General features: G+C 36.2%; 1 protein-coding gene across 1 annotated transcript; it reads left to right on the forward strand.

Annotated features, from left to right (window-relative positions):
• Window positions 1-3,597: 3,597 nt before the first annotated feature.
• Window positions 3,598-57,284, forward strand: ALDH1A1 (aldehyde dehydrogenase 1 family member A1). The gene is made up of 13 exons (XM_004612955.2): window positions 3,598-3,730; window positions 18,233-18,337; window positions 26,755-26,895; window positions 29,060-29,189; window positions 31,865-31,926; window positions 34,124-34,252; window positions 36,363-36,476; window positions 41,109-41,211; window positions 42,910-43,094; window positions 46,968-47,132; window positions 49,521-49,678; window positions 53,436-53,510; window positions 56,673-57,284. The coding sequence occupies exons 1-13, from the start codon at window positions 3,665-3,667 to the stop codon at window positions 56,743-56,745; spliced, it is 1,506 nt and encodes a 501-aa protein (XP_004613012.1). The 5' UTR covers window positions 3,598-3,664; the 3' UTR covers window positions 56,746-57,284.
• Window positions 57,285-72,089: the final 14,805 nt, after the last annotated feature.

The raw sequence follows: 72,089 nt of genomic DNA on the forward strand, positions 1-72,089 counted from the left end.
ACTGGTCTTCGATAGGAAGCTGGAGTTAGTGTGGGGAGAGGCACTGGGACAATCTGTTTTGTTTTGTTTTTGTTTTTTTGGGTCACGCCTGGCAATACACAGGGGTTACTCCTGGCTCTGCACTCAGGAATTACTCCTGGTGGTGCTCAGGGGACCATATGGGATGCTAGGAATCGAACCCGGGTCAGCTGTGTGCAAGGCAAACACCCTACCTGCTGTGCTATCACTCCAGCCCCGCAGTAGGACAATCTGGTGGAGGGCATGGTGCTGGAATGTTTGATGTATAAAACCCTATCATTAACAGTTTTGAAAACTATGGCACCAAACATAAAATTTTTAAAAAAATAAACAGAGGATCTGAATAGATATTTTCCAAAGAAACACAGTTGGACAATAACTACCTGAAAAAAAACTCATCATCATTAATCATTGGGGTAGTAAAAATTAAGTAACAATGAGATCACCTCACATTTGTTAGAATGGCTATTAAAAACACAAGAAATAACAAATGTTGGTAGAGATGTAAAAAGAAAAGAAACTCTCTTTAGTATTTAGGGAAATGCAATTTGTTAAAGGCACTATAGTGCCTTTAACAATATGTAGGTTCCACGCCTCCACATTAATTGAAATATCTTTTTAAAGAACTTAGATGTAGGCTGGAGAGATAGCAGGGGGATAGGGTTCTTGTGTTGCTGCTCAGGGTTCAATCCCCAGCTTCCCATGGGGTCCCTCAGGTTCGCTAAGAGTAATTCCTGAGTACAGACCCAGAAGTAACGCCTTAACATCACCAATTGTGGTCCAAAGACCAAAAAAAAAAAAAAAAGAGTTGGGATGTGTAAATAAGTTGATAAATAAGCTTCTTAGAATACAAACACAATCTGCTTTGCCCTGATGTCTAATATTTAACAATTCCAGTGTTGAAAATACTCTATTAAAGGTCAAGTTTGTAAGCATTATGAAGTCATCTGTCTCTATAGTTTCAAAAAATTAAGAATTAGAGTTTTTGAGAAATACTGAAGAATGAGCCACGGTAGGGCACGCTTAACTACTTCATACCATATAAAAAAATCATTGTCAAATATCATTTCAGGGGAAAAGTAAAAAGTTATAAGAAAAAGATAATAGAATATTTTTGGTCTATGATATTGGGATCTTTGTTTTCTAATTTGTTGTTGAAGCAAAATTGTTTAATTCAAAAAATAAGAGGGAGAATGATGGCAAAAGGAAGAAAGAGATGTATTTAGAAAAGAAAGCAGATTTCTCTAAATGTGGAAAATCTTCAAGTACAGATCTCACATCGAGATGCAGGCAAATTCAAAGATGGAAAATGTGGTGTTTTGTTTTTTTTTTTTGGTGAGGGGGGAGAGAGGAGTAGAAGGCACAGGAAAATAGGGAATATGAAAATTTAAGAATAATAACCAGAGTGATATTAAAATCCTAGTTAAGATTAAGGTTGGGAACTTCTCTAAGCACAGTGCTTTACCATAAGAGATACTCGGTAAATATTTGTTGAAACTACATCGGCAGGTGTGGTAACGTGTCTCTGAAGAGGCTCCTTTCCCTCTGTTCAGTAAGTCTATGAGACAAAGGGACTTGTTATTAAGTAATTGTTAAATAAAATATGATCAAGTATGAGCATACAAGCCTCGTGAGTGGACACGCCAAGTGTGTTGTGAAGCTTTTGAGATTTCTCTGCCTGGATAGCAAATAAACCAGTGTTTGGCTCCACAAACAGCAGAAGAAAGCAGCAAAACACAGCTGTCTGGTTACCACCAGAGCGCCACTCTGCAGTTATATAACAGCTGTTGTGTAATTGTGCATTGAACATAAAACACGTCTTTAAAAGAGAAACAATTAGATTTTCCAAAAAGAAAAAAAATTAGAAAAAGGAGGCGAGGTGGGGGTGGTGGGTGTGGAGTTGAAACAACACGCACGTTTTTATATGGTCTTCAAGCATAAGGAGAGATGGCTATCTTCCAAACTAAGGGAAAAGTTAGGAAGGGAAGGAGGAAATTTTAAAAAAAGAAAAAAACAATCCAAGGGAATGGTTCATGGAACAGGTTCAACCCTGTTCTCATGAATAAAATTTTATTGGAAACCCACCCATTAATGTATCTATTGTCTATAGCTTTTTTTTTATGTTGAGTAAGGAGAGTTATAGTAAAAGCCACCTAGCTTCTGCTATAAAGTGAAAACTTTCATCTGTCCCTTTACCAAAAAAAAAAAGTTGGGGTTTTATTTATTTATTTATTGCTTAACCCTGTTTGAAAGAATAAATTGCTAAGTTTAAATGCCTTTCAGGGTGACTATTTACTTAAAAAATCCAAAGAGCAGGATTTAAAACTCTTCTGAATATGTTTTTAGAGCAGGACATGAAAAAAAAAAAAAGAACAAGAACTGGGGTTTGGGAGTCAAACTGGCCCCCAATTGGACTTCATTCTTGGAATTCAAACAAACAGCTTACTTTCTCTACATCTGTACGATATTCCATCAAGTCAGAACAGGGGGAGAAAGTATGATTCCAGCACCTGATTTGGAGTGACTTTTCCAGTGAGTTAGTTTCCCTACTTCAATCCTATATTTAGGGAATTTGCTGCTTTTCAGTGGGACAAATTATTGTTGTTAATTTCGAGTAATTGGACTTATGAACATCTGGTAAGTTTGCTATTCTTCTACTGCAGCTTGTACCGACAGAAAGTAGGGGAACAAAAGTCACTACAATAATGAATTCTCCTTACAATGGAAGTACTACAATTAGGAATGGTTCTAAATTAAAATGCTGCTTGGATTAGAAGAACCTTAATTACTGTTTAAATTCATGATTTGTATAATTGCTTGCACCAATGTTTGAAAAATATACTCAACTCCCAAAGCCAAAAAAGTTGCTTTCATTTTAAATGTGTTTTGACATATGATATGGCCATGTAGATATTGTGGCTGTGTGTCACTGAAATCTGAGTTCCCTAAAAGCCTGCTGACTTTTCTGTTCCCATATATAAAATAATTTCAAGCTTAAACAAATCTCAGTAGGTTTACTTGCCCAGCACTAAAATACACTGGATAGGTTTGATTTAAAAAACAACAACAGCAACAGCAAAACAAAAAACCTTTGGAATAGGACCTAGAAAATCGGAAAGTCTTTATTCACCAAACAACACCCTGCTTTTGTGGCACATAAACTGATCATCTGAGAGAACGGTCCATAAGACAACTGTCCAGTGTCTTCTCCTCAGTATCTACTGAGATCAAATGCTTTTTCAGATATTTTTGCGATCTTCAAATTCTCTGAATCCAAGTCAGCCAGAGAAATTAAAAAGTTTCACAGTAGCATAACCCATAATAATAACTGGCTGTAGTGACCAGGGCAGCTGGGCTACATACCCTTATCAGAGGTTTTGGCTTTGTAAATTAATTCATCTGCAAATAGTGTCCTGTCTCAATGAGGCTTCAATGCTGGAGCATAGGTTTCTTAAGGATTTAAGTTGAAAGTCAAGGGCTTCCTGCCCTAGGTGTTACAAATAAGTAGTGTCGTGTTCGTCCAATCATATCCCAGTATGCAAATAGACCTTAGCCCGTGCAGATAAAAAGGAACAAATAAAGCCAAGTCCTCTATCAGAACCAAATCGCTGAGCCTGTCACCTGTGTTCCAGGAGCTGAACCAGAAATGTCGTCCTCAGGCATGCCAGAATTACCAACTCCACTCACCAATTTGAAGTTTCAGTACACCAAGGTCAGTACAATTTATATATCCCGCTTTGCCTCGGGCTTTTAAAAATCTACATTTATTTAAAGCATAAAAGGTCAATTTAAGAGCATGCTAGTGAAGAGCCCTTTTGCAAATATACAAATAAAGGGCTCGCAAAAAGTAGGTCTGTGTTTAGAGTCTCGATAAAGTAATGAATTCTAAACCAAATTATGTAACTTCCCGTGAATTTATTTCCTAAAATATTTCTAAGAGAAAGGAATACTGTTCTGTGTGAAGGACTCTTGAGTCAAGATTCAGTGAACTTGACTAAGCATTCTTTTAACTTCAGCAGAGACCAGCAGGTGTGATAGGAGAGGCAAGTGTGTTTGGGAGAAACTTACTAAGAGCAAACAAGTAGCAAATAATTTGTTTTTAAAAGAGAAACAATCTGCTGCAGTAACATGATTTTTGCTTTATGTTCAATGAGAGTCAAAATTAAGTCTCACAAAGGGATGGAAGTGGCTGTTTCAAAACTTTGAATAGACTTGAATTATTTAGCATATTTGGAGATAGCAAGCATTCTTTATATCTTCAATGTGTTGCCTTAGAGGAGATAAAGTAATTGTTAACTGATAAGTATTTAGAGAAACAGGAGCTGGAACCAGATCCAGACTTAAAATCCACAGCTAAGGTTGATGAGGAAATGAATCCTGTTTGAGTCCTTGAAGAGTATCTCTTAACTCTGCCTGTATGACACTTTTATATTCCTGCTTTCCTGTCAGAGCTTCCAACTCCCAAGTGAACAGCCAGAACAAAGGCAATCCAACAAAATCACTTACGTTAGCTCTAAGGGTTGCTGCAGAAGTAAAGTTAGAAAGGAATTGTATTGTAAGTCATGGAGAGAGAAACATGTTGCCTTCTGAATTATCCAATGAAAAACCAAGAGCATTGTAAGTTGGTGATAAACTACAAGTCCTGCTATTATTGGCTTTTTTCCATACTTGTAACCATGTAGGTTTTGAAATCCCAAGATCTGTTATGTTTTCAATTTCAGAAACACAACAAATGAGGAAGTTACTCAGCTGACTTGCTCTTTTTCCTTAGGAAAGTGTCTGCAGAAATCAGATGGTGTCTTTCACATGGTTAACCATCGTTTATTAAGGTGTTATTTTTGTAAGAGTTTTATAAAAAGGGGAAACATTTTTTTCCATTTTATTTTGTTAAAAATTCGACAGAAAAAAATGTGTTGAGCCCATACACTCAAGCAAATCTCATCTAGTACATATGTCCCCAAAAGACTGCAAACTTTTTAACTTAGGGTCTGTCATTCACAATAAATTTCAATACAAAATAGATGTGTTTAAAAACACAATCCATAAAGGTCAGAATTCCTTTAATGAGTGAATGGTTTCATTACTGTTATTATTTTTTTTCTATATTACTATGTGGAAAGACATTTTACTAGTCCAAATGACAGATTTAAAGAAAAAAAAAATGGTTTTGCAGAAGTTTGCAGTCTTCCTTATATATGGATCTCAAGGAAGCTCTAATGTAAAATAGTATCTCATGCCAAATTAAGCTTTATTCAGCAGTACTAAGAAATAGTACTAGACAAATGAGATGGCACTTAGAAAGCTATGGTGCAAACACAAAACAAGCAAGGTAAAATACCTTACTTTTAACACAGTAAGATATTTTTAAGGTTAAAATTTCTCCACGTCAAAGTCATTCAACAAGAAACACCTTTGGGGAAAATGACTATATTAGGTGTGCAAAAAAAGGGCAAAATTCGAAGACTAGTCATTTGCTCTTACATTTAAAAACTTCTCTGGTTAAAATACCTACTGCAAGTCAGTGAATTTTGACTGCTCAAACATCCTTTCTACAAATCTGTTCTGCTCAGATAGCATTTTATTGTTTGATTTATTGGTTCCAGCATTTTCACACTTGGGAGGACACCAGCTATGTATGTAATTAAATCTAAATGGGTAAATTTTTCCAATACCTTTGCATTCTCTTTCTCCTGTGTCTTAGTGAAGAAATGTATTGACTTTGCACTTGCAAGAAGAGTTGGGAAAAGATGGTTGTTAGCTAAGTTTCCTGGTTGCAAACCATGTAAGCAAAGATTTTGCAGTATCCGAGGAATTGTCTTCATAAAGGAATTAAATGCTTTCATAAGACTAATCCTTAAATCCCCATATTATTTTTTTACTATTTTAATATTTTTCTTTATAATTTATAGAAACTTATTGGTCATTAGGCAAGGTGAAATAAAAGGACAGACAAGGCTGAGTAACAAAAAAAAAAATGACAACTATGGTACAGGAAAAAATATTACAACCATGGTCAAAGAAGAAAATTTATTACAACATTGCCAAAACTGAGATAGTTTCTTGACCAGGCCAAAAAAAAAAAGTCTCTGATGAGTACCTCTGGTATAGTCTGATTGTTTTCATTAGTGGCATAGATAAAACAAAAATCAGAGCTTAGAAAAATACCTTCTACAATAATACAAAAGATTTCAGGATTTAGAGCTCAATAAAATAACTGTAAACTTAGTAATGTCAAATTCAATCATCTGTTCTAATTTTTCCCATTTCCTTTTCTAAATGAATGCTCATCTGACTTCCTGTCACCTTTATTGACTTTCTAAATGTAAAGTACTGAAAGTTATCTTAACATTGGACAAACTACAGTACTTCTTTCTGCCTTGGTTTCCTTAAGTGAGAATAATGAAGGCACAGATTTCCTATAGTGGATAAGGTATTCATTGAGTTGAAAATAAATAATACACTTGGAATTATATCATGCCTGAGACATGATTCCAAGTAGCTGATTAGCATTAGCTATCTTATCCTCTATGTCCTATATGTTTTCCTGAACTTTTCCCACTTTGACAGAATCTCCTCTTGTTCAGGCATTCTTATACTGCTTTTGTGCAAGTATTCCTGTTATCATGTTTTCCTAGATTTTCTGTCACTCTTTCTTGCACAGTCATGCCCCACCTGACAAGTATCTCATTGGAGCAAAGTTCCAAGGGTTTATCCAGGATTTTAAGGATCAAGAATTTTCTCTTACAGGATTTGGTAACTTTGTTTTCAATTCTCTATTCCCATCATTTTTCACTAAACACTCAAAAACAAACAGAAAATGCAAGAAGTCAAGTTACTCAGACTGGATTCAAATCTCACAATGTTTGATTTAAACTTGATTTATTGAAAGATTTTCAATGACATTTCATATGACCTTTATGTCTCTGTGTTTTGACACACAGAAATCATCAGACACAGAAATTAATTATAGTTGAAATTCTTTAAGTTTACTTGATATAATGATTGTGGGTTTTTTAGTTTGTTTTGGTGATGCTCAGGTGTTATTATTCCTGACTCTGCACTAGAAATTACTCTTGGGGGTGCTCAGGGGACCATGTGGAATGCTGGGGATTGAACCCTGGTCGGCTTTGTGCAAGACAATTGCCCTCCTGGCTGTACACTCGTGCTGCCCACCACCATGCAATGATTGTTTAAGTTCTTGACAATGACGCTATTTACTTCTCACATTAATCCTGTGATGATATTATATTCCTGTTGCACAAATGAGGAGTCTTGGCAACAGAGTGACTAAGTAACTCACCCTAAATCACATAGCTAATAATTGACATGGCTAAACTTCAAACGCTCAAGGTCTATGTCCTCACACCAACATGTCTTATTTAAGATCAATGTTACTTATGCAAGACATAGAGTGGCTGGGATTCTGTTTTGCCCTTCCTTTGGATCTTCCTTTATTTCAGATTAGTGAAGAAAAAATGACCAAGAACTTTTCTGACTACCGCTGTACCATTCCCAGGCCCAAAGAAGAAAGTTCAGGGGTAACAGACAGCACAGCACTTTACTTTGTTTGTGCCCACCTGGGGGTTAATACCTGTCACAAGACATTGTCCCCCAAACCCTGCCAAGAGGATTCCTCTTCCTCAAGCCAGGAATAAGATCTGAGTACTGCTGGGTGTGACCCATCACCCCCCCCCCCCAAAGAAGGAAGTTCTCTGCCAGATTAGAATAAAAGGAAAACAATTAGAAAGGCTGGAAGCAAACAGACTTTCTGCTTTGATTTAAAAGGTGGGGTTAAACCGGTAGAGGCTCTGATGCAGAAAACTTGGACATAGGTATGTAGTTTCTATGTGAACATTTCTTCAGCTCAGATGGAATAAATTTTGGCGGAAGTAGGAGTTCACTCTTCTGTATTTCTGGTACTGGGTTAAATATAAACATTTGTTGTAAATTATCGAAGGTGGAAAAAACATCAAGTGTTGTCCATGCTTATATTCAATTCTTTTAGCAAACAAACTCAGGCCACATAGCTACCATTCACTGCATTCATTTTTCCTTTTCGCTTCTTTCTCCATTCCCTGCTTCTTACTAGTCAATAAAGCCTTGAGTCACTGCTCTCTGCTAGGTTCTATAATACATACAGGACAGCTAACGTGATCCTGGAGGACATTGGTGGTGGTGTGTGGGCAGGGGGGAGAACAAGCAAGGGAATATTTTAATCACAGATTATGAAAAATGTATTAAAGGTGTTGAGGAAAGATAAAGGGAAGGGCTCACTTTAGAGGGGATCATTAAGGAAGGTACATTTAAGAAAGGCCATTGAAATTGACCCAAAGAAGAATACAAGGAATGAATTGGCTGCGGAGAGTGAGGGGGAAAAGAAAAGATCTAAGGGTTAACAACAGCATGTTATTAAACCTCTGAAAACTGGAAAGAACTTGGTATGTTCAAGGAACTTTCAGAAATCTCTCATAACCAAAGTAAGAAGAAAGGGAGAGAAGTGAGGAGCGAAGAGTGGAGATAGAGCTGTCTGCAGACTGCCTGTTGGATTTTATTTAAGGAAAACCACTAAGGGGGTTTTAAAACAGGATAGTACTTATGTTCAACACAAAGTCGATGGTTCTGTGGCTCTGCCTTCATTTAGAATGTCATTTTCACAGCCTTCAGATGGAAGAAATATTTTGTTTGCCTTTGGCTTGGAAGCAGTTGTGTAAATATCTGGATGGCTACAAGGTGCCATGGCTTAACAAGATAAACCCTGCTTCAATTTCCAGCTCTTCTACTTATTAATGATATGACCTTGGCCAAGCTTCTAATCTCCTTGCATTTCAGTTCCCAGGTCTGTAAATTGGGAATAATAATGACTCCCTTGAAGAGTGGCCTGAGAATCTAGTGAGGTCATTTGTAGAAAGGCCCCAGGCACTTGTTAGATATTTAGACCAGGTTCTTTTTAACCCTCTCCTTCCCAGGGTGACTCCTGGAATTCTAAAACTATTCAATCCTCCAATATCAGTGGAGCAAATCCTCTGCTTCTTGTCACAGTCCAAAACTTGTTTTCACCTTTTGCTTTTATTTAAGACTCATAATTAACCACAAGGAAGGAGAGATACTACTCCTGTCCCATTTTAAAACCGAGGAACAGAAGTTCAAAGAGCTTAAGTTACTATCTCAATATCGCATACCTTTTAAGAGGCAGACAAATACCTCTTTGCAGATTTGACATTATTCTCCATACTTAGAATAATTTTCTCTGAACTTTTAGCATTTATACTTGAACTTCATGGGATGGTCTAGTAAAAGCTTTCTCATTGCTTCATTTATATCATTAATTTCTTATTCTGACCATGAGAATAGAAATGTGATGATGAGCGAAAAAGGAAGATTTGAATTGCTAGAAAAGATATTCTAGTTAGTACTTCCCAACTTTGAATATGTATGTGAATCACCCAGGATCTTGTTGAAGTGAAGATTCATTCATGTTCTTTAGGGTATATTTAAAAAAGTCTGCATTTCTTGGTCTAAGGCCAGTGGGGTACTTGCCTTACATGCGATGTGACCAACCTGGGTTTGATCCCTAGTATCCCATATAGTTTCCCGAGCTCTGCCAGGAATGAATTCCGAGCATAGCACCAGGAGTAAGCCCTGAGTACAGCTAGATATGGCCCTAAAAAAAAAAAAAAATCTGCATTTCTTACAGACATCCAATTTTGCTGATGCAAAGAAGTAAGAGTTAAGATGAAAAAAGTTTTAGTATTATAAATTCTTTTTTGTTGTTGCTGGGGGTCAGGGTGCACTCTGAAGTAATGCTCAGGGGGCCAATGGATTACCCCTGGCAGTTCTTGACTAACTAACTGAGCCTATGAATTCCTTTCCAACTTTGCAGTGCCAGGGAGGACCAGGACGATGCTGTCAGTACTGGGAGGCCACCAAGTCCCTACCTGGCAGTGGTAAGGGGCCTCCAGGGATACACCTGACAATGTTCCTGGGACCTTGTGGTACCGGGAATCACACCTGGAAATCCTGTACTGTCTCCCTAATCAGGTTTTACAAACTAACAGTAGTGGCCACCTTATAGCCCCAACTTCCTGTTTCTCCCAGAAACTTAACACCTATCCAGGTTTGATGTGTTTACCTTACCCAGAAAAAAATAGTGTCCACATCTGGGACTGGAGTGATAGTACAGCAGGTAGGGCAGTTTCCTTTCATTAGACAGACCTGGATTCAATCTCTAGTATCCCATATGGTCCTTAAGCCCCTCCTGTAGTGATCTCTGGATCAGAGCCAAGAGTAAGCCCTGAGCAGTATGGCCAAAAAACAACATTTTGTTTAAAGGGTCTAAATCCTGCAGGATTCAGGTCGTGGTTGCCAACCAGCAACAGAACCAACTGTCGGTTTAGCTCCTGAGAAATAATCACTCACTATGAATGTCGTATTTATCTCATCTCTAAGGATTACTGTCTTGGCAATATATCTTGAACTCTGGCACCTGCTTGGCGCTGAGAAAACTCGTCAAAAAAAATGCTATAGTAAATAGCACATAATGTTAGAGAACATATATCCCAATTTCACAATATTACATAAAGCATTTTGCATGATATTCTTTAGTTAAGACTTCACCTAAAAGGGTCCATCTTTGGCAATATGAGAAGATTAGTTGGAAAAATATATATAGTAATAAGTAATTAATTTGAATGGTAGTACAAAGTTAAGGTAATGTCTCTGAAATTGCATAGGCAGTATACAAAATGATATGAAAATGATCAACATTGAGGAAGTTCCAAGGGAGTATGGGCACTGATGCCATGGTATATTCTTGTCTCAAAACTACAGCTGTCTGGTTTAAGGTGGTGGTGGTTCAGTTTTTTCCAATATTTTAGTAGTGACTCAATTCATTACAGTATTACCAGATATAAACTGTACCACAAATATAACAGTATAGAACATTCCAGATATCACAAACATTTGATTTGTTATTAAAATTTCATTAAAGCTACAACTAATAAATAAGAGAAGTACTATTTTGAATGACATTTTATAATACCAAAGTGTTTTGAATATGTATATATGTGTATCAAAAATTCACTCAGAGACATTGTTTGCAAACTTTGTAAAAATGTTTCTAGTATTGTTTTCTAAAATGATATTATCTCTATGTGATTTCTTTCTTGTAATAGTGGCATTGTTTATAAAATTAGTTTCTTGAGTATCTGCATAAATATCAAAAATCAGGAAATTCCTTCTAAACAATTATATCTCAAACCTTAGGTCCTATTTGAATATTTATACTTCTCTTCGAGTATTTCCTTAGTAGTTGAAGGAATACAATGCTAAATAAATTATGCTTTACACTTGTAACATTATTTATAAGGAAGAAGACTTAGTATTACAAGAATATTTGCTTTAATTACAAGATAGAAATAAGCAATTATGTTATGGAATCTTTTGTTAGCGGTCATTTATGAACTTTTTAGTGCTTCTACTTCATACTTTTTTTGATACAGGACAAATATAATGCACAGAAATCTGACTCATAGTGTTGAAGTGACTCAAAACAAATGCTTTAACATATTTTTACTCTTAGTAAGTTAAAAAGGTTAAAAGGCCTTCCAAATAAGAATAAAAAGAGGACATCTTACTAAAAACTGTAATATAAAACAGAAATGAAAACTTATTTTTTCTACTTTCATTTCTGCCTCTCAGTTTGTTTCTGTTTCTTTGACTGCAGTTATTTTCCTCTCATTTTTTGTTTCCTCCTTAATTTCTTCATGTATCTTACATATATTTTATATGAACTTTTTTCTTTTTTTTTATAACTAAACATTTTGGCTTGTTGCCTGCAGGTTAGGTTTCAAGTCATTGCCAGAGATCTAGCTTTGCTGATTTTAACGTTGAACACCCCTACCTGATTTTTGAAGGAGATTATTGTTCATCTCACATCTCAGGCTTTTTTCCTTACACCACCTCTGTAGTCCCTGTTATCTATTTTTTTAGATTTTGGTTTTTTGTTTGGTTTGGGGACTACATCCATCAGTGCTCCTGGCTCTGTGCTCAGCAATCACTCCTGGCAGTACTTGGGTAAGCCTAAAGCAGTGATGAGGATCTGGAAACAATATTATCTGCCCTATCTTTTTTTTTATTAAGCTCTTAGTGCTGAGAAAAAAAGTTTCTGCATTTTCAGCACCCATTGCTTCTTTCATACCACCCTCATCATTCCTGATGTAGGAACTCAGCTTTGGAAACTCACAAAGGTGTCATCAAGGTAACTGATCTTTCCTCAGCCTTGTGTATCTTAAAAATGCGAAACACTGAAAATCTGCATTGATAATATACCTACTAAAATCTCTCTGCCCCTAAGAAAACATTGTCTTTGCATTCAAAGACTCAAGCCTGTGTATCTCTGCAGCCAATGTGCGAATTTAGGGCACTCTCTATATTTGTGGGAGCTTACAGGGAGTTTTTGTTTTAAGCCAAAAGTTTACAAGATCTCATCTCAGTAGATAATACTAATAGGTTTTATTCTTTCTATTAGTAAAATTTAGCCTGACCCAAACTAGGAAGATTTTGAGGAAAGTGCTTATTTTATAGAATTGTACTTTTACGGGAGAGTATCCCGCCCGCACGACAGAGCCTGGCAAGCTACCCGTGGCGTATTCGATATGACCCAAACAGTAACAAGTCTCACAATGGAAACGTTACTGGTGCCCACTCGAGCAAATCGATGAACAACGGGACAACAGTGCTACAATGCCTCTTTTACACTAAATATAGTAAGACATAATAAGTAATAACTTTATTCTTGTATAACTTTTTCTTCAAATATTATTTACTTTTAGGTACTAAACCTTATTCAGGACCTGCACTTTTTGTTTGTTTGTTAGGCCACACCCAGGTGTTCCCAGGGCTTGCTCTCAGGTCTGTGTTCAGAAATCACTCCTGGTGGCCTCAGGGAACCACAGGGAGTGTCAGGATCAAACCTGGCTTGGTTGCACTAAAGTTAATTCCCTACCTGCTGTGCTATCACTCACTGTATTTTTGAAATCAAACGTCATCTCACTAGAAATTCGGTTGTTTAGAAATGTAAAAAGGTTTGTTTGTTTTTTGTTTTTAGGTTTTTGGTTAGGGGGTACAATTCTGTGGTGCTTTGGGGTAAATTTTTATGACGATGTCCTCATTGATCTTTTCCTCATATAAAAAGCACTTAAAAATCCAAGAGCATGCTCAAGCATCTATAATTTTCAATCAATACTGTGAACTTTAACTTGAGGTTTACCACTATTTACATACATTATTCACAAGTATCATTAATGTAAAATTTGTAATTAGAATATAGTTAATATAATGGTACAACTGGAGTCAATAATTTTCTACAATTTATAGCAAGATATTTTTCCACTCTGAACTTACTAACGGCAAACACCAAATGAAAAGTGAAGTCATCACTGCTAAAGCATTTCCGAAAGCCTAAACATAGATCTCATAATTTTTATAGTAAGCATTCATTAGCCTATACTTCTCCATTAAACCATTTAAAATAACTACAGGAAGGATGCTTATTCTCAAGCACTTGGTCATTCCGTTGCTGGGAGTCAAATATCAAATATGAAGTCAATAACAAAAAAAAATATGGTAGTTTCTTCCAATAAACTCTTTGTAAGGAAGGGAGAAAGTATGGTCCTTATAATAACCTGGATCATCTGCTTATCTCTACCAAGCTCTGTCTTTATGTTACAAAGCCCTCTATTGGTGGAATGATTACCATTTTTAATTTGCGGATTATACTGCTAATCAACTTGAAGCCTCATGACGTGACATGGTCTCAAGGCTTATTCCCTGAACTCTAGATGATCTATTTCAAATTCATTTCTGTTTGTTAAAATCTGTGTCCCTAAAATCATCAACTTGATCCTATTATTCCTTTATTGCATCAAGAATTGATAAAATTTCTTGCTCTGGGTATCTATAGCTACCACCAAATGGCTCTACTTTGTTGTTGTTGAAACTTAACCATGACCCGTTTCCTCTGGAACATTCTGTTCAGGGTTAATCTCTTTGCTGTTACAAATATCTGCTGTGTCCCTTCCCTTTGACTTTTATTTTCTTTTGTTCCCACTGATTCAATCCTATCTTCAAAGACACATTGTTCCAGCCCATATCACTCTCTTCCATGACTTTTGTCATTTTATGACTAAGCACAGCTTTGGTCATTTTACTCTACAACCTATATTTCTTTTATGGCTATTCTTGATGTAAACATACTGTCCCCCATTAAAAGTGCCTGAACACATTATTATTTTTCTATGGTACTTTACAGTGTGCATCTCAGACTCTATCTCATTATTTGATAACACTTTTTCTTTTTCTGCTCTAAGCTGCTTCCTTTTTTCCTCTTATTTTTTGGCCACACCCTATAGTGCTCAGGGACTACTCCTGGCTCTGTATTCAAAGGTCACTTCTGGTAGTGTTCAGGAGACCACATGCAGTCCTAGGGTTCAAACCAGGGTTGACCACAAGCAAGGCAAATGTCATCTTACCTTCTATACTATTGATAACACTTTTCTGATAAAAACAAAACTGTTTTTGGATCATTTGAATGGTCAAATTCAAACAAAAGTTAGGTTTAAGTGTTCTTGTGTATTAAAGGATAAAATTGTATAATGCAGCAATGTTGCTAGTTATTTAGAATTTCCTTTTCATTTGTTGGAAGGCTGACAGAAAATGTGTTATTTTCAAGTTAATACTCATAAAATATTTACTTATTTTAACCTGAAGAAACAGTTTTACATACAGTTTAGATATGCAAGTCTGCTAATAATACTGCATGGTATATACATATTATAACAAATCTGTCATTAAAAGAAATTCTATGAAGGCATTAAAATAAACTCATATATTGAGACCATATCACTGAAAACTCAAAACTACTACTTAAAACTACTACTACTTAGAACCACAAATTGTCACACAAAGATAAAAGGATTCAGGTAAGAGCTTAGAAGTTCAATCCAAACCTAAGAAAATATAATGCAATCTGTATCTTGTGGTTTTTTTTCTATTTTTGGTAAAATTATGTTGTGTGAGGGTGAATGTCTAAATATATCTCTGACATGGTGAGAATTGTGCTCTGTTAGTTTAATGATATAAAGTCTGAGGGTGTAATGGAATTAGGGTAGAAAAAAGACAGAATTAGATATTTGTGATACAAGTGTTGTAAGTCTGGGAAAACATTCCGAAGAAATGTTTTGAGTTTTGTTTAGAATCTGGTGAACTTTTACATAGATATTTATCTTTAATTCAAAGCAGAACATAATAAGTAACTTAATAGCACAATATTAAAACACTGCATTAGAAAAGAAAACAATATGAATAGGATTGGCTAGTTAGTGAAATATTCATGAGAGCATGCAGTAAGTGAGAGTGAAATTTGGGTAGCAGAAAAAAATGAGTTGGTTTAGGAAGATTAAGATAACCTAGCAGATATATATATGTATATATATATATATATATATATATATATATATATATCAGAACTTCTGGAAGTGCTTAGGGGACCATAGGGATAGAACATAGAACTCGGGTCAGTGTGTGCAACACAAGTTCCTTATCCACTGTACTATCTCTCCAACTCCTGAAAAATAAATTCCTATTAGACACAGATGAGCAGTGGGGAGAATAGGGAGACTTCTTTATAGAGCAGAGTAATATTAAATGATAACTAGGGATAGTGAATACCAGTAACAGAAGAAGAAAAATATGTGTTGTGTGAGTGTGTGTGTGTTTGTGTGTGTGTGTGTCTGTCTGTCTGTCTGTGGTTGTGTCTTTGAGATAGTGGGGGGATTAGTCAGAGACAGACACGGTGTGAGACAAAGAGACACACACATAAAGAGACAGGGACAGAATTTTGTACTTTGTTCATGAGTTTAGAATTTAGGTTTTAGGTAAGAGTCACTGAAAGCCAGTGATAACAAGCTGAACTTAGGTCGTGTTGATTAGGTGTTTTCAAGATATCCCTTGGGAAGAAAATTACTAAGAAGCAATAGTTAAAAGCACATTAAAGAAAATATTCTTTAAGAGTAATTACAGGATTCTGTAAAATGTGTTTCTGATAACTAGAATGCTGATTCATTGTAAACGACGTTGGACAAGCCAGTATTTTAATCTGAATTTATCTTTCTTCAAGTTGAACTAAGATGCCAGCTTTTTTGTTCTAGAAGAATAAATAGGAATTTTAGGGTATTACTTATGTCTCCAATATCCCATAAGAGATAGAAGGATTATTTTTTTATCCTCTGTATCTCTCATACCTTTGTGTATGTATTTTTGTACTTCTAGTTTTTATAAGAACTGCTTTGCACCCACTGTCTCTTTATTTATTCATGCTCACAAACTTTTTTAGGATGTTACTTACATTATTTTTTACTTCTTCAAATGTATAGCTCATGCTGTTTTGTATGGATAGTTGCACTGATGCAAACTGACAAACAATAAACTTTTCCTTCCTCTGGAGTTTTGGCATATCACAAGTATTATTGTTTTCCCATGTGTAGAAAATTGCAAGTCTTGTAGGTTCTTTAATATAATTGTTTTTTTAATATAATTGTTATTTGTTCAATCTTTAGTCAGGTTAAAATCACTTAAGAGCAGAAATTCTCTTGATATTGAGGATAAACCAGGAAACTAGATAACTTTTTAAAATTATTTTCTAGAGCTATAGTCCAAGAAGGATTTGTTTAAAGCCGACATTTTTAAATGACTTTTTTAAAAGTGACAAATTTACAAGGGAATTATAGAAAACCAATGAAATATTTTTGAGTAGACTGCAGGTGTAAATAATTTTGCAAATGAAAGAATTTAGAATTAATTATACTTAAGCACTCAGGGTACATCTTTCACAGATTTAACAGAATTTTAAGCTATTTATGGACATTGACCAATAAAATCACTTAGGACAAATTTATAAGTTAATTTCAAAGACTGATGTTTTCTCAAATAATATAAGTAATTAAATTGACAATGTATAAAATCTTGTTAGCTGTCACTGGGGAATTTTTAATAGATAAGTAATTTGTGTTTAATCTAGCAACTGAGTTAAACCTAGGAGTGCATGCTTAATTAGAATTGTACTATTGATGACTTATCTTTAAAAAACATATAAGGGTGATATAAATTAATGTATATATGTATATACATACATGTATTATATATGTTGTAATAATGTAGTAATGTAATAATGTAGTTGAAGGTTGCAATACATGTCACTTAATTATTATCACAAATACTATATTTGTGATAATTTTTGTTTTTGAATAGCAAAAAAAGGTAAAAAAGATAAAGACATGGTGTGGTAAGAAAAGAGATGAAATTCTAGATTCTGTTAGTACTAAAACATAACTTTATTAATCACAAAGGGTACTTAATTTGACATTCTCAAGTACTTGTAATCCAATAAAAGCTTTTATCAAAATTTTGTTAATTTTCATAATAAAATGTAAATTTAAGGTGGTAAAATTTGTGACTTGAAATTTTAAATTATATACTAACACTTTCAATATTTCTGCTATTGTGTATATAGAAAAAATTCTGTACTTTTTATACCCTTTGTTTCTTTAAACACATTTTTATGAGTAAACATTAAAATTTCCAGTGCATGACTTCATCTGAGGACAAATAAATTATTCGATCACCTTTTAAAAGAAAAGCGAAGCTCCGGAAGAGTTAAACTATTACTTATCATTTTTAAGCAAATTTCTCTTAAAATCCTCCCCCAAGCACCCTGTAAAGCATGAAAAGATCATAAATTAGTATTAGAATACCAACTGCCATTAACCGAAAATAATCACATACAGAATATAAAGTTGAAAATGTTAACAATGATTCAGAAACATCAAGCCTACCAATTCTCCACTTTGTCTCAAATTTAGAGTAATTTCACATAGGAGAATTTTTTCCTAGAATGCTTTCTTCAGTCTGTACTTTCTATGTTTAAATGACTTCCTTCTTGGAAAAAATTTAATACTATTACCTGAGCTCAGTGTGTACATATGAATGAAATACCTAGTACAATAAAAAATGCTTGAAGGTTGGGTGGGACCTGAGGTTAACATGGTCCTATATTGATTCACTTAGGCATTTCGTGCTGTTTTAGTTTTATTTTATGAAAATTAGCCAACATTTGATGCATATTTAAATACTTCTTTATCTACTTTCTTTCTCCTAACAGATCTTCATAAACAATGAATGGCATAATTCAGTGAGTGGCAAGAAATTTCCTGTTATAAACCCTGCAACTGAGGAGAAACTCTGTGAGGTGGAAGAAGGAGATAAGGTGGGTTCCCTAACTCCCATTTTGTTATGTTTTCCATCTCACACTGTTTCTTACTGTCTTGAGATCTCAAATTCCATGCAAATTTCAAGCACACATATCATGAAAATAGGGTTCCTGGTAACATGTGAAATGCTCTTCGTACAAAAGACATGCAATAATTATAAGGCCATGCTCTCAATGTTATAATTTTTTTTTAATATGTACTACTCTAAATTGTCAGTTGAATTAGTTTCTATTTATAAATGAACCACATATGATGGCAATGGCCATAGGTGAATTATTGATTGCATCAATGCCTTTTAAAAATTGAACTGGAAATTGATTTCAGTTGATGCAGAAATTACATGTTATAGTCTTGAATTACTGACTCACACCAAAAAAAGAAAAAAAAACCCTTTAGTGATAATTTACTTAACATTTTAAATGTTCTAATTTAATAATCCTGTAAGGAAGGTCCTATTTTAAATCATTTGCAAATGATGAAATAACAAAACATAAAATTTTCAAAATTGACTCAAGTGACATTGCTAATCAAAGATTAATTCAAGGGGCTGGAGTGATAACCCAGCAGGTAGGGCATTTACCTTGCACGGCGACCAACCTGGGTTTGATTCCCAGCATTCCATATGGTCCACTGAGCACCTCCAGGAGTGATTCTTGAGTGTAGAGCCAGGAGTAAGCCCTGAGCATCGCCGGGTGTGAACCAAAAAGAAAAAAAAAATATTTCAAACCTTCAAATATTGTCTTCTTTTTTTTTTTATTGTTCTTTTTTTTTTAATTAATTTATTTATTTTTAATTCGTGAATCACCATGAGGGCACATTTACAGATTTATACACTTTTGTGCTTATGCTTCCCTCATACAAAGTTCGGGAACCCATCCCTTCACCAGTGTCCATTCTCCACCACCAGTAAACCCAGCATCCCTCCCACCCTCCCCGATCCCATCTCCCCCCACCCCGCCCTGCCACTGTGGCAGGGCATTCCCTTCTGTTATCTCTCTCTAATTAGCTGTTGTGGTTTGCAATAAAGGTGTTGAGTGGCCACTGTGCTCAGTCTCTAGCCCTCATTCAGCCCGCAACTCCCTTCCCCCACATGGCCTTCGACTACATTATAGTTGGTGATCCCTTCTCTGAGTTGCCCTTTCCCCAAAATGTGAGGCCAGCCTCCAAGCCATGGAGTCAACCTCCTAGTACTTATTTCTACAATTCTTGGGTGTTAGTCTCCCACTCTGTTATTCTATATACCCTAGATGAGTGCAATCTTTCTATGTCTGTCTCTCTCTTTCTGACTCATTTCACTCAGCATGAAACTTTTCATGCCCATCCACTTAGATACAAAATTCATGACCTCCTTTTTTCTGACAGCTGCATAGTATTCCGTTGTATAGATGTACCAAAGTGTCCTCAATCCAGAGATTATGAATTCAGGAAAGCTACTAACTTAACTAGCAATTATTAGAAAGGTAATATTGGGCAAATTAGATGGCCTGGGAGTGAGGAAAATAAAGATTTTTGTTGAACATATAAACCTTTATCTAAATATGTATATTAAAAATATGTGTGTTTCTTGATCTAATAAAAATATATTGCCCAGATTTTTTCAAAATGTACATCTGTCAGATAGACTTGCTCTTCAAGCCAGTGTTTTCTCTTGAACACATATCTTAACTTGCTTGACTTTGCTTGCCTTTTCCCACTCTGTAGAAGCCTAAGTTCTTCTCTCTTGAATATGTACTTCTACCTTTTTTCTCCCCTCACACCTTTCTAAATAAGTTTCAATAAAAAAACTCTCTTGCTTCACAAAAAAAAAAAAAGAAGAAAATCTGTCACACTGATATAAAGAGGTAAATTGTTTTTGCTGCGTGAGGGCTGGAGGATACAGTGGATAGGACACCTTGCATTGCACATAGCCAAACATGCCTAAGTGCTTAGTTTAGGCATGTACATAACAAAACCTCAGTCATGATAGGGTGTGATGTTTCTGTAAGAAATTTTCTGATTTCCAATATAACATTGCCCCAGGTTTGCGGCCTAGAGCATTGTAATTGCCTATGCAATAATCCTTCTTTGTAAAGCAATCACAGGCATGCATAATAGTTTGTTGTTTTTGTTTTGTTTGTGTTTGGGGGACACACCCAGTGTGTACAGGGCTTACTCCTGGTTCCACACTCAGGGATCACTCCTGGCAGGGCTCAGAGGAGCTTATAGGATGCTGGGGATAGAACCTGTGTTGGCCACATGTAAGGGAAGCGCCTTGCCTACTGTACTATTGTTCTAGCCTTGTGTTGGACTTTTCTGCATCAATAAGTTCTTGGAGAAATTGACACCATCTTACATTTAGCCCCCCTCCAACCCCAGTAGTGAATACACTATGGGTAATGGATTAATAAAATCTCAGACTTCAATTTTCCATAAACTGATGATTCTCACCTTAAGAGTGTAGGACTGGGACTAGAGAAATAGTATAGCACATAAGACACTTGCTTTGCATTCAGCTGACCGGGTATTGGGGCAATATATGGTCCCCTGAATACAGCCAGGATTAGTCCTTGAGAACAGTGGCAAGAGTAAGCCCAGAGCACCAATGAATATGGCCTCAAAACTTAAACAAACAAAAGACAGCCTAGTACCAAACTAACAATTGATTAAAAATCGATGAAAGTTTGCATGCATCAGAACTGTTAAAGCTCGTTAAGACTTATGTTAATGTGATCTTCCTCCCACGTTAGAGTTCATTTAAATAATTGTAGTTGAATTTATGAACATTTTTCAGGAAGAATTGATGTTTGTTGCAGCTCAGGGTAGGCTAGGGGAATCCACTTTAAAAGCCACACAAATAAGCCTTTTGTTATATCACTGCTGAAGTGACAGCTATTAATAGAAGGTTATGGACATTGACAGGTGTGAAAATTGTGATTAGACACTGTGCAGTGATAGTGATTTTACATCAGTGAAAATGGCACAGAACTAAACTTGGGAAAAGAAATAGTCATTCTTGCTGACTCCTTCCTGTTAGAGACTAGAAAGCCAGTGTCCTGTGAGGTATTCCCAGTAATAAGGAAAAAACAAGCATACTTCTAATATATAACAAAGAAGAATCATAATGATCAGAGACTTTTAAAGATCAAGTAGCGATGCATTACCTCAATTGTCCTTCTAGCTGCTTGAGCGTTTTTGGCATCCTCAAGAAACTGGTTATAGAGTGAAAGGTAAGGAAGGACTGAGAGTGGCTTTGGAGAGCTGTTGGCACTTTTCTCTGGAGGTACAAATGTCACTCAGGAGGGAAACTACTGAGCTTTATTATTTTCTAATTTTATTTTATTTGTATTGAATCATCATGAAATAAAGTTACAAACTTTCTTGATTGCTTCAGTCATACAATGATCAAGCACCCATCCCTCCACCAGTGCACATTTTCTACCACCAATGTTCTCAGCATCCCTCCCACCACTCCCATCCTATCCCACCCCCTGCCTCTGCAGCAGGCACCTTCCTTCTTACTCGCCCTCTAATTTGGGGCATCATGGTTTGCAATACAGATACTAAGAGGCCATCATGTGTGGTTCTTACTACTGAACTTTAGATGGTTTGCATTATACGAAAGAAAAAGGATCCTTCCTACTTTAGCTTCATGAAGGGCTTCAAGCATGCTCGTGGGCACTGGATTTGGGGAAGAGTTGTATCAGTAAAACTCAGATGTCAGGGGTCCCAGTTGAACTTTTGGCAGGCACTCCAAAGACGCGAGTGACAGGGGTGCCTTTTTGGTTCAATTTGCCTTTTTCCTATAATGAAATACTAGAGAGCTGATAATTAAATCTAAAGCCTTCAAAATACTTTATATTTGCTTTGTGCTTACTTGCAATTGCTCCTGCTCATAAAGAAGTAGAATTATTTGCACAAATATAGATCAAGGACACCCATTAGTATCCAGCAAATGTTCACATCGTCACGGTGTAGTCAGGTTGATTACGTACTTGGTGACTCAAGTTAAATTGTTTATGATATAAACTCCTCAGGGTGAACAATTGTTTCATATCCAGAATGCTTTGTTATCACAGAGAATTTTTAAGATGATCCATTAACATTTGGTCTAAAAATAACCGCTGCTGTTCTCATAATTTTGCTGAATAAAATTATACATTTCAAATGAGTGGTAACTTCTAACAGCATTGCTTAGTGAAAGGTACAAATCTACTAAATTACAGAGCCACCCTAATATTCTGGAATTGACTCTTTAGATAATGAGCCAAGAGGTTTTAAGGATTTAATTTATGGGAAGAATGGAGCTAACAATGGGCTATATGCTGGCTTTCAGTAGTGGTATAAAGAAAGGAGGAGGGGCAAGAACAAATGGAGGTTACAAAGCAAAGCACAAATGTGGGTGGGAACTGTTTTCTTTTCACTTCACTGGCTCTTTTAGGCTATATTGACTAATCCTAAAAACTTCTTTTAATACTAAATACTAAAGCATGACCTAACAAATAATTGGTGGGGATGAAAGTGAATGTCCATTAAAGTAAGTGCTTATGACAGGTGTAAAAGTAGAACTGGTCTGACTATTTTCTTCAAATCTTAATGTATTTAATATAAAAATGCACAGAGTAAGAATGATAGAAGTGTCCAGTTCTTCTATAATGATAATTAAGAGGTACTTTCTATTTGATTATCATTCACATTATCTTCATACTTAGAATCTATGGTTCCTTTAAAAAAACAGGAATGTATAAAATGCTATAAAGCAAAAGTGTTATTGATGGTGGCAAATCTGAGTTAATGCTCCAAATTGTTTTCTGGATTATTAAAAATAATGCCCTTAAAAACCTTGGTCATGAAGTAAGCAGTTGTGCAGGAAAAATAAATGATGTACTAATTCTAGGAGCTTTAGATATGATATAGGGATTAAAGTACATAGCACAGCTGGTAGGGCATTTGCCTTGCATGCAGCCGATCCAGGGATCCAGGTTCGATTCCTCCGCCCCTCTTGGAGAGCCCAGCAAGCTACAGAGAGTATCTCGCCCATATGGCAGAGCCTGGCAAGCTTCCCCCTGGCAGATATGATATGCTAAAAACAGTAACAACAAGTCTTACATTGGAGACGTTACTGGTGCCTGCTCGAGCAAATCAATGAGCAACAGGATGACAGTGATATAGTGATACAGTGATTTTGCACTTAGCTCACCTCACTTTGATCCCTGGCACTGCATATGGTCCTGTGAGTCCCACCAACAATGACCGCTGAACACAGAGCCAGGGGTAAACCATGAGCACAATCAGGGGTTCACTCCCCCACCTTCCAAAGAATAAATACTAGTTCTGGAATTTAAAAAGTCCCATATGCCTACTATTTTGATTAGTGTAAGAACTTTGTTTTAACATAATCAATTAAAATATGATTTGTCATATAAATGCCAGTAAAAGTAAATCATTTATGGAACTGCCATATATATAATCAATAAAACATGAGTCCATGAGATAGGTAATAAAATAATTGCACATTTGTTAGCTATTATAGGCCCTTAACAATAATATATGGCTTGTACTACAGAGCACAGTAAATGTTCACTGTAAAGGAAATTGATATGAGGAAAATCATGGAGAGTTATGAAAATAAAATTTAGAATCAGGTGCTATATAGAATTTTGCTTCTATTATAGGCTATATCACAGGCTCTATAAAGTGAGATATATAATTTAATGAAAGAGCACTTTCCTGGACTATAAAGGTTGAGTTTAATCCTTGGACACACACACACACACACACACGGTCTGGTCTCTGTTCTGATGTTTAACTCAGAGTAACTGTGGGCTTAAAAAGGATTATATCAGTACCTAGTGTTTAGTAGGATCTTAGCCAGTAGCAATTACCAAATTGGATTTTTCTAGGGAAAGCTGGGATAGATTATGACATGAGCTGAGTAGGCATTTGGAAGAAAAGTGCTGCTTATGGATGTCTTTGGGGAAGGAGTATTATGAGAGTGAAAGTGTGAAAGTAGGGCCACAGAATAAAACTGTGAACATAAATTTGAGTGGGTAAAGTGGGATCCCCAAATGCTGAACTTTGAATAGCTGAAAAGAACTTTGGCGTTAAGACTGGGAAATAGGAGCTGCTGCAAATATTTGAGAAAGAAAGTGATGATATTAAGCTGATCATATCAATGTAGTAGCAGTAAACAAGACAGTTTGCCTATTGTTTAGTAGCAATAAAACAAATGTGCCTTAAATAATACAGAATGGTAAAAGCTACAAGAAAGGATTAAAATGTCTTAGAATTGTTGAGAATTATTGTAAAGTTGTTTTGACTACTGCAAATGTAATAATAATTACTATCATTTCATGGAATCATAGCATAATTTTTGTCACATAAAAGTGTGTTGATTCCTCAACACAGATCTGTGAGCTAACTAAGCCCTTAGCCTTCTTCTTTGTCAAGCATGAGAAGATTGAAGCTTGGAAAAGGCACATCACAAAATATTTCATTTTGGACTTTTCCCACAGTTGATAGTAATGTCTTGATATAATGGTTTGTTTGTATATTACTCCCACTCAGCTAGAATTTTCAAAAAGGGCAATTGTCTTTCTTCATTCTGTTGTTGGCAGCTTAGTGATAAGAAGGCTGCAGAACAGAGTTTAGCAAATATTCAGGTGGGTGGAATGGCTGGTAGGAGGGGAACCAGAATTCAAACCTGATTTGTTTGTTCCAATGCTGTCTATTAACTAAAAGTGTTATGTCTCACCTGTACGATAAAATAAAAGATGTGAAAAAGTTGGAGCATGATTCAAAGGACATAACCACAAGAAAGACTTTGTTTGTAACAGTGTTCTGTTGCAGCACAATCTCCATAGCTCATCTTGAAGCCAGTTTGTCCATATCCCTTTGAGAGCGGCAATGCCTCCCATAAACCATATTTGGTTAAGGTTTGGATGGTAGAACACTGTGCAGAAGAATCCCTCTGGAGGTTGTGTCAGACAGATTTGTTTAAACATAGAACAGCATATATTTTATAAGCTGTGGTATTCACAGATCAAATTCTTGTGGTTTGCTCTATTTTTTTAAAAGAGCATTTATAAATTTAACTTGGAAGAGGTTAGAAACTATGGCATAAAACATTGTCAAAATGTAAGTAACCAGTGTGACTCACTAAATGCTCAAAGCACAAACACATACATGTTTCTCAAGAAGAACAAGCAATGTTGCCTACATTTTATTCAACTCTCAAAAGCTATGTTTGTAATGTATTAGTGTAAAAGAATATTTGTTCATAACTTTAAATATTATCACTCAATCAGCAAACTTATGCTTCTAAAATTTCATTCCCCAAATCATCTGAATGTGATGATAAATAATTAAAAATTATTATTTTGTTTCCCATTTTGATTGGTCAGCTTATAATTGAGGACTGCTTTATTTTTTTACATAGCCCAAGTTGGGAAATATTAATTTGTGTCCATGCCACCTAAAAGTGAAAGAATCTTCTTTAGTAGAATTTATATGAACTGTAGGAAATTTAAACCAATTTAAGATAACTTCCCCTTCCTATTTTCAAAGGAAATTATGTTAATTTATGAATAATTTGAAAAGAAATTATTTCCAAAGAAACGACCCAAAAAACGTTGCAACTGCCTGTCTAAAATTTAGTCATGATTTGTGGGATTTATTTAGCTCCATGAAGTGACCAATCTGATGCTCAAGGAAAGCACATAGAAATTGATTCCTTTAAGGTATTTGCAATTTATTGGGCAGAGGTGGGATGGACACATAAAATAGTGATGAGGGAATATTAAAGTTGTGTGAGGCATTTTTTGTGGTCTCTTAGAAGAGGTCTATGCAAAAATATGTTGTGAATTGTAGATTATAGTGAATTGTATTGAATCATTAGGGGAAATTTTCTAACTGACATAGTTAGGCTAGTAAAGAACTGTAGGCATAAACTCACTGTAGAAAATGAGTGAGTGAGGCTATCATTACAGTGATAAAGAGCAAAATTTTCTAGTGAGATGGCGTTGAGCCATTGAAAACTATTTGGTCACTTTCAACCATTGCCTTGGACAAGTCACTGTTTGCTTCAGTTTCTTCACCTATGAAATGGGGAATATATTTGTCTCATAAAGTGATTGATAATGGAGTTGATACGTGTCAAGGAACTATTGTAGACATCTTGTAGACCCTCAAATGTTAACAGCTATTAACATACTTTAATTCTCATGCGCTCTTAAACCAGGCATCTCCTGTGCGTAAAACACCATCCTAGAAATCAGTCAGAGAACACAACTCTATTATACTGTAGTTGAGTTGGTACAATTTGCTAGGTTTGGGATACAGTCCCTGTCAGCAAGGAGTTTTAGTCTGTTTCCCATTTATTTCCAACAGATGTGCTAATATGTTTATCTTACTGAGTTGAATTCCCTTTAATTTGCAGGAAGATGTTGATAAGGCAGTGAAGGCTGCACGGCAAGCTTTTCAGATTGGCTCTCCCTGGCGTACAATGGATGCTTCTGAGAGGGGTCGGCTGCTGTACAAGTTGGCTGATTTGATTGAAAGAGATCGTCTGCTGCTGGCAGTGAGTACTAACCACTCTGGGCCGGTAGCAAGATCTTAAGAATGCAATCATTGTTTGAAGTTGCTAGTTCCTTTGATGTTAATGATCACTACATACGCTGTACAAAGTAGATGGACTTGACCTACCAGCTCTAGTTTAGGCACCTAATCTACACTTAGTTCTGGCCGATATTAATTTTTACTCGGAATATATCATACAAGTCTAAACTTCAGAAAACCCTGGGTTAAATACAATAATGTGCTTTTTTGTTTTGTTTTGTTGTTAGAATTCCTCTGAGTCTTTAACAAGGTCGTATGCAGTATAAATAACCCAGAATATCATAATGGATTTATCAAATTTATTTGACCTTTGTCTTAAATTTCTGCTAAGCACCATGAAGAGACAGGTGATTGACAGCCGTGCATAGATTGCATTACAGAAGATAAATCCAAGCTTCTTATAGCCTAGTTCTCCCTCTCAGAGAACCTGACAAGCTACTGAGAGTTTCCTGCCTGCATGGGAGAGCCTGGCAAGCTCCCTGTGGCGTATTCAAATGCCCAAAACAGTAACAATGATGGGTCTCATTCTCCTGACCCTGAAAGAGCCTCTAATGTGGTATCGTTGTGAAGAACGAGTAAAGAGAGGTTGCTAAAATCCCAGGGCTAGGACAAATGGAGACATTACTGGGCCCGCTCGAGCAAATCGAGGATCAGCGGGATGATAGAGATAGTGATAGTGATTTGACCTTTGAATTTTAGCTGAACATTTATAGAGTTGATTAAAAGGGACAAAAATATTTCTCTAAAATGAATCTTATTTATCCTTAATCTCCCAAGAAAATAAAGACTGTTTTACTTCTTCCTGAAATGTATATGTTTTTATAAAATGTTGGTTAAATTATGTTCATTTTACAGGTAGAAAAGAAAAAAATACAATCACTCATGTGTTTATAAAAACACATGTTATAAATAAGGATTTAAAATCGTTTTAGAAATTAGATGAGCCAACACATAAAGTTCCTTACTTCTCAATTGAACATAATGAAAATTCAATTTAACATGAACCAATACCAAAATCAGATTTTAGACTAAATACTTATATAATTTGTAATATTAAATGGAAAACAACAAATAGGCTTATATATTTTGAAGAGTCAACATTAGAAATTATAGTTCAAGGATCATTTGTTAGTCTGCCATTCGACATTTCCCGCCTTTTCATTAGAAACTCATTAGAAAGTAAAGTTTGCTAAATCTTGACCTTTCTTAATCGTCTTGTTTTTTATTTGTCTGATCTGTGGATTATAGAGTACTGATTGCTTCTGTCAGCATAAGCTCTTAAGGGGGGAAGGTTTGGGCAGACCAAAATCATGTTTGATTAAAATTTTAGATGGCACACAGTTTAATGGAGAAACGCAAGGTTATGTAACAGATGATAGAAGATTTGAAGAGTTTATTGCCTGTACATTCCTGCCAGGTTGTCACCCCAGTAGAACATTAAGTCCCAAAGAGGTCTTTGAAGTTCTGCTTAAGAAAAGAATGAGGAGGTAGGTCATTCTATAATCAGGCACCTGACCCCAAAATGTGAACCTGCATAGCATCTACATTCAAGCAATAAGTAATACTGAGTATTTTGCAATTAAAAACTCTGCTGGAGAAACAATCATGGTTCAAAGATCCAAGAGTCACTCAAATTTGCTGAGTTGATTAACTCTAGCAATGCAAAATTAATTGACTCTAGGAATGCAAAAATTCCAACTGATCTTCAAGTTCCAGCTACTTTTTTGTGGACACTGCACTGTAATTTATGGTTGTAGTAAGTGAACTGTAGTTAGAACTCATGTGACCAAGGCTGGGTGCCAATTGCAACAGCTGTGTGTAGTATCTAATTCTGAACAATCTCAAGGAAGCTTGTTTAACAGGATGTTTGGAATGATGAGAAAGAAGGGGCTCCTGGGTTAGACACTAGAAGCTCATTGCCCTTTCTATTTTCACCTTGCAATATGACTTTAAGCAAGTCAGAGAAGACTAGGCAAGATGAGTTGCAGGAATGCTTAATTCTCAATGCTTCTGATTAGTCAAACTGTTCACTAAATGTTTCGAGTCTAAAATTTTAGGGGTTTTGATTTGGTATTTGACTGTTTTTCAGGGTTTTTTGTTTTTGTTTTTCTTTTTTTTTTTTTTAGACAATGGAGTCAATGAATGGTGGGAAACTGTTTGCCAATGCATATATGATGGACTTAGGAGGCTGCATAAAGACACTCCGTTACTGTGCTGGCTGGGCTGACAAGATTCAGGGCCGTACAATACCTATTGGTAAGGAGCTTTGGGAAACCACCAGGGTGGGATAAAGTTGAACAGATTAACTAAAGAGCTAAGGAGTTTCAATCTCTCCCTTTTGAAGATGTCAACCAGATAAGGCAAAAAGTTATCTTCTTTCTCCTTAACATTGAGATTAGAGCAGGCAGTACTGAACCTTTAAGTACTGCTAAAATTCTTCCAGTAGCTTTCAGAAATTATTTCACCATCATGGGTCTGGTGAGATAGTCTAGTAGGTAAGATGCTTTTCGTGCATGAGTCTAACCAGATATGGTCTCCAGGGCACCACCAGCTGTGATCTGTAAGTGCAGAGTCAGGCAATAATCCTGAGTGGGGTGTGGCCTAGTCCTTGCCCCCAAATTATTTCAACATCATTATGTATGAAATAATAGATATTTTAGAAAATATTAATGAATAACATTAATATGCCCACAATTACTGATTTAAGAGCAGTGCCTTTCCAAGTATTCAAACATTTTCAAACTTGCTTCTGAAATAATTTATTTGGACTTTATTCCAATAGCAACATTTATGCTCTTGCTATAATGAATTATTTGAGTTTCTTTGCACATTCCAGTATGAGTCAGTATAGGTCATCTGTGTCTCATCTAACTCAGTATAGTTAAAACAGATTAGTTAAACAAACCAATTTGCATTGATTTGTTTTAATTAACTTCAAAGCAAAATGGGACTGTGTATAAGTCCAATTTAATAATTTATATAAATAAATGTGTTTGTATGCATTTTAGTGTTAATTTAAGAATTTATATAAATAAATGTGTTTGTATGCATTTTAGTGTTAGTAAAGTATGATAATAATGAGATAGGACTATGAAAAGACATCACCATAGAAAACCTTATAGGAACAGTTCAATTTTTTTGTTTTTTTTTTTTATTATTTTGGGGGGCCACACCTAGCGGTGCTCAGGACTGACTCCTGGCTCTGCACTCAGGGATCTCATTTTTAGAATTCAATTCTTAAAAAATATATAAGAAATGAGTATAAGAAAACTAATATGAAAAAAAAAACTAATCCAAGTGTGCTTCTAATCTAATTGGAGCATTCAATAAATAGGTTAGAAGTGATTGCCAGAAAGTTATATAAAAGGGAGAGGAAAACAAAAATGGTCTAAAATATGTTGCTATTTTAAGAATTCATCTTTGGACAAAATGAGAGGAGTCATTAAAAGTACAAGTAAAACATAGAAAGATCGCATTCATCTGTGGAATATAAAGTAACAGAATGGGAGACTAACACCCAAGAGTTGTAAAGATAAGGATCAGGAGGTCTGCCCCACAGCTTGGATACTGGCCTCACATGTTGGGGGAAAAGGCAGCTCAGATAGAGAAGGGAACACCAAGTAGAGGATGTTGGGAGGACCTATTCGGGTTTAAAGATGCGTGCCAAAAGTAGACTATAGACTGAACATGATGGCCACTTAATACTTCTATTGCAAACCACAACACCCAAAAGGAGAGAGAACAGAAGAAAATGTCCTGCTACAGAGGCAGGCTGGGGTGGTGGGAGGGATACTGGGAACATTGGTGGAGGAGAATGGGCACTGGTGGAGGGATGGGTAAATGATCACTGTATGACTGAAATGCAAACATGGAAGTTCATAAGTTTGTAACTACTTCACAGTGATTCACTGATAAAACGTTTTTTAAAAAGGTATAAGTAAAAGTACAAGTAGATCTTGATAAGGAACATTCTGGCTAAGATAGCCTGGAGACTTCTACAGAGATTAGAATAGAACACGAAGCACAAAGAGTGACCACCCAATGAGGCATACAAATCAGTCAAATTCAGAGTTTATAAATGTCTTCTACTTTTCATGATTAAGAAAGTTTACTTTAATTGTTAGTCCTAACATAAGATGTCTTCAGGCCCGAGCGACAATACAGCAAGTAGTGAACAAACATTGAACTGAGTTCAATCCCTATCATCCCTCTTAGTCTCCTGAGCCTGCCAGAACTGATTCCTGAGTTCAGAGCCAGGAGTAACATCTGAGCACTGTTGGGTGTGGTCCCAAGATAAACAAATTAAAAAGTAGGGCATATTAAAATGAATTTCATTTACAAGGAGAAAGGCTGTTTAAAGTCTTATTCTTAAGGAAATACATTTTTTTTTCTTAAGTGGATCTTATTTTAAAATTTTCTATATTTAAAATTATATTGCTTACTTTAAAAAAGTAAACTATTACTGGAAGAGTTGAAAGCTGCCAGAAATACATTTTACTATGGGTCTTCACTTAATCACACATTTCATACTTCGCGTCTCATTTCTCTTTCATGAAACAAGAAGCGCAATATTTAGAAAATATAGCTTTCCTATAGGATGAGACAAAATTAAATGCCTTCAGTTATTTCTCAGTTATGCATATTTGCTTCTATCTAAATCAAACTCTGATTTCTAACACTTTTTTGTGTGGCTCAGTAGTAGATTCCTTTCTTTGTATATGTTAAGTTGTTACTTTTAATCCCTAGCATTTAAAACAATAACAACATAATAGAATAAAGTCCAATGCCAATTTTAGAGCTTAGTTTTTATTTTACAGTAACTAGACATAGTTCTATTTACTTTTTATTATTTTTACACTGCTCATTTAAGATGCAGAGGATTCTGTGAATGTCAACTGAATTCCTAAAGATGTGGTTTTCTTTTTTTCCAGATGGGGACTTTTTCACTTACACAAGACATGAACCAGTTGGTGTGTGTGGTCAGATCATTCCTGTAAGTTGATTTCCTATATCTTTTTAATATCTCGTTTTTCTTATTAAATTCTGTTTGTTTTTAATGGGTCTCTAAATTCTATGACAGATTTTTGGTCAAGTTGTTTTGTTAAAAAGTACTGATTTTAAAAATTAGTAACTCAAACTTACACACACACACACACACATGATCAACAAAACATTTTCCTTTCCTACTGAAGGTTTTATGATGCATTATCATTAACCAGTGTTTTATTATGTTTAATACAAATAGTCAATTGAGACAAACAGTTCTGAGACTGGTATACTTTTCAATCTCTTAAAATAAAATATAATTTATTTCCTTTAATACAAAAACTTCTCTAACACAAGTGGATGCTTAAATTTTTCTAAATATGAAGCCAATGTAGAAACTATTGAACTTCGTTTTCCCAGTGAAAAAGTGACAACATATTGAATAGGTTTTCTGATAGTACAGCAATGTTTCAATCTCCTGGCATATGTCTGGAGTGAGTTTCAATTTTACAAAAGTAAACAAATCTTAACCACTCACTCTATTGTTTATGAAAAGTTATATAATAAGCTCTTTTTAAAGCCCATGCTATACATATATTTAACAGGAGTCATTAATGTTATAGCTAATGTAAGAACACAATTTGGGGAAAATATAATATATTGGGAGACTAGAACCAGAGTATGTAAGTACTGAAAGAAAAATGAATTAAAATGAATAAAACTATGCAGAGCTACTTGGAACATTAGTATGAAATATTCCCTAATTTAAAAGAATTAATGATTCATTTTTTTTCTTAGAGAATGTGGTATTTTTAAGAGAATCATAAATGCTTCCCTTTAAGTTCAATGAACAGGAGACTATTAAATAATTTCACTTTATTTGATTTTTTAAATAGGTTAAATAGAAATATGGTAAGGTGTCCATTGTATTTTTATAGCTGGAAGTGGCATTGGCTTATCTTCAGCCCCAATAAGACTGAAATGGATACACTTAGCAACTTGTTACATGAATTTGCTTATTATTTCAAAAATCAAAATTAAATTCATGAAAGCTCTATAATTTTGAGTGGTAATAACAGTTTGTATTTGTTGCACATCTATAACTCCCAATAAATAATCTCCAGGCAGAAAGAAATAATCATACTTTTTAATCACGTACTTAACCTGGATATTGCTTAATAGTTAAGCAATAACTATTTCTAAGCCAAGCAGTGATAGTTTTTCCCTGGTAGAAAAAGCAATGGAAACAAGGTGAAATGAAGTAAGTCAGAGGGCCAAGGAAAAATGATCTCACTTTGTGGAATAGAAAGAGATAAAAAAGGTGGGGAGGGGAAATAAATAGTACTGGACTGTGACAAAACCTTGGCCTTGGATTATAAAATTGAGATTAAGAAGCATAATGGGGGAGGGAACAAAAAAGTGAACTCCAGGTGATATAAGAGAGTGGTGGAGGGTTTTAGGACTTTGGTTGTGGGTGGACTTCTGTAGCTTGTATATATCAATACATGAGTACCTGTAGCTTGTATATATCAATACATGAGTACCTGTAGCTTGTATATATCAATACATGAGTACCTGTAGCTTGTATATATCAATACATGAGTACCTGTAGCTTGTATATATCAATACATGAGTACAAACGATATTATAACCATGTTACCTAAACTATTTTAATTAAAAAATTAAATTTAAAAAACAAGATGCCACAGAATATTTTGTTAGTAGTAAAATTTGTCAGTAAAGATTTTCAAAGCTTTTTATTTTTCTTTAAATTTTTATTTATTTATTTATTTTTTCTTTTTGGGTCACAACTGGTGATCCTCAGGGGTTACTCCTGGCTCTGAACTCAGGAATTACTCCTGGTGGTGTTCAGGGAACCATATGGGATGCTGGGAATCGAACCCTGGTTGGCTGCGTGCAAGGCAAATGCCCTGTGCTATCACTCCAGGCTCTTTAAAGCTTTTTAAATAAGAACAACTTTACTTGATAAAATATTATGACTCCTGCGTCCTTTTCAAATCTAGTTTATTTGGAGCTTTGTTTTTTTCATTTATGAGTTACTTTTAGCAATTAACTTAATTAGAATACAGCAGATGATTAAACAAAACTATTACTGTTATTACTTAACTTACTGATGTAGAAGTTAGATTAGTAAATGTGGTTTTCAGCAATACAAAGACTCTATTGTCATCTGTTTTTTCTAGTGGAATTTCCCATTGGTTATGCTGATTTGGAAGCTGGGACCTGCCCTCAGCTGTGGAAACACTGTGGTTGTCAAACCAGCAGAGCAAACGCCACTCACTGCTCTTCATGTGGCCTCGCTCATTAAAGAGGTGAGTTTCCTGAATCAAAAAGCCACAAGAACTCTGGAATCATAGTCTGAGCCAGGAAGACCTCACTGGGTGATGGAAATCGCACTGTCTGCCAATGGCTCCTGTTCTGTGATAAGCAATCACTGCACTGCATGCAGTCAGGATGGCTGAGGCCGCCCCCATGAACGCCTGCCCAAATGCAGACCACATGGAGACCTCATGTTCGCCGTGTTTCTCTCTTTTTCGCCCAACTCTGACAGAAAATATATATATATATGTATGTATGTATATATGTATGTATGTATATATGTGTGTGTGTATACACACACATATATATGTATATGTGTGTGTATATATATATATATATATATATGTTAAGGGCTGGAGCGATAGCACAGCAGTTGGACATTTGCCTTTCACTCGGCCGACCCGTGTTCCATTCCTCCACCCCTCTCGGGGAGCCCGGCAAGCTACCGAGAGTATCGAGCCCGCACGGCAGAGCCTGGCAAGCTACCCATGCTGTATTGGATATGTCAAAAACAGTAACAATAAGTCTCTCAATGAGAGACGTTACTGGTGCCCGATTGAACAAATCGATGAGCAACAGGATGACATTGATATATGTTAAAGGGCCAGAGAGATAGTACACTGGATATAGCAGAGAGATAGTGCAGTGGGAAGGGTCTTGCCTTGCATTTAGCCGACCAGGGTGGTTTGACCCTCGACATCCCTATGGTTCCCTGGGTCCACCGGGAGTGACCCCTGAGCACAGAGTCAGGAGTAAGCCCTGAGCACGACCAGTTCTGCCTTCCCCTTCCACCCTGCTGTTCTCCCCCCCCCCGCAAAAAAGTGAAAATCAATGACATTTTTTTAAATGTTGAAATGAGTTGATTTATAACTGCTGCTAATTTATGCCCACTAGAAGTTGTATATATTAGCTTAAACTAGTTCATCCAAATGTTGGAGCTTTCTGCCAATATGTTTGCTCAGAATACTGGGCACTTTATTTCTAAACACATCAACTTATCAGAAAATATGTTTATATCCTGTCACTCTTTTTTGGGGTAGGCAAAGCCAGCATTTTTCAGGGCTTACTCCTGGCTCTGAATACTCCTGGCTGTGTTCGCAGGACCAGATGGGGTACCCAGACACAGATCGAGCTGGGTTGGCCATGTGCAAGGCAAAGGCTTTACTCTCTGTACTATCTCTCCAGCTCTTATGTTCTCTTTTTCTATTATGAACTCTTTTGTACTTATTACTTTTCTGATAACAAAGACTGGCAAGAGAGCTTATATAAATTTGCTTTCACTACCAAGATTCTGTTAAGAGCTTTTTTTTTTTGAAAAAAATGTATTGTCCTTTATCCTTCATGTTAGCAAAACTTTAAAAATAGGCTTTCGTCACTAGAAACATCCAATTAGGAAACCTGAACCTATGTCTTGAAAATAATCTTTACTTCAAATTAAAAATTTAAGAGAGATTTTTTAAAAATAAGGCTTTTTAATGTAATTAAGATGAAATTTCAGTGTCTTCATCTTAGCTGATGTAACTGTTTTCTACCTGATCTGTTTTTATCTAGGAATAAAATAAATCTGTAAAACTTAATCGGAAGGGCTTGACTTATTTTTTTAACTAGCATTTTTCTGATTAGCTACTATCAGTGGAATTTTGAAACCCTTTTGTATCACTTCTGTTAAAATTTGAAAGTGGAGGGTCCTTTTACTTATTATTACTGATCTTACACTAATGCATTACTTTCCATCAGTGTGAGTGACTCACTACTGTTTTATGTACATTACCTTCTGGAGTTATATTATGAAACCTGAGACAGTCATCATTGAAACAGTGATCCATTAAAGTCAAACATGGACTTACCCTGTAAAGAAGTGATCCCATAGTAACACAGCTTTTCAGTCTATATTAAAAAAAGTTAAATTGCAGCATTAATGGCAATGATGATGATGATCATGATCATGATGATAGCAAAGCCACTTAAGTGGATCTTTCTTGGTAGAGAAAGTCCTAATATTAATGAAAGGGGCAGTTTTGATTCCACTCACATTTTCTGGTATGTGAAAAAATATTGTCAAATTCTGTCATGGCATAACTTTCGTACCTTTTTTTTTTTTAGGCAGGGTTTCCTCCAGGAGTCGTGAATATTGTCCCTGGCTATGGACCTACGGCAGGGGCAGCCATTTCCTCTCACATGGATGTTGATAAAGTGGCCTTCACAGGGTCCACGGAGGTAATTTATTCATGTAGGCCATTGCTAAGAGTGTCTGAATCTCCACATCAGACGCATGTTTTATGCAATCATTCTAAAGTCGACACTTCCCTAAAACAGGTCCTTTCTAATTATTTGTTCCCTATTCTAGCTTTCAAATATGTTTATAGAACATAAACAGATGTATTTGAGATGGAACAAAAATACCTCCTACAAACCAAAAGAGTGGAGTAAACTGGTTTCAGTGTATTCATTAATTTTCCTGATGAGAAGTATACTTGGTTAGACCTTGTCATATAACTAACTAGTAGGTTTAGACAGAAAATATAAAGCAAATTGTAGTAATTTTTTTGAATGAATATAATTTTATCCTGTAGATTACGGAAATTAAATATGAGTGTTTCACTCTGAGCTTTTTATTTGCAGCTCTCTCTTCCCAAACACTCAGAAAGGAAGCCAGCAGCTCAGATTTCTTAGATATACTATAGGCCCAGCTTGGTTTTCTGGTTCTCTGGTGCCAGTTTTGCTGTTGAAAAGGTTAAAGGTAGATCGAATAAGTGAGAAAGGAGTCTAAAAGGAGAGTTCCCCCCAACCCCACCCAGGAAGAATGTCTGTCTGTCTATTGAGATGACATCCTATGCAAGCAAAAGAAAGTGGTCATCATATTTTATCAAGCGAAAGAAGTGAAAAAGGTTGGAATCATTCTACTAAATTATGTGACAGTGTCCAGTGAATACATCCCTAGATTCTAACTGCAGAACTGAGGTCATCAGGGAGCAGAGGGAAAGAGGTTAGGATAGGAAGGATCCTATGAAAAATGGTGGAGATATTTACAGTTAGATCATGATATGGTGTGGGAACACTCTACACCTAAAACATAAACATTAATGTTAATTTGTAAACTAAACTTTTTAAAAACTGTGAGTTTTCAAATAGTGAATGGAAAATATCAACATATGTCTTACTGGTATACAACATCACTATATCACTGTCACCCCATTGTGCATCGATTTGCTAGAGTGGGCACCAGTAATGTCTCCATTCATCCCTGTCGTGTTCAGGGTCAGAGAAATGAAGCCCATTATTGCTACTGTTTGGGGCATATCGAATACGCCACGGGCAGCTTGCCAGGCTCTGCTGTGAGAGACTCTGCTTCACTCTCTTCCGGGAGCTTTGTTTTTATAGTCTCTGGATTTTGGTCATTGATGAAATTACATGGGGCAGAGGCAGTTTGTGGGTGTGACTGCCAAGCTACTGGAAAAATGGGGATCTGGGTGGAGGAGGCCCAGTCCTGATCTGAGGGGGCTTGGAGATCTTAGTCACGGGTCCCGCCTGGGTTTCTCTGCCGGTTCCTTCATGTGTGAGGCTCATCTAAGTGTGTGGAGAGTGGCCTTGAGCATGTCTTTGGCTGGGTTCTGGAGGTTTTTGGCTGCCAGGTCTCTGCTTGGGGAGGGAAGGGAAACTCAGCCTGACTCCCCCTCCTAAGGGGCCCCCAGTAAAGATAGCCTGGTGTGGAGGCAGGAGATTCTGCATACAATATAAATAATAAAAAATGAGAATAAACTCATTCTCATTCTAAGAAAGGAAAGGGAGTTTTAAAAAAAGGAATAATGCTCTCTGAATGAATGCTAGAACTTTATTTTGAAAACTGGTTAGTTTGGAGGTTTCTTTTAGCCCTCAGGAGATTAAGAAGCAAGAGAAAATTGTTGAATAGGGACAAGTGGCTAATTTTATTCTTTCATGCTTCCTAGTTATTTACTGCAACATTAAAAAATTTACATAAAGAACTAAAATAGTGGAAAATATTTTTTCCTAGTCTTTTAAAATTAGGTAAATAAATTTTCTTAAATTTCCATAGGTATAAAGTAGAAAATGGTTGCATTTAATTGAGGTAGGGAAAAAACAATCCAAAATCCAGGATTCTGTGAAAATAACATTTGAAAATGTTGGTCATAAAACAAATTTTTAAATGGTGAACTTGTAACTTGAAATCAGAGCAAAGGTGATAAACACAGAAAAGTAAAACTTTCGCAGTTTAGCATTCTGGATTCTTTCCAGTAAGGACTCAACGCATGCTTTGAACTTTAGACCCCAACCCTATTCACTTCACCAGTTCCCTGGCCAATGGGTATTATTCCCTGGTCTTATTTTCACTGTCACTGTCACTTTGTTACAGTTCACACTTTAGTTCTTTGTAATGTTTTGGGGGAAGTTTACCAACCAAAAATAATAGCAGATATGAGCACTGGTGAAGGGATGGGTATTCGAGCATTGTATAACTGAGATTTAAACCTGAAAACTTTGTAACTTTCCACATGGTGACTCAATAAAAAATTAAAAAAAAAGAAGCATCACCAAAAAAAATAATAATAATAGCAGATTAGAAGAAGCAAATATTTCAGTTCAGATTCTGAATTATTCTTCTTAGTCTTCAGTGAAGTATCCTTGTTAAATTTGAGTATCTTATAATATTAGAGTACAATATACTGAATTATACAGAGAAAATTATATGTTAATAAATAGTAAAAAATTCACTTCATGCCAATTACTCATAAGTGGTATTAAATATTCTATAGTCATTTCCCTTTTTTTTGTTACATCCTCCTCTAAGTTCTTATCTATTTGAGATGCAAAAGATCTTTAATTGCATCTCAATTAGTGATCTGTTCATTAACCTTTTTAAGTGGAGATTGAGAGTGAACGGTCACTGCTTAATATTGTCTTAAATAAGACTTTATTATTCATTGTCAACATAAAAGAAGATAGTCCACATCTACCTACATCTTGTTTAATAGGAATACAAATTTTTATTAAGATATGATATGTGAATTAGGAAAAGAAATCCAACAAATACATGAAGTAAAGTAAAATGAGCCATCTTTAAAAAAGAAAACAAAGATCATTTTACATTAAATTTCTGTAGAAGTAATAAAAAAGAAAAAGCTATAAAACAATACAGGGCTTAGAGATTAAAAAATAAAACTTGTAGAAATGTAGCTTGCTAGGAAGGGATTACAATGAAAAATAAATGAATAAAAACAATATTTCTCCGAAAAGAGTCAGCTACATTTAAGAGACCAGAATAGTAGGATGCAGCTAACAGTGGCAGCACAGGGCACAGATCCAATTTCTTTATTCTAGATCTCCTATCCAAAGGCATCCAGTGAAGGAGAGGGAAGGAGACATTAAAGAAAGAATAAATCTGTCACTCAGCAATCAATGATGAAGTGATTCAGTACTGCCGTGCCGTGATAGATTCTGCAGAACAGAGAACTGAGTTGGGATGGGACACTGCTACCATTACCCAGGATCAGACATATGTTTGGAAAATTGATTCATATACAAATAATACAATCTGGGGCTAAAGTGATAGTACAATGGGTAGGATACTTACCTTGCAGGCAGCCAACACGGGTTTGATTCCTGGCATCCCATTTGGTTCCCTGGACCATGAGGAGTAGCACCTAAGTATTTAGCCAGGAATAATCCCTGAGCATGGTGTTGTCCAGGTGTGGTCCAGACAAACAAACCCAATAAAACAAATCATACAATCCAAGGGACACCGAAAGTCCTCATGAAAGTTCTGTGGGATACCAGAAGAAAGGATGGTTTTGTCCTTTCAAGTCCTCAGAGATGTTTCCAAAGAGGAGCTAAGAACTAAGTTCAAGTGAAGCAAAGGAAGAAAGGAAATCCTGCTATTGGAAACAGCATGGCTGGGGCTAGAGGAGTCATGCTTAGTGAAATCAAAAGATTCAACACGGAGCAGAGGTTTCAATAACGTGCTCTACGTAAAGAAATAAAGCAAGGGTTGAGAAGAGAGAGTGAAATTCTTGCTGTGCACGAGGCTGACTTGGGTCTGATCCCCAGCACTACAAATGATGTTTCAAGCACAGTCAGGAGTGAGCCCTGAGTGCCACCACACGCAGACACACCCTCCACCCACCAAAACCCAAACTAACCAAACAAAAAACCCTAAATGAAACAAAATCGAATCTTAGACTGGTAGAACAAAATAGTGTTTAATGATAGGAAAAGCGAAAGGAGTGTATATGTCATATTTCACCTCTATGGGTGAAAATTAGACTTTCTGGTGGCAATCCTTAGAAATTATGTACAGATGTTGACTTAAAGAGCTATACAACTGTAGCCTATATGATGTTGTAGAAAAACATTCGTATAAAAATGACAAACTAGACTCCAAGTAAGGAAAGATTTAGAGGCAACCCAGGTCAGAATAGGAATATTGTAAGGAAAAGATAAGTTTTAGGGAATTTTTAATATTCCAGCTAGAGTTTTCTAGATTTTAGTGGAAAGATAAATGTTCATTTGGATACATTGCCACATGTAAGGTTGATCAGCAGAAAGATAAATTTATGATTCAAATGAATAATAACTTCCGATCTAAATGTAAGTATCAAGATAACTTAGCCAAGTTTTATATTCCTGTTCTTTTGAGTATACCTTCGATCCACTTTGTATTTATACTTGAATGGAGGAGGTCACATTAGCTGAAGGTGCCAGATCTTTAAAAATGAGATTTAATGGTTCTCCAAAATGCAACTTAACTATGGCCCAAACATGTAAGCTTAAAATGGTAAATAAACCTGTTTTTAGGAGAACGAGTTAAGTTTCCTTTGCAATGTTCCATTTCAGGTTGGCAAAAAGATCAAAGAAGCAGCTGGGAATAGCAATCTGAAAAGAGTGACCTTGGAGCTGGGAGGAAAGAGCCCTTGCATTGTATTTGCAGATGCTGACTGTGAGTCTGAGCTTCCCTGTTAACTTTTCTCATTACCCTTCTCACTATCTGGTACTGCCATACGGTGACCTTCAAGTTTGCAGAGTTTATTTCTAGTATGGGAGTGTAAGACATAACTCAGAGTCCAATTTACTGTTAAAATTAAATATAACACATTTATATTGATTTAAATTATTTATTATTTTTTAATTTTCTCCATCATGCTTTACAGCACTGTTAGTGATAGAGTTTCATGTATACAATGTTTCAATGGGAATCTCTCTATCAGACTGCCCTCCCTCAATTTACTCTTCCCCATCACCCATATGTTAAGCTCAGTTCTATAGACCAATTCTTAGGCTCTGTCGCCTTTGGCCATTTGTTATTCCCTTACAATATTTGTCCTTAAAAGTTTTAATTCTTCAATAGGGCTAACACAGATAATATTGCTTTTCCTTCTGGTTTGAAATGTCACTATCATCCCATTGCTCATCGATTTGTTCGAGCGGCCACCAGTAACGTGTCTCATTGTGAGACTTATTGTTACTTATTGTTTTTGCTATATCCAATATGCCACAGGTAGCTTGCCAGGCTCTGCCATGCGGGCTTGATACTCTCAGTAGCTTGCCGGGCTCTCCGAGAGGGGCGGAGGAATCGAGCACGGGTCGGCTGTGTGAAAGGCGGATGCCCTTCCGCTGTGCTATCGCTCCAGCCCAGTTTGAAATGTATATTTACTATTTTCTTAGCTGAATTTGAAAAAGTAACTATTTTATATTTAATGGTCATTGAGCGATAGCACAGCGGGTAGGGCGTTTACCTTGCACACGGCTGACCTGGGTTTGATTCCTCCATCCCTCTCGGAAAGCCCGGCAAGCTGCCAAGAGTATCCCGCCCTCATGGCAGAGCCTGGCAAACTACCCGTGGCATATTTGATATGCCAAAAACAGTAACAAGTCTCACAATGGAGACATTACTGGTGCCTGCTTGAGCAAATCAATGAACAAAGGGAGGACAGTGGTACAGTGTATACATACATGTATATATGCTTTATATATGTATACATACATGTATTGTATGTGGGATTAATACAGTACATATAAATACATATGATTCTATGGATTAATGGTGATATGTTATAGGCATATTTAATCAAGTCTACAATATAGGCAATATATTATATACATATATAAACATACTTAAACAATATTTAACTATTGACATCACAACTAGTGTGGTGAGATAGCCTCATACATACTAAGACCAGTGGGAGATTCCATTTTCACATTTCCAGTTTCCTTCTGTTCTGATGCTCATTAATTGAAATAATCAGAAAAAGCTATATTATTATTTAAACAATTTTTCTTATTTTCCTAGTTATTCCTATTGATTACATAAATTGAAATATTTATAAAAAGCTTTTGTTGTGAGATTTGGTTTATAACAATTTTTATATTCTTGGTCCTGTTTACATCATTTTATGTATATGATATTTAATAACATTTTTTCAGATGCTACAATTCCTTGCTATCATTTTATAACAAATTAAATGCCAGAAAAATTAATTTATTATCTGACTAACAAAAGATAAAAATCTGTTAAGTCTATATCTAACTACATAGCTTATGTTTTTTAATAATACCAAATGACACCTGAGAAATATGTATAAAAATAAGTTATCTGTCCAGTATAACTCCTTTAATATGCACGTTTTCTTTGCAGTGGATAGTGCTGTTGAATTCGCACACCTTGGGTTATTCTACCATCAGGGGCAATGTTGCATTGCTGCATCACGGCTTTTTGTGGAAGAATCAATTTATGATGAGTTTGTTCGAAGAAGTGTTGAACGTGCTAAGAAGTATGTTCTTGGAAATCCTCTAGCCGTGGGAATCAGTCAAGGACCTCAGGTATAATAGAAGGAATAGTGCAAGAGTAAAAGATGCTGAGTAAAAGATACGTCAGCATATATATATATATATATATACACATATATGCATATATATGTAAATTCTCATCATTGACAAAGTGCTTTTACTGTCTGATTTCAGAACAAAATGTATATTTTCTTTAAGACTTGTCAAGTCAGAATTTTCATTTATTAGGAAGTGATTCTGGGCCAGAGTGATAGTACAGTGAGTGAGGAATTTGCCTTGCACATGGCCGACCTGGGTTTGATCCCCGGCATCCCATATGGTCCAGCACCGCCAGGAGTAATTCCTGAGTGCCAAGCCAGGACTAACCCCTGAGCATCACTGGGTGTGACCCCAAAAGCAAAACAAACAAAAAAGAAGTAATTCTATCCTCATCATATATATTAGCATTAGCCGGCAGAGGCACACACATTTTCTCTTGAACCGGAGAGAGCTGGGTTTTTGAATTAGGTCTGGATCTAAATCCTTCCACCTCAAAACTGTTTTTTGTCTGTAACATGACAGTAGTAGCATACATTTTGAGGGTTTCTTATGCAGTTAAATGAGATAATCTATATAAAGCTTCTGTCTGAACATTTGGTTCATAAATACCTCTTTCAGGTTTACATATGGTGACAATTATCACAGATCCATAGCTTCATATATCTATTCTCTTTCTTCTTGCTGCTGTGTAGCTTCCAAATAATTTAAAAGGTTATTGGTTTACAGTGTGCAATGTTGTTTTTCAATTTGTCTTCTTTTTCAATCCATCAATCCTAAGGAATATCATGCACATCTACACAAAATACTTTGAGACTATTAAAGCAATAGTATGACCTATTTCATTTCATGAAAGAACACAGAAGCTAATGGCCCATATGGCATTTCAGAGGCCTCATCACATCCTAGCAGAACTGAGAAGTTCCTGAGTTCTGAAAAGAAAACCAGGTTTAGGTGTGGTCAGTCTAAAACTGGAAGGCACTTATTAGTGGAAAATGAAAATAACCAGACACAAATAAATAAGTACTTCATCTAAGTGAAATTTGTATCATTTGGTCTAAATGCTAGTGCAGAAATTCCCAGGAATACTTGACTTTCCCCCTCCATTAAAAAAAAAATTCAATGCCCCCCAATCTACCTTATTACTTTTAATTTTTCTTTGTTTATTTTGGGCCACACCCAGAGATGTTCAGAGGTTACTCATGACTCAACACTCAGAAATTACTCCTGATGGTGCTTGGGGGACTACATGGAATGCTGGGGATTGTATCAATGTTGTCTGCATGCAAAGTAAATGCCTTAGTACTGCACTATCATTCTCAGCCCCTAATCTGCCTTCTTGAAGCAAATACACAAAGGTGTACCCCAATTGTACCTACGGCCACTAGAGACCCCTGGATTGCTCCAGCATTCCCTGAGAGAGGGATAGCATTGCCCACTTTGAGAAAGCATTCTCTAGTGCAGTGTTAACAATTTGTCCTGGACATTTCAATTACATGATCTTGTTAAACATGGGCCAGGGACAGTGCAGAGAGAGGTTTGGTGTATGCCCAGCATGGCTTACTGTGGTTCAATCCCTGACACTACATAGTCACCAAGTGAATCTCTGGAGGCTCCTACTACTGCCAGTGTAGTACTAGGAGCCTCTGAGCATGCTGGCAGTGCTAGGTCCAGGCTGCATCACATCCTCAACTCTAACAATTAACATCAGAGTGCATGGCCAAGAATCTCTTGTGGTGTCCTCAGACCTCCTGAGCACTGCTTGGGAAGTCTATCTTGGAAGAATCACTTTGTGCTACCAAGTCCAAGTCATGCAGAGTTGCTGGTTTAGTTGTTGAACCACATTATTCAATGCTTTTGACAATAGCTTTCTGTAAAAATTAGGATTCCCATATTGTTTAGAAGTTGGTGCTCATCCATATTTTTTAGCAAACAAATAAATCCTTTTAGTGTTAAGCCGGGTTCTAGTTTTCACCAAGTATTTACTCTATAAATATTTATTTTATAATTATTCTATAAATAAAGTATTTATTTGCAGACAGTATATGTTTTGACTTAGAAACACCATTTTGAAATAAAACCTTAAAAATCACCATTTTTAAGGGCATAGTCAAGTTAATTTCTTGGAAAATGCTAGAAATGTTCTGTATAGAAATGCAGAAGTCTGGGGCTGGAGTGATAGCACAGTGGGTAGGGCGTTTGCCTTGCACGCAGCTGACCCGGGTTCGATTCCCAGCATCCCATATGGTCCCCTGAGCACCGCCAGGAGTAATTACTGAGTGCAGAGCCAGGAGTGACCCCTGTGCATCGCCAGGTGTGACCCAAAAAGCAAAAAAAAAAAAAAAAAGAAATGCAGAAGTCTTTGATCACTTAACTGACAAATGTATTAGTTAAATAAGCACTTTTACTATGCAGAAGTTTGTAACACTGCCTCTTAGTATAGTGATGTCAAATAATAAGCAGTAACTTAAATGTTGCTTACTAAACCAACACCATGTAGCTTAATCTGCTGGGAACAAAAGAATGTTTCTTTTTTTTGCAATATCCAATTAAATATTATACAGAGGAGTATTTTGTGCTAACTATTGTTTCAGCTTTTTGGAAAAAAAATTTCCTTTTATTTTGAATGGAGCATAATCTAATTGGGTAGAAAACGAGGTTGTAAGCATTTCAAATGTTATGAAACATTTTCTGGGTCTAGGAAGATGGGGGTGGGAGTCACAAAAGATTAAGCACAACATGTTTTAGTATGTGAGGAGAAACAAGTTCTACTAGCAAGAAACCCCCCTACTATTACTTCTGTAACTCTGGTGATTGTCTTTTAAATCTTAACCCCAGGTACACTTGCTAAAAAGGCAGCTTTTACCACCAATTTGGTGTCCAAAGGTCATTTAGTCTTTCAACACTCGGTATATGAACTGAGACAAAAGATAGTGTAGGTTTCAGAGCCAGGCAGAGAATTACTGTTATTCCTTATCTGAATTCTAGGTTTACTTTTTTCCTTTTCAAAATATTGTTTCATGAATTAGTCACATTCTGTAATTTTTTTTTTTTGGTTCACACCCGGCAATGTACAGGGGTTACTCCTGGCTCATGCACTCAGGAATTACTCCTGGAGGTGCTTGGAGGACCATATGGGATGCTGGGTTGGTCGTGTGCAACCCAGGTTAGTCGTGTGCAAGGCAAACACCCTACTCACTCTGCTATCGCTCCAGCCCCAACTTCTGTAATTCTTGCAATAGGTTTCTATATGACCTATTTAACCAAGTCAGATGGCAATGGTAGGGACAGACTAGAACCTGGAAACAAATTTACTAATTTCCCCACAGGGAACAGAACTTGGAAGAATGACAAGATTTGTTAGTTCAGTCCTAAACAGAGAGATGGTCAGGAGTAGGGTGAACTAAGTAGAGGAATCAGGTCTTCTATAAGCCCTAAGTCATATACTTTCCCAATGTCCTCTCTACTTTAACCCTGTATAAAAGTTCTTTTTTCCTCCTTTCCTCTTTTTTAATTTCAATTGCAACCAAAAGTCTGTACATCAGTGGGTTTGATTATGACAGGTATGTCTTTCAATTTTACTACTGTGTGCAAATATTTACGTGTCTACAATGTCAATATGCCTTTTTATAAAACTTAAAAGACATTAAATAGAACTATTTGTCTTCCAAGTCCCTTTCCATAAAAATCATGAGAACAAAAGATATGAAAATAATTCATCTGAGCCTTTGGCAGTATTTCTTGATGGATGGGATCTTTGACTTAACACCCACATCTTAGCATTAGGAAGTTCTCTTTAGTAGGGAAAGTAATGTTTTATGTGTACAGGTTGCTAAGTATTTTTTCTACATTTGTGGTATTTTAAAATAGATTGATAAAGAACAATATGAAAAAATTCTTGGCCTCATTGAGAGTGGGAAGAAAGAAGGGGCAAAGCTGGAATGTGGAGGAGGACCATGGGGAAATAAAGGCTACTTTATCCAGCCCACTGTTTTCTCTAATGTTTCAGATGAGATGCGCATTGCCAAAGAGGAGGTAAATGGTTTCATTTTGTTCTGTTCCTTTTTTTTTTTACCATATTTGTCTTCATGTTTGTATATAAAATGTCCTTTCAAAAAGTCTCTTGAATATGTTTCTCAGTATTTGTTACTCTTCATCTCTGTAATTGATAAAAGTTTCAATTACTTATGATACAGACTGAAAATAGTAAAGAATTCAGTAGGCTAGCTAAGAATTTCTAGCCAAACACAGATCAGCATACTTAGTAGTTTCCAGGTACTTCTTTCTCTAATTTAAAGTCATAAGAAAAATAATTCATCTTCATTGTTGTTTACTCCTTTGGGATGATGCATTCGTATAACTGGAAAAATTAAGTGCTTTGAAATTAAACTTATTTTGAGATAATTGTATTTTTAATTGTTCTGTGAATAGCATAGAATTATTTTACTCTTTATCCAATTTCAGTGTACCATCTTGATGAACTATATGCATAAGTATGTTGACATGAACACAGTCAAAATACATGAGTCCATTAACCATGTAAATCCCTTCTACTTACCTTACCCTCTGTGTGTTTTGGGTCCAAATATTTCTCAACTTCATATTTCCTTAAGTTTCTGGACAAATATTTTACAGCTAAATATTAAATGAGGAAAACTAACTAATATCAAGAAGAATGTCATACTTTGATATGATATATCTCTAGAAAAGTTTAGTTGGAACTATAAATTATCTACCTTACAAACACAGGCTTTTTAATAAATATAAAAATTTGGAACTATGAAGATATTTCACAATAAACAACAATATAGTTTACAGTGTCAACGCAGTAACAGTTCAAGTGCACTGAACCATAATCCTTTGAGTTAATAAACTTGTATTTTATGTCTATAATATGACAAAAGAATCTGGGAGAGTTGTTTGTTTTACCCACCATATTTATCAAAACTTGGGGGAAAGTGCAAGATTGGATTTGACAACAAAAACAAGAAAAGGCAAATTTCTATGAATAATTAAGTATTCTTAAATTTATACACATTGTGTCATCTCTCAATTAAATTTTGCATTTTTTGGCAAATATGTATTATTGGAGTTGCTGTTATTGTATAACTTGGCAAATGTCATATATAAACCAGAACCATTTTGATCAAATAAATAGTTCTCTTTTCAATTGTCTAAAATTTCTTGGATGAAGCAAGACAAGGCCTCAGACAATGTCATGATGTTCTTATAAGCACTGTAGACATGCAAAGAGTCACCCCAGATCCAAGCATGCTGAAGGCTTGCTGTCAAAGAAATACAATTGTATCCTCCAATCTGCATGATGGTACTACTTATATGCTAAATCAGAGTTTAAGCCCATAGTCATGTGCTGTGTGTTCAACTCAAATTACATAAGATATTAGCACATTTATTATAATATTTTATATGCCATGCATGATTACATTTGACCTCCTTTGAATGATAGCTATCTTTAATCATTGAGATCAATGACAAAAATTAGAAAACTATTTGTTTTTTCTGATTATTGTCTCCCTTCATTTACATTACCCAGAAAAATTTAGAACACTAAGAGAAGCTCCTTCATTTAGTTTTGATATGTTTTGTAAAAACATGATAATTTAGGTTTGTTTTTTAAAGTCTAGTTGTTTATCTTCCATTTGAGTATAAATCCAGAACAAATTTAATTTACATTAATGAGAGCTTAGCAAAAGTCAAATAACCAAATAAAAAAATTTTAATTTTTATTGTTGCCTTCCACTTTTCGTCAAACTTCCACTTTGGTTACTACAGAGTTGTTAATAATTTCATTTTCTGTCATCATGAATCACTCACTTTGGTATAGAAGAGTTACACAAAATTTGACTGATGAGAAGACTGAAAAAGATTCAGATAATTTGGCTGATTATGAAAATATCTAAGTGCAGTAGAATAGTTGATGCTTCAGTTGATGATACCTTTATATTAAAACATATCAATTATTATCAGTCATTGACAACTCATTTATTTAGTAAAAGAAGTATCACTTTCTTAGGTTTGCCATTTTTTGTACATACGTATGTAGTGGCTTGAAAAATGAATAAAATATGTAGAACATCTAGATGTTCTTAAATGGGAAAGAAAATTTGAACTTAATTATTTCATGCACAATTATTGATTCTGGAAGTTTAAATAGAACACATAGTGATTTAATAATGTTTTATTTGCTTCTGCCCATTTTGTTCCAAGAGAAAATAACACATAACCTTGACATATTTTAACCTCCTGCCTTAGATTCAATTTTTACTCCTATACTTAGGTTTCAGGTAAGAAGCAAAATCTTAATTTCAGATAGTTTGAAGGGCTAGGGAAGTTTTTAATATAGTTTATATGTTTCATTTTAACTAATTATTTCAATGTGTTTTATTCATTTTTGTGATGTAGATATTTGGACCAGTACAGCAAATCATGAAATTTAAATCTTTAGATGATGTGATCAAAAGAGCAAACAATACTCTGTATGGATTATCAGCAGGAATCTTTACCAAAGATCTTAATAAAGCAATAACAGTATCATCTGCCCTGCAGGCTGGGACAGTGTGGTAAGCCAAACCTATATAATGCCACAATTTCAGTGTTAACTATATTAGCATACCATTCAGGACTTTTTCCAGACTTTCATTTTTCACTGGAATAACATCGCTTACTAAGAAAAATTACTGCTATCAAAATAATAGATAAATCGGACCAGAGAGATTCTAAAGCAAGCAACAGCTCTTGCCTTGCACATGGCCATTCTGGGTTGGATCCTCAGCACCCCCTGTGTCCCGTGGAGTCCATCAGGAGTGATCCCTGAGCACAGAGCCAGGAGCACTATTGAGTGTGGTTCCCCCAAAATAATAAATAAATGCATACATAAATAAAGCAAATAATAAGTAAAACCACAATACTATATCGAAAGAATTTTAGAGGAGTTTTGTTTTCCTAATTCTATGCAGCATCCTAAAATTACTTCTCTAACATGATGCGTAACTCAAACTATACAAAGTATTAAGTAATTTCTAGGTACTTGACACATACTAATCACCAAGAGATCAAAGTTCTGTATGAGGAAAGTTAATGGACAGGAAGACAGTGTTTATTTAATACCCTTTTAATTAAACATTTAATTCACATATTAGTTATTTATTCTGAGATTATTAGAGATATTTAAGAGTTTTAGTTTGGATTAACATTGGAAATGGAGAGCACCTCCCTCTCATTGTTCACCAGGTGCATAGCTTTGATTTCTATACTTAATTCATTATAAAATTGTAAGACAATACTTCTGAGAGTTGCATCACTCTGCCCAGTCCCCAGACTCCGGACTGTTCTGTTAGCAATTTTTTTTTTTCTTCATGAGATCTCACTTTGTTCCCCAGGTCCTAGCAAGGTATATTCTTTGGGGTGAAACACCCAAGAGGGCTCAGGGATTACTTTTGGCTCTGTACTCAAAGATCACTCCTGGAAGGATGTGGGGACCATAAATGGTGCATATCTTTCTTTTTACTAGTTTTCTCTAGATACCAAGGAATAGTTAGAGGTTGTGGCATGGCACGTATAATAAGAAAGGAGCATAAAAAGGAGACTCAGTCAGCAAGACATTATTTTCAACTTAACATTTTTCTTTTTTAAAAAACATTTTTCTTGAAATTAATGTCTCTACTGAGTACTCTCATTTAGTAGTTCTGCTTTTACTTCACTGTATCACTGTATCATTGTCATCCCATTGATCATCGATTTGCTCAAGCGTGCACCAGTAACATCTCCATTCGTCCTAGCCCTGAGATTTTAGAAGCCTCTCTTTACCCGTTCTTCCCAGCAGTGCTGCAGTGGAGGCTCTCTCAGGGTAAGGGGAATGAGACCCATCATCGTTACTATATTTGGCATATCGAATATGCCATGGAGAGTTTGCTAGGCTTTACTTTGCATGCAGGATGCTCTCGGTACCTTGCCATGTTCTCTGAGAGGGAGAACTAGGATATGAGAGGTCGAGTGGCCGAGAATGCAGCTGCATGCTTCCTGGAGTGTTGTTTTATAGTCTCTGGATCTTGGCAGATAATGGCATTACACGGCGCCAGTGGCAGTTTGTGGATGTGGCTGTCAAGCTACTGGAAAATGGGGGGTCTGGGTGGAGGAGGCCCAGTCCCGATCCGAGCCGGCTTGGAGATAACAGCCCTGGGTCCCGCACACCTGGGTTTCTCTGCTGGTTCCTTCATGTGTGAGGCTTGTCTGAAAGTGTGGAGAGGGACCTTGAGGGGCTGTGTCTGGGTTCTGGAGGTCTTTCTGCTCTGGGCCGGGAGGGAAACTAAACCCGCCTTGCTCCAAGGGGCCCCAGTGAAGACAGCCAGGCTGGGGGCAAGGGGCTCTGCTTTTACTTACACCAAAATATTTCATTTCCAGTGTAGAGCAAATAAAGAAAACTAACTTTCTGTGCTTTTTTAGATTTGGGGGGAGGGTGGTTTTCCATCTGGCAGTGTTCAGAACACACTTTTCACTCTTTGCTGGGGGATCATTTCTGGTGGTACCCAAGGAAGTATGTGATGCTGGGGATAGAACCTGGGCTGGAGGCTGGCCAGGCAAGTACCTTACCTGCTGTGCCAGACCTACAGTACTGTCTTCTGCCTTTTCAAAAAACACGTTCCAGGTTTTAGACTTTAGAATAACAGAATATTACATGTTTTCTTAATTTAAAAAAGTATTATGAAATCATTTCACCTGGTGGTATGAGACTACCCAGTAAGAAATTTCTATTTGATTAAAACCAAAATGATCCTAATTTTATTGTACATATTGAACATATCAGTATCTGTCATTGTCATAAGTATACTCATTTCAGGAGAATTATTTAATTTCAGTATCTCTGGGATTGTACCTGTGATTTCACTGTAGGATTTGATTTTTATAGCCTAGTTCTCACTCTCAGAGAACCTGGCAAGGTACCAAGAGCATCCTGCCCGAATGGCAGAGCCTGGCAAGCTTCCTGTGGCATATTCGATATGCCAAGTACAGTAACAATGATGGGTCTCATTCCCCTTACCCTGAAAGAGCTTCCAATGTGGCACCGTTGGGAAGAATAAGTAAAGAGAGGCTGCTAAAATCTCAGGGCTAGGACAAATGGAGATGTTACTGGCGTCCATTCAAGCAAATTGATGATCAATGGGATAACAGAGATACAGTTATAATAATTTAACACAGCTGAGGCATGGTTTTAAAAACACAGATTAATATAAGGAACTATGAGGAAACGCTTGGATCCTTTATCATAAATCTTTTTTAGTTTAATGATTCAGGCCTGAGCAATAGTACAGTGGCAGGAGAGCACTTGGCTTGCATGTGGCAAGCCCTGGTTTCAGCCATGCATATGGTCCCTGAGCAGTCTGTGAGTGGTGCCTGAGTAAAGAACCAGGAAAATTACCTGAGCACTGGCAGATGACCCCCTTAATTTTTAATCATTCATGACCTTTCAAATGGATCTGTTTATGTTATTATTTTAATCACCTTATGAAACATTGCAAAGAATGAGAAAATTAATAATGAAACCTAAATTTATTGAACCAATTTACTGCAAAAATGGTAAGTTATATAAATTATACATGTATTTTATATATATTATATATATTACCATTGCAAAAAGAAATGCATTTTTGTTAGTGAAGTACATAGCTCTCAAGAGCACAACAAAGCCTAATGAATATAGGCTATAAAGTATATCTGTTCAACAGATTGTTTCTAGCATATCATATTTTTTCTCCAGGGGCACAGTAGACATTTATCTTGTAAAATTCAAACTTCAAATTTTCAAGATAAGATATACTGCCCAAATGTTTTAACTTCCACATATATTTGTGTACACACACATATACACACATTCTATTTATTTCTAGGCACTACATTACATTTTTTTTTAATTTTGCTTTTGTTTTTTGGACCATACCCAATGTTTTTCAGGACTTATTTTTGGCTCTGCACTCAGGAACCACTCCTGACAGTGCTCAGGTAGTGGCACGCAATCACTCAGGCCCCACATTTAATATATTTTTGCATTCTCATTTTCAGTGAAACATATTTTTCATTAACATGCACCACACTTACTGGTACTGGAAAGAGGACATGTGATGCTTGGCATTGGACTGAGAGCCTTGTGCATGATAAGATGTGCTCTGTCCCCTGAGCTCTCTCTGGTCCAGTATTGCTTTATTATTGCAAGAAGTATGTTAGATTGAAATGAAAGAGTTGTAAAGAAAATGTCAAAATTTCTAGGTTGAAGAGTTATTTAATAAGTTATGTATAATTTATAACATGCTTTTTTTTTTTTAGGGTGAATTGCTATAGTGTCGTATCTGCCCAGTGCCCGTTTGGTGGATTCAAGATGTCCGGAAATGGACGAGAACTGTAAGAATTGCTTTCTATTAAGATGAATTTTACTAGATTAAAATGATTGTTATTATCTCACAATGATTAAATAAAAAGTAAAAAATAAATGATTATTATCCCAAAGGAATTAATTCAGAATTTCTATTTGAATTAGAATTTGCCTATTTATTTTTCCTGTAGCACAGTACTGAAGGACAGAACACCACAATATAACATTTAAGGAGAATCACTAACATCAGAGGAACAATGAAAACCCATATATGTCTTTAGAATCTTTTAGGGGAGATAGAAAGTGGCAAAGATCAAAACATACAGGAAACATAGCATAATAGAGAAAATACAACTGGACACTAATCAAACTGGATTTGAATTCTGACTCCACCACTCACTAGCCTTGCAGCCCACTTCAAGTTATGTACAACTTTGAGTATTTTTTTCTTACTTAAAATGAAGATTTTAAGCCAGAGTAATAGTACAGCTGTTAGGGTGCTTGCTTGCAAGCAGCAGACCTGAACTTGATCCCTAGTGCTGCACCAGGAGTGATCTCTGAGCTCAATGCCAGGAATCAGCCCTGAGCACAGCTGAGTATGACCCCCAAATCAAAGTGACAATAATGATGACAATGATGATGATGATAATAACAATATTCTAACATTTTTTCTATGGATTGTTCTGAGAGTTGAATACCATATTACATACTTATATCCTTGCATTGACCTTGGCAAAAAATGTGAATTCTCCAGATTATTTGCTTTCTTTCTAATTCCTTTCCTCCATATTATCCATTATCAGAGAGTCCTTGACAAAAGTTTATAGAAAGAATGAAAACATGTGTGAGATTATTTTGAAGGGCAAATGTCTCATTGCTAGGTCCGTTATCTAACACAGTCCTTTAGGAAGGAAAATTAAAGATAAAATAATCAAAAGAGAAAATCAACTAATGGAGATCAAGTATCAATTTTGTATGATAAAACCTGTTCAAACTATATGGTTTGACATAAGGATACTTGTAGACTATTATAAGGATATTTGTAGACTATCATAAGTAGAAATTAGTGCTGACCTAAAATTTTAGAATGTCAGTAAAATTTTTTTCTTTAAAATAGAAAGTGGAAGGTTATGTTACAGGGCTCTACTTCAAAATTTCCACTTGAGGATATTACCATTACTTGATGAATTTAATGAACAAGTCATACCCTGCAAGATGGTTAAAAAAATTATTAAAACAGGAACTCAAGTGATGCAAATTGTTCAATTATAATTTACCCTCCAAGATAGAAAGGCTGAATTTATTGGTCTCAAAGTTCTTAAAGAGGGAAAAATAATTGTCTACACACTCTCATGATGCCTGAAGCTGAATTTGTATCTTAGATCATGGTATTAGCACTGGAATAAATTAGATGGCAGATACCAGCATTGCTGTAATTGTACTAATTTGCACTTGGGTTACCATAGGTCACTTGAGACTTTCAAACTTGTGTCTCAGCACCCCACATGAGATTCCTTTATGCCTTGTTCCTTTTGAAAAGGGGGAAATTAAAGTGGAATAAACTACTAGGCTTATAAAGAGAGCTCACATTATGATTTTTTGCTTGATTAAATGTGTCCAGTCATTTCAAACATTTTCATTGGGCTTACTTAATTAGTGTCAGGTTTGATTTTGCACACAAGTGTAAAACAGCTATAACTTTTTAATAGTACTTATGACCCTGATGAGAAGCATTGATGGGACCTATAAGTTTGCTGGAAATATTGGAGCAGACCTATTGAATCAAATAAATTAGCACTTGAATAAGATTTTAGTTTATTGGTATGTTGAAGATTTTTAAAGCATAGAATCAGCAACTCAAAGCCCAGTGACATAAGTAGAAATGCAAATAAATGCTTTTGTGCTCTATGACACATACAATATATGCTGAGGAAAAACACAGAGCAAGACTTGTATTAGCCTGAGAATGACAATAATCGCACTTCGCTCTCTCCTGAGAGTTTCAAGTGTCTATGAAACCCCAAATACAATGGAAAACCTATTGACAAAAATCATGGGTTAATTTATCTGACTTTGTGAGATAAAATGCTTATTATACTATTATCCTTTAATGGGTTTCAGACAACTGAGGCTAAACCCTTTAATTACTTTGAAGAACATGTTCATTGAAGCTTTTAGAAGGTATTTTCAGAAGCTTAATGGGCCAAGAAAATAATCAGTGTAAGAGGATTAGGTTTCCCTGGAGAAAAGGATGTCTTCTACATACCTGTCTATATCACCAGAAGAAAGGGGTACAAAAGGATCAAGATCTTTTTACTTTGTAAGCTTACATATGCGTGAGTGTTATGATTTGCAGAGTATTCTTATGTTATGTAATTTAATCCTCTCATTAAATAATGCAGGGAATAGTTTAGCAGGGTCCTTGTAGTTGTCTCTTGAACAAAGATTAAATCACACTGAATTTTTAAAGTTGCTAGGAGGTATAGAAAAGGTAAATTAATAACAAAATAACAAGGTCCTAATGGGCTGACTTGTGTTCACTCTGAGAAAGTCCAACAGTACTGAACCCTATCCCTCTCTTTAAAAATGAAAATATATATATATATATATATATATATATATATCAGTCAAGGTCAGGTTGGCTTCCTCCCTCAAATACTCAAAACATGGCATTAAAACTTCAGCTAGGAAGTATTTTCTTTCAAAACTTATTACCAAACTTTAGGAAAAAAATGAAAACATGGCAATACCTAGGTCCTCACTTCAAAAAAATTGCACAAAATAGTAACCCTAGGCTAAACTTTGAGTTTAAAATTTCACAACATGAGAGTGACTATAATTACTATTTATATAGTATAGTACTGTCCTGTTTATTTGAACCTAAATTCTTTTTGGACTGACTCGCATTTTCCAGTGGTACGTGGGACAATGTAAAAAAAAAGCCAATTTCTACTAAGTCAAATGAGTGTATATGAACATCTGAAATGCAAAAATATGTTTTAAATTTTTTCTTACACAGATATTTATGTGACACCAGATCTCTTATGGTTGGCTAGCTGCTATTGAAATGTGCACAGAAAATATTTTCCACTGTCCCTAGCCAAATGATCAAGAACAGACTTGTTCCAAAGTGTGTATGATAGTACATTTGTACCAGTATACTGAATTACATGGGGTTTTCTTCTCTCTAGGGGAGAATATGGTCTCCATGAATACACAGAGGTCAAGACGGTCACAATGAAAATTTCTCAGAAGAATTCATAAAGAAACTACAGGCGTGGAAAGAAAAAGCAGCAGTCACTAAGCATCCCCAACATTGCTAATATATTATAGTGGGTTTTAAACAAAGTTGTTCTTTTCTTGATTTCTTAAAAAATAATCAAATCATATTAGCATTACTTCTGCACCTAGAAAAAGTTGCTGTGTGGCTCATTCTGAAAGAATCATTTTTCTTCTGATATGTGACCCCAAAGCCCTATCTGTAAAAAAAAGAATTAAATTTCAAAGCAAGATCTCTCTAGCTCTGTAATAGTCACTTAGTTTTCTTTGTAGCTACTTGTCCAAGATAATCATTTTATGGAAGAGGACCAATTGTCTTTTAGCTTGTTTCCCCTTATGATGTACCTTGAAGTACTTAACATACATGTTAATTGCGGGGTGTATGTGCGCTGTCCCTGGAAGTCGTTAAGTCATTGGAGTTTGTTGAAAACTTATCTAGAATGTCTGTCTGCTTGTCAAATGAAGTAATACCTGAAGTACTTTGCTGTAATCTGAATAACGCTAATAAAAACAACTCTGCATGATTCTTGTTAGATTGAATTGTTAATGATGTTTGGGTTATAGTGACTTTCTCTTTTTATTTATTTATTTATTTTATAAAGTAGTTCACAATATTTCATTACATTTGATATTCAAACACCTATCCCACCACCATTACACCTTCCCATCACCATATTTTAGGTGTTTCCATCCTGAACCCCAATCCCTGCCCCAAAGCAGAACTGAAATAATATATTTTGTATTGTTTGTTAGGAAAAATAACCAAAAATACTATAAATAATATATCCTTAGAGGAAAGAGGATGAGGATTATTGTACTCCACCCAGGGGCCATTAAGCTCTTCTATAAGAGATTGCTAACATGTTAGAAGTTGAACTTTGTATTGGGGCTGGAGCAATAGCACAGCGGGTAGGGCGTTTGCCTTGCATGCAGCCGACCCGGGTTCTATTCACAGCATCCTATATGGTCCCCTGAGCACCGCCAGGAGTAATTAATGAGTGCATAAGCTATTGGAGTATGGGCAGGGTGTGCAGTATGAAGTGCCATGTGGCCAGGCGGTCCAATAACAGGTTCACTTGTGGGTGGGGCTCAGCTCCAGCACGTGGAGAGCAGCCGTGAGCACGGCAGCAGTTGAGTTTTCAGCTGCCGGGGCTGGGTCCCTTGGGTGGAGAGCACTCTGACTTATCCCCTTATCACTCAAAAATGGTGTTAAATTGAACATAAAAAATAAAAATAAATTTACTTGTCTTTGGAACTCAATGATGATACTTTTAAAAATGAAGTGGAATCCACCTACTTTTCAAATGGGCAAGGAAACGTTTTCTTTTTCAGTATAATTCTGTTAGGAAGTAGCAAGCTTTTGCCACTGATAGTTTTAGTTCTTCTGGAAATATTTAGTGAGTTCCAAAATTTAGGGGAAACATTTTCTATTAGTTTTCTATTAATTGTAGAAAACTTGTCAATAGTGCTGTTCTAATACATCAAGGAGCTTTCATGTTTTATTCAGATTTTATTTTATTTTATAATGGTTTCTTTTTAAACAAAGATCCAATATTGTTTGATTTGTGCAGAGGTCCAACACAATGCCCTTCACCAGTACCTGGGCCCCTTCACCTGTATCCCAAGAGCCGCTCTTCACCAGCACCCTTAGATGACATTTCTACTGTGTGTGAAGATTGTTTCCATTGGAAATAACTAAATACTTCTACAGTAAGGAGCTTTAATTTAGTGCAGAACAAAGATACCATCTAAAGGAAAAGGATGGGGCATATAGAGGAAATAAGAATTTTAAGAATTGTAATAGTATAGTAAACAATGTGCTGAAATTGATATTGTTTCTGAGGGAGTTTGGAGTGAGCATCAAGGAAATTTACTTGGCTATGGACCTTAGTGATGAGCAGGTGCACAGCAGGATAAAGAAGAGATTCTATAACATTTACAATACAGCCTTATCTTTTTCAACAAATTACTTGGGGTCACACCTGGAAGTGCTTAAGGCTTACTCTTGGCTCTTGCTCAGACATTACTCCTAGGTGTGCTCAAGGGTCCACGTGCAGTGACAAAAGATTGAACCCAGTAGACTAGGTCTAAGGCATTCACCTTACTCCCTGTACTATTTCTCCAGACCATCTACAACATAGTTTTAGAGCATATTTACTGCTGGGGAAAAAATAAAAGTTTTCTATACATTTTTCTCTCTAAGTTTTAAATTACTTGAACTTTAAAGCTTGAAATTTTAAATGACACTGGCATAATTTCTGGAAATGCTCCAATCTATTGAGTCCTGTTTAATGTATATTTAACCAACAACCTGTGTTGGCTCTATCTTCATTTTATGTCATTTGCACTAAGAAACAATAGGTTGAAATGTGTGACCCTATACAATGGGGTAGCACTGAGCACTTTGAGTAAAAATCTGAGAATAAATGAGATGCTGAGACAATGCCACTCTGTAAACAATACTAACTAAACCATAGTTACATATCTATACCGGCATAGAAAATACTTTTTTTTAATTTAGTTATTTTTTTATTGAATCACCATGTGGAAAGTTACAAAGTTCTCAGGTTTATGTCTCAGTTATACAATACTCAAACACCCATCCCTTCACCCGTGCCCATATTCCACCACCAAAGACCCCAGTATACCTCCCACCCCCCGCCCCCCACCCCCCATCCCCACCTGCTTAGTTGATAAATTTCACTTCATTTTCACTTTACCTTTATTACATTCCATATTTCAGCACAACATTCAGTATTGTTGGAGTTTTCCCCCAAGAAAGACAGCCCTACTGCCAATGCAGCATTTGATAATTAGTTTTCCATTGCTGAGACTGGAAAGATATGAAGTCCCGTTGTTTCAAGTACATATAATTTTTCACCCCTCCTTCCCGCGCCACCAAGTTCGTGCCTGCTTAATGAATAGTCCTCATATTATGGCTGACACCACGCCGCCCGACGAGAAAAAAGGATATTTCCAGTCCTCGGCCGGCGTGGGGCTATGGCTTAGTTCAGTCTAGAGACATAGTTTCAAGTAGTTTCTGGAAACGGAAGTAGTCTAGTTAGGCTCCGGATTCTGGTTGATCAGCAGCATCGCGGCCACACAAAAGTGTGGCCACCCGGGTCGAGTCTCGGCGGAGCATGCGCTGGTATCAGTCCGAGACTTCCCAAGCGTCCCGCTGTTCCAAGTATATAGTTTTTTCCCCCCCTCCCATTCCCGCACCTCTAAGTTTGTGCCTGCTTAATAGACTTCATAATATGGTGGACACCACACCGCATTTCTCCCAGAAAAGGGAAATGAACCGAGAAAGAAGGATATTTCCTCACCTAGGCCGGCATGGGGCTTTGGCTTAGTTCACAGTCTAAAGAAATAGCTGCTACTTTGATTACCTTCAATATTTCAACAAAAAACTCAGTACTATTGTTTGGAGTTTCCCCCCACAATAAGACCTGCTAAAAAGGAACCTTTTCACGTTGCTGACAATCAAGAGATATTAGGTCGTGCGGCGGTTTTGGATTTCTATATGAAGTCCAGGGAAAATTATTTTGGTAATTGCATCACTGCAATCTTTTACTTCCCTTTTGTGGTGCTCACATGATGGAGGAGCCTGGAGAGAAGAACCGTGCCCCGCTGGAGGCGCATGGGCCAGTAGCTCCGATCACACAATTTGGAGGCATTTCGGAGGCGCTGCTCGTGTCCAAAGTAGTTCAGTTGCCTCGGGGGTCGAGCTCGCGCGGCGGCAGAAAAGCAGAAAATACTTTTTTGATATTTATATTCTTCTAGTTTCCTCCCAAATGGGATACAATAAAAACCTAATAAAAGAATTGAACTTTTGTGTTTTGCTGCACATATTCTAAAGTGTTCCTACTTATTGACTTAAAATTTAAGGCTATTAACTTTAAATTTGTTTGTTTTCGAGCCACATGTGCAAATGCCCAGGGCTTATTCCTGGCTCTATTCTCAGGAATTACTCCTGGCAGGGTTTGGGAACCATATGGGGAGTCAGAGATCAAACCAGGTCGGCAGCCATGGGCAAGGCAAATGCCCTGTACTACATCACCCTGGCACTAAGGCTCTTCTTTTTTTTTTAATCAGCAAAAGACTCAGAATGCTATTATTAGAAAATTATGATAACTGCTACCATTAAGGGCAATGATATATAATAAACAATATGTTTACGTTCTTAGATTTGAAATAAAAATACCATTTTCAAGAGTTTTTCAGAACTGTGTGGACCTCACTGGTTTGCAATCTGGATTATCTTGGGACATAATTACCATTTTGAAATCTAGAGGAATCAAGACCTCAGTGAATAATTTTTGTACATCGAGGAGGGAAAATTCCAAAATACAAGGTAGGGTTATATTTTCCCAAAACTAGACAGTGCCTACATTTTAAATATATGTATTTAAAGCAACACTAAATAAATTAGTAGGTAGACAAGTTAATATTATAATGGCATTCCACCAGAACACTTTTTAAAATGTATAACTAAGAGGATTGAACGCAGAACAAGACAAAAGTCAGAGTAAGTTTAAATATTTGAAATTCAAATCTTTGCAGTATAAATAAGACATTACAGGATTAAACAAAAATATCTGATTTATATTGGCTTATTTTGAGCTTCTAGATATTATTTGTATTCCTTTTACTCCAATTTATAAAGTCATTTGGCAGTAATTCTTAAAACATTGAAAGTTAACTGTTTTTTATTAGATCTGGTGCAACAACAACAGAAAAGGAATTTTTCACAAAAGTTTGGGTCTCACTGTACTCAGTTTCTAAGTAGTCAAAAGCAGGCAGAGGAGGACTGGAATCCCTATGGGAAAGAGATGGATACACTGGTGGTGGGTTCTGTGTTAGAATTATGCCCATGAAAATTAACATTTTTTTAAAAATAACCAAAAGTATTTTTATATCCAGGACCACCAAACTAAGTCAAAATTTAACCCCAGCTACTTATGCAAAGGTAGTGCCAGGGCTAGGTTTTCACTGATCTAGTTTTCCAGTTATCTAGTTCCTTTTTTTCTTATATGTGTTTTTCATTTTTCAAAATGCAAGGTCCTGAATATATTTTGATACAGAGAAGCAGAAGGAATTTTTTTGTTAAATTCTTGGGGCCTACTGAATTCTTGGGTCCTAAAGAATTAAAAAACTGGAACTTTATAAAAAATAGAATTTGGGAATTAGTAATAATCATAAAAGGCCCATTTCCTAAATAATGCATGTAACTTCTTAACCATTTTTCCCTACACTCTTTAAAAACCATACATGCATCATAAACTAAATACTTAACTTTTGTTTGTTTGTTTTCCAGATAACAATTAACTAGATTGCATTTTAACATAAAGCAGAAATTTCTTATTAGAATTTTGTTTGCTGATTTATCTTGGGGAACTTTTTAATGGTCAATCGAAATAAGTTTGAATCATTCTATTTTGTTTTGATTTTGTGTTTTTATATGCAAAGTGATCATCTAATAAAAACAAGAAATCATGTAAAATAAAGAGTTAAGGTCAGATATTTCAGGCAGGAAAAGAAAAAAAACTAGGAAAAATATCCTTAATGATAATTAGTTTGAACGTTGATGGGAAAATAATATTGGTTAGTGAATTAAGAGCAAATAGAACATGGAGCACAAAGTGATTTTGGAGATAAATCCAAGTCATAATCTGATAGTACTTGTTCATTATTATAAAGAATTTTTATTTTGACCCAAAGTGCTACTTTATGGAGAAGTGAATTCATATAGGTCTAGCAGTCTTATAGAACAACTATAAACTGAACAAAAAAATAGCAAAAATAAATACATGAAGTCACCAGGCAGATTTATTTTAAGATTTTTACTTTTTTAAATGTTTACTATCACACCATAATTTACTAAGTTGTTTATTAAATAGTTGTTTTAGGCCTTGAATGTTCCAACACTAATCCCTCCACCTATCCCATCACCAGTGTGCCCTTCCCTCCCCTAATGTCCTCAGTTTCCCACGCAACACCCCAGCATCCTCCCTGCAGGGACAGATTTATTTTATATCGCTTGTTATAACATAAAAGCAAATGGAATTATCCAACCTTAGGTTGACAGTAGTCAATCCATAACTGTCCAATCTCACAATGATGTTACTAAAGATCCCTGGTCTGGGGCCCTTCTGGGCTTGTTAGTGCTGGCTAAGTCTTCTGTGTCTGGGCTCCTGACGTTGCTCTGTACGGCATCCCATCACATTGGCAGTGCTCTCACTGGGCTGACAATACTATGAGACGTTGAGGTTTCATGGGACTAAGAATGTCGCCAAATGGTACTGAAGTTACAGATTTTTGAGTAGTTTGGTGGCTTGATGACTTGATAAAAAATTCAACTGTGTCACTGGGCCATTTTCATGTCAGAGGCCACCAGATGTGGCCACAGGCTGCCGGGCCTTCTGGAGGGAAAGGGAATATGCCTGTCCCCATTCCAAGAAAGAGGGTTCAGCCCACCCCTATTCTGAGAATACCTCAGATTCTCAGCATGTAGACTGGTCTCACCTGGGAGATTCACCTGCTCCTCATTCTGTTTGATATTAGATGTTTTGCTGAGCTGTTTCTGGCTGGTAAACTTCTGGGGGCGAGGGGGCTGCTCACACTTGGAAGTGCTCAGGGGTTACTCCTGGCTCTGTGCTCTGTGCTCTGGCATCTGTGAACGCCAAAGATCAAACTCTGGATGGCTTTGTGCAAGGCAAGCGCCTTTCCTGCTGTGCTACCCTTCTGTGCCTGCTCCTTTGTTTTTGTGTCTGTTGGAGGCTGTAAGGTGTGGATGGGGGCTGCTCTGTGCAGGCAGGTTTTGGAAGAATGTCAAGACCTTCAAGTGAAACAAAGTAAGCTTCCCATGTTAGAGTCTGGCCTGAGGGCTGGATATATGCAGCACACAGGGTGGCCCAAACTCCCCTTGAAACCTTGACATCAGCATCATCTCTGAAAATCAGTTAGAATGAGAACAATTCAGCATCTAAGGTATACTTTAAGTACTTTAGTAACTCGAGTTCGGGAGCAAGTGCCATAGCAAGATTATAAGAAATATTGCACCGATACTATGCTTAAATATATTACTGACCCCAAGTTCTACGTGCAGAGGTTAGAGTGTAGTGTTCTGCTGAGATGGAGAAACGGACAGAGGCACCGGGAGAGAGTGCAGGAGTCAGTGAACAAGCCTCACATGCAGCCTGAACGAGTTGGTGCAATTCCTGCCCAGAAGAGCAGCAGGTCGCTGGGGCTTAGGCACCGGACCTCCTGAGCAGCACCTGGGAGGTCAAAACCAGATAATAACAAAAAAGGCCTAGGCTAAAAACCTTCAGTTCTACCCAAAAGACTTAGCCTACAGTGTGAAAGTAAAGAAACAAAAAGCATTATTTTTCAAAGACATAAAATAGATTCCAGAGACTCAGAATATGCAAAATATCTAGGATACTTTCCAAATTTACTCAAGAAAAGATTAGGACAACAAAATCCATTCTCAAAAGAAAAACAATTTAACTTAATTTAGACCAAACCCATTTTGAGCAAAATGTAAAATTAAGCAAAATAATAGAAAACATCTACTGTAACTACATTCAATTGCAGAATAGAAAATATTATAAATGAAAAAATATGAAATTCAGATTAATAAAATCTAATTTTAAATAATAAAATATGTATTTACATTGGAAAAATGCAATAGCTGAATTTTATTTTCTTATTAAGGGGGGCACATATGTTGGTGATCTTTCTGCTGGCTCTGCTCAGAGATTACTCCCCAACACTAAATAGGGTACGGGGGGCGCACAGGGACTCAAACCTCATGGAATCCGACCAGGGCTGGCTGTATGTAAGGCCAGTCCCCAACCTCAGTATTATCTCCTTGGCTTCTGGTACGGGAATTTTAAAGTTCTCTACACTAATAGGATGCAGGTAACAAGGAAATAATCACTAACTTTATTTATTAATAGATAAACCTTTATTACTACTCTACTGTTTATTATACTCATATACTTCTTTTTTTTTTTTTTTGCTTTTTGGGTCACACCCAGCAATGCTCAGGGGTTACTCCTGGCTTTGCACTCAGGAATTACTCCTGGCAGTGCTTGGGGAACCATATGGGATGCCGGGGATTGAACCCAGGTCAGCCGCGTGCAAGGCAAACACCCTACCCACTGTGCTATCGCTCCGGCCCCAAATACTCATATACTTCTTATTACTCTTCTTTTCTCTTAACATTTTCTATTGTTTTAGATATCTTACTACTTCCGAGTGGGGTTTATTTTCCTTTTATAGAATTCCTTTAATATTACTTAAAGATTGGTCTAGTGGTGATTAATTCCTTTAGTTGCTGTTTGTCTGAAAAACTTTATTCCACCTTCAAATCTAAGTTGACAGTGTTTCTGGGAAGAATATTCTTCTCCTGAGAACCTTCTATTTGGTGCTTTGTATAGAATACCACCCTTTCTTTTGATCCATTGAGATTTTTATGGAGAAATCAGCTGTTGACTTAAAAGAGTTCCTTAGTTTGTGAATCTTTGTGCTTCTTGCTCTCTGTTTTTATCATTCTTTATTTTTTTTGTTTGTTTGTTTTTTGGCTACACCAGGTGGTTCTTGGTATTTAGTCCTATGTGTGTTCAGGGATCACTACTGGCAATTTTCAGTGAGCCAGTATGTGGTGACAAAGGTATAGAAATGGTTTTTTGCACATTTATTTAGTGCCACCTATCAACTAGTTTCACAGTTTTTTAGGGGTTATTTTTGTGGGTACCTTTAAGTTTTATAGAAATGGTCATAAGGTGCTAACATAGACTTTTAGAATTTTCTTGAGTTCACTTTTTCTCAAGCTCACCTATTTAAGGGTTCATCAGGTCTTCACTAAATGTGAAAAATAATCCTGATTTAGTCTGGTACCTCATCATGTTTAGAAAACTATATTTTAAAATATTTCACCACTGGAAATAGATGTCAGTGGTCTGAACTCATGTTTTTTGTGCAGAAGGCAAAAGTTTTATTCCCAGTACTACATGTTTGCCCAAGCACCAGTAGACATGGACCCCAAACCCAAGTAAAATAAAAATAAGAAATAGATAAAACTCAAAAATTAATTAAGTAATTTCAAGCTTTTGGAGAAACTTTACAAAAGCACAGAGATTTTCACATACCTTTAATTTGCTAGTTTTTAATATTTTCATATGATGGCATAAAAACCCCATTCATTTTATAGTCACAATTTTTCCCCCGGAGACAGACTTTGAGAATTATTTCTGAATGACATATCTCTTTGCCCTAAACTATTTCAGTATATTTTTCTAGAAAATATAATAATTTTACAAAACTCTAATTTTTGAAATTTAACATTGACAAAAGGTTTATACACAAAAACATAACACAGAAATACTTTTCTGTGCCACACCAAAGTCCTTTAGAGCATCATCCTACCCAACCCTTCATAGTAAAAGTTTTAATTTAGGATATTGAATGACATTTAGTTATTATGGCTTCTTTTTGTTTTACTATTTTTTGTTTTGTTTTGTTTTACTATTCAGCTTAATATGTTAATAGATCTGGAAACCACAGTCCTAATGTGCAGTCTGGAGGGCTAGTACTTTTCTTTTTTTAAAAGATTAAGTTAAGAAATCCACAAAACTCAGAGTCACTGAACTAACAATAATCAGTAAAATGGGACCTGAAGTGTTTAAAAGATGAAAATTTTCATCCTAAGATTTGATTATTAATTACCACCCTCTATGATAAACTAGCAATGGTGTTTATATAGTTATAAAATATGCCTTCTCATAGTATAATTTTGATAAAAATCCAGGATATGAGAAGTATACAATACACTGTGTTGATCTACTGAAGAATATGTTAGCTTTAATAATAAAAGTATCAATTAAAATAAATTTTTTTCTTAGTTTTCCAGCATCCTGGAAGTTGGTCTAATTTCAGTACGCTGTAATTGTGATCTTTCCATCCTCTTACTCATTAAAAATATATATATTCCATTCAAATAAAGGTTAAAATGCACCATCAAAGGAGAATCTGAGTGGAGAAGAATGTGAGCAACAACAAAAAATTTGTGGCTTAAAGTTGAGGTTAGAAATTTAAATACATTCAATACCAAAATGGGGCTAATTCTAATCAAATGAACTCAACTGTCTTTCACTCCTGAGTTGCTAGTCACTATTATTAATCTTTAGGCTAATAGACAGAGACAGTAGGGCTAAGTGAACAACAAACAAAAAAGACTGGTTTTAAACGCAGCACAGGAGCGTACAGTGACACTGGTCACCAGTGATTGAGTCAGAGGCCCAGCCCCCATGAATTCAATGGAAAGGATTAGTAGACTTAAAAGCACATGGCTTAGCATTTGTGTTCAATGTTCAGTCATCCCGTTTTCATGTAACCACAAAATGTCAGTGCCAGAAAAGAAGCCATTGTTCTCTAGAACAACAATTTCATATCACAGGAATGAAGAGTTACTTGAAAGGTCACTAAATGATCAGTGACCAAGCCTGGCTAATGCTGGATTCTGACTTCTAATTCTGTGTCACTACATTGAAAGTGCTTAATTGATAGTTGATCAAATGTTAAGTATGGAACAGCTATTGTTAGTATTAAATTTGTATTCAAATACTCTTTTCTAAAAATAAAAAGCTATGTAGCAGCATATTGTTATATTTTGTTTTTTTGTTTTTATTTTATTTTTAGGATGTATTCAATTTTGTCTAAAGAAGAAATAAAATTCTAAATGATAATTTTGAAGGCCTGCAAGTAATACAGATGTATTGCCATCACTTGCAGAGCACCTTGGTTTAGTAAAATAATTTTTAATATGAAAGGATTATCAAAAGTCTTCCTGAAACATATTTATTATTATAAGTCAATATTATTTCAGCAGCAACAAAAATCTAGTGTTCACAAAATACTGGGGTGGGAGAGATAGTATGGCAGTAAAAAGCTCGCTTTGCATGTTTCAAGCGTCAGTTGGATCCCCAGAACCACATAGGATCCCCCATGCACCACTAGGAGTGACCCCTGAACGCACAGACAGAAGTAAGTTCTGAGTTGCCAGGTAGGGCCCTCCAAAAAGCATAACAAAAAATACTATGGACTGAAAAGGACATAAGTACTATGAAGTCCTTAATCTGTACAAAAATAGTAGCTGGTCTACAGGGGTTATTTATTTCATAAAAAAAAATAAAGATCTTACTTTCATAATGCTAAAATCTAACAAAGGAGTTGAGAAATATGCAAAAAAGCATAAAAACAAAACTATACCACATAATACCATAAGACTGGTAATAACAAAATCTGCCATTGTTTCAAGGGAGGAAAGTGGTTTCTCCCTTTGGTAGCTTTCAGAGAGAAGACAGCTTTGAGCACTTCTGACATAGAATAGGACCGAAATATGCACAGAAGAAGCAGTGAAAATGTTTGTCTCTGGAAACGAGGAATGAACATATGCCTGAAATACATAAAGTGAACAGACAGGCCAACAATGAAGACCTGCTTGGTGAGGAGGTAAAGAGAGACAAGTTTGTGGAAGCTTTAAATTCCAAATATGATTATAAATACTCAGACCAATACAGAGGAATTTTTGTTTTGATTTTGGGCCATATCTAGCGATGCTCTGGGATTGCTCCTGTCTCTGCACTCAGGAATTACTCCCGATAATGCTCAGGGGACCATATGGGATGCTCAGGATCAAATTTGGTCTGTCACATGCAAAGAAAACACCCTACTTGCAGTACTATTATTCTGACTCCAGAAATTCTTAAATAAATGGTAAATTCATTGAGATTAAAATACACATATATGTATAATAATAGTTTGCCAAGTCATCGAAAATCAGATGGGCCAGACACATAATGTGATTTAGAGACGATCGCTGGACTAGAGCTGTTACCGACTGAATTCTACGCGACATCAAAAGGCCGTGTGGCTGCCAACCTACAATATGATCAGACTTCTTCATCAAGACTCTGAATGAATGGTTTGAGGCTCTTCATGTTCTTGAAGTGAGCAGATGCCATTGAGCTACACTAGCACGCAACAGGAATGAATGGAGATGTTACTGGCATCCGCTAGAGCAAATCGGTGAATAACCAGATGACAAGTGATACAAGTGATATGTATAAATATGTAACTATATAATTTTGTTCCCCTTTTTCTCCTCAACTATGTATTTTTTACTGTTGTGTAGATGTCTTTTCTTATGGAGTTGTAATATGCAATAGAAAACGAACCCAGGGAGAAATTACCCATTTTCTCCAATGGTCACAACTTTTTATACCAAGTGGCATCATATTTAAAAGCTCCAATATAAATTTACAATCAGAGAACTAATGTTATCCACTAAAATATACCCAATATCACCCAGATCCCTTTTGTTACTCTTTTGATTATTGTTTCCATTCCCTTCCACCTTTATATCTTCCTCAGACCCTGACATTCAACACTATCTCTACAGTTCTATCATTTAAAGAATCATACAATATGCAATGTTGGGTTTCACTTTTTTATCACTTAAAATTAGTACCTGAAGGAGAGATACTGGTAGCTGAGTTATCCCAAGAAGTCCCGGCCACCACCAGGCCAAGATTTCTGGACCCTAGGTGGGATGGGGCAGACTGGGTCCCTGCCCTGCCAAAGGCCCAGTGCTCCACCCACCTGCATTGTACTCTGCCCCTGCCGGAAAGGTTGCCCAGCTCTGGGACTGATCTCAGGTATGTCAGGGGAACACCTGCAGTTGATCCTTCTAGCTCCAACCCCCCTGAAACAACAGCCGTATATATTGCTTAACAGTAAAGCCCCAAACTTCACAGAGCTGACATCCCAGGAGAATCAAGAAAATTAGGTGGGACACTTGAGTGGAAGCCCACTAAGCTCAATGAGTGAAAACGATAAACAGGAAGCACAATTTGCACCTAGCATCTCGGTAAATCCTCAGCCCACGTCTTTAGCAACATCATTACAAAACATATTATAATAAGCACTGCACTGTAGCACTGTCCTCTTGTTATTCATCAATTTGCTGGAGCGGGCACCAGTAACGTCTCCATTGTGAGACTTGTTGCTACTGTTTTTGGCATATCAAATATGACACGAGGAGCTTGCCAGGCTCTGCCGTGCAGGAGGGATACTCTCAGTAGCTTGCCAGGTTCTCCAAGAGGGATGGAGGAATCGAACCCAGGTCGACCACATGCAAGGCAAACACCCTACCTGCTGTGCTATTGCTCCAGTTCATTGTAATAAGCAATATAAAGTAAATTAACTAGGGATCAGGCTTGGGAGCTGGGCAGTAAAGTAAGGACACTGATGAATGTCAGGGCACATTGGTGGTGGGACTCGTGTTGGAATATTGAATATCAGAAACAACTGTTGTGTGAACAATTTTGTAATTCATTATTTAAATAAAATTTTATAAAAGCTAAAAAGCACCAAAAATAATATCTGGAGTTTTATTCAAGTTATTGTATGTATCTAATCATAATAAATGTAAAATACATGTTTGAAATCACTTATGTAAATGACAGATCTCCAACCCTATGTCTTTAAAAATGTTTTTTTCATAAAAACAAAACAGAACTAAAAAAAGAAGCAAAAAAAAAAACACCCAAACACTTCTAAAAGGAGTTCAAAAGTCTCACTGTGCCCCAGTCAATGTGAGTATAGAATGACAATGAAAAAAAATGGGTGAACAGCAGAGGGCTCTGTTGGCAGACATAGCATGTCCTATGTAACTGAATCTCCTCTGATGTTTTGAGTGAGATTTGAGAAAACAGAAAGGGAAACACTTCCATTAATGGAACTGAACTTCAAGGGCCAGTGCAAGCTCCCATCGTTAGACAACATGCTACATATTCCTAGAGAAGCACAAACAGAATATTTTCCATCCCTTGTGTCTTCAACGTCTGTATTCATAAGGTAAGAGCTTCTTCAGAAGAAGGTGGAAAGTATGTGTTTTCCCTCTGAATGTTTCCACATAAATTGGTCCTAACCCTGCTGTTTCACTGTAGCCTATCACTCAACCAGTCAGATTAGGCTGTCCCCACAACAATCTGACTCCCCACGCCTCACAAATCAGACTGACATAATCCACATCAATAGTCAGCATCACTGAATACTGTTCTGAAAAATAAAAGGTGCAGCTGTCATGAATCCCTGAGGATCACCATGGAACACCATGGGACTGAATAGTACTCAGGTATTCATATTGGTCTCCAACTGCTCTCCAGGTACTCTTTTACATGCATCGCCTCAATTCATTGCCTCATTCACTCCTCTCAACAGCTAGTATGTAGGAGCCATACTGCTTTCCTCATTTATGTGTAAGGAAATTGAGACTTCAAAAATTTACCAAGAGACAAATTTTCATAGCTAGTAAATAGTAGCATGAGGATTTAATGACAGGAAGTCTGATTACCTAATCCCTTTTGTTTCAAACCAAACACCATAGTAACTAGGCAACAGGTTCAGTGAAACAATCACAAGACACAAAATACTATTGACAAACTTGGGTTTTCTCCTGTATTAGGGCATTGAGATTTTTGAAATTCTGGATGTATTTTAGTTTTATTCTCCTTTTTGTTATTTAAGTCCAGACCCTTCAGATAATTCTGTCAAACTTCAGGAAGAGTGAGCTTTGAGTCACACCTTACTATGCTAGGGCTTGTTCCTGGGCTCTTGCCCAGGGATCACTCCAGATGGTGGTCACAGAAACATATGCTATGCCTGGAATTGAATCCCAACACTACATCTCCAATCCCAAGTCAGCCATGTTTTTATTGTCTTCTGATGATTTGAAGACTCTTAAAAGGGTGGCCTTAGTGGTCAGTAGGCACCAAAATTGTAGCTGCCAGAAGAACATATTTCAGTCTCTATAGTACTCATATTTGCAAAAGGTTGTATGAGGAAGTGGTCATCTGATTCTTTGGTCCTACCTGTCAAAAACTCACGCAAATGCCTCCCTGCCCAGTGATGAACTCAGGTATGGAAGAGAAGAACTGCATTTTTCTGCATTGTTGATGCTGATGATACTTCTTCAAGGCTTAATTTAGTGGTTACCTCAATTCAGAATGTTGTCTACCACTGTCTTCTCTCTACTACTCTTCCAAAAGCATCAGTGGCAAATTTGTAGGTATTCAAGTTATGTATTTATCATTTCTATATTCTTGCAACACATTGAGTTTTTCCCTCCTTGCAATTAATTTATTTTTCAGCTATAACTTTCTTCACAGATTAGCCTAATAAATAACAACCAGAGATTTGACACAGAGCTTTTATTTTACATTCCTAATCCAGAACAGTGATAAGGATTCTTTTTTTTAAAA

The sequence above is a fragment of the Sorex araneus genome, chromosome 1, assembly GCF_027595985.1.
Source record: "Sorex araneus isolate mSorAra2 chromosome 1, mSorAra2.pri, whole genome shotgun sequence".
Lineage (NCBI taxonomy): Eukaryota > Metazoa > Chordata > Mammalia > Eulipotyphla > Soricidae > Sorex > Sorex araneus.

Coding starts and splice junctions, on each gene's coding strand:
- ALDH1A1 (XM_004612955.2), top strand. CDS start 3,665: ATGTCGTCCTCAGGCATGCCAGAATTACCAACTCCACTCACCAATTTG. Junction 34,253..36,362: donor TGGCCTCGCTCATTAAAGAG/GTGAGTTTCCTG, acceptor TTTTTTTTTTAG/GCAGGGTTTCCTCCAGGAGT. Junction 53,511..56,672: donor TCCGGAAATGGACGAGAACT/GTAAGAATTGCT, acceptor TCTTCTCTCTAG/GGGAGAATATGGTCTCCATG.